At 37.4% G+C, this 72,089-nt stretch overlaps 1 protein-coding gene across 1 annotated transcript; it reads right to left on the bottom strand.

Annotated features, from left to right (window-relative positions):
* Positions 1-18,809: 18,809 nt before the first annotated feature.
* Positions 18,810-44,805, bottom strand: LOC145673898 (uncharacterized). Its single transcript, XM_081743703.1, has 2 exons — positions 44,661-44,805; positions 18,810-21,138 (listed from the first exon to the last, which is right to left on the bottom strand). The coding sequence occupies exon 2, from the start codon at positions 21,119-21,121 to the stop codon at positions 20,108-20,110; it is 1,014 nt and encodes a 337-aa protein (XP_081599829.1). The 5' UTR covers positions 21,122-21,138; positions 44,661-44,805; the 3' UTR covers positions 18,810-20,107.
* Between the last annotated feature and the right edge of the window lie 27,284 nt (positions 44,806-72,089).

The raw sequence follows: 72,089 nt of genomic DNA, 5'->3' as shown, positions 1-72,089 counted from the left end.
CTGAACACGCAGCCAAAAACTAATGTGCGTGTAGAAAAGGAGATACACACCGCAGAATCGTATATTTCAGAACCCAATAGAATAGAAATAGAAACCGCTATAAAGAAATTAAAGAAACACAAATCTCCGGGTGTAGATAAAATCCCGGCTGAGTTAATTTTAGCTGGAGGCGAAAAATTGTGGAACAAGATACACAACCTCATTCTCCTTATCTGGAACAAGGAAGAATTGCCGCAAGAATGGGAAAAAGAAATCAATCATTGTTCCAATTCACAAGAAAGGCGAAAAAATGTCTGTAATAATTATCGAGGCATTTCTCTTCTGTCAACATCCTATAAAATCCTTTCAAATATTCCATTACCAAGATTGACGCCATACGCAGACGAAATTATTAGAGATTATCAGTGCGGATTTAAACGAAATCGATCAACTATCGACCAAATATTTACCATTCGCCAAATACTCGAAAAAAGTGGGAATACAATATCCCGGTACATCAATTATTTATTGATTTTAGAAAGGCGTACGACTCGGTTAGGAGAGAAACATTATACAACGTTCTTAAAGAACTTGGAATACCAATAAAGTTAATTAGATTAATTAAGATATGTTTAAATGAATCCCAAAATGAAGTCCGGGAAGGAAAATTTTTGCCCACGAGCTTTCACGCCGAAAATGGCCTGAAACAAGGAGATGCGTTATCGCCAATCTTAATTAACTTTGTGCTGGAATACGCCATAAGGAAAATCAAAGATAGCAACCAGGGCCTAGAGTTGAACGGTACTCACCACGTTATGGCATATGCTGATGATGTAAATTTAATAGGGGATGATAGGAGATCAATAGAAAGGAATGCAGAGATCTTATTAAACGTTTGTAGGGACATGGGTTTAGAAGTAAATGCAGAGAAAGCTAAATACATGGAAGTGCGTCGGGACCGTAGTATGGTAAATTGTGGAGGCGTTAAAATATTAAATAATACTTTTGATAAAGTGGATACTTTCAAATATTTAGGATCAATATTAACAGGCGAAAATCATATTCACGAAGAAATGAAATGTCGAATAAAAAAAGGGAATTCGTGTTACTGGTCAGTTCAAAATCTCTTGTCGTCGCGAATTCTGTCGAAGAATTTGAAGCTTAAAATATATAAAACGATAATCATGCCTGTTGTTCTGTATGGTTGCGGAACATGGTCGCTTTCTCTGTGGGAAGAACATAGACTGAAAGTATTTGAGAACATAATTCTGAGAAGAGTATTCGGATCCAAGAGGAACGAGAATGGGGAATGGCGGAAACTTCATAACGGTGAGCTACATAATTTATACGGTTTATCCAACATTGTTAGGGTCGTCAAGTCTAGGAGGCTTAGATGGGCAGGTCATGCAGCTAGAATGGAAGAAAGTAGAAACGATTTCAAAGTCTTGACTGGAAGACCCATCGAGAAACGACCATTAGAAAGACCTAGGCGCAGATGGGAGGACAATATTAAGATGGATCTCGCAGAGATTGGAATACAAAGTAGAAACTTGATGAAATTAGCTAAGTATAGAAGTCAGTGGAGAGCTTTTGTGAACGCGGCATTGAACTTCCGGGTTCCATAGACGATAGAGTTAGTTAGTTAGTTAGTTTCTAATTACACCCAAATTTAGGGTGGGTAGATGCTGATCAAAAAAAAAGCTTAGATGGTGTAATAATGACAAAAATCAGAAACTGATATGGTTAAGAAATGACGTATTTGAAACCGAGTTTCAGGTTTGTGTGTGTTTTGGTATGAGTCACAATAAATGGCACATATGTTAGTTTTGAGCCAGATTTTTCCTTTTTTCTTTTCGATTTTCTTTTTTTCTTTTTTTTCTTACTGCTGCCTGAAAATATCATAAGGATGATGCGTGAAGAGCAGCAATCATGAATCCTCACTGTGAGGCAGTTAAATGTTTGCTAAAATTTGTATCCCGTGGGGGTAATTGGGCGCATGATGAGGGGTTAATAAGTGGAATGCATAAAGTGAATATTTTTTTGCTTAGAATTCATTTAAATACTCTGCTATCTTTGTCTTTTGTGGTGTACACTTTTGTTTGATAGTGCTTATTAAGCTATTTTGTTTAACTTAGGCCTCCAGTGGCTGTTGTGTATACCAATAGTGCTGATGCTGTAAATAGGATCTGTTTATCAACCCAGCGTTCCAATGCGTGTTCTATTGTAATAGTTTATAGTTATTTAGCTTTAGTCTTATTACCTTCTCCTATGTTTGTTTAAATATCAGGACCAGTTATTTTTTATTTTATTTTTTTTAAGGTTTCGACCAAAATTTTCACTCATTATAGTTTTATTTTAGTATGACATACATTTTGCATTAAGTTCACAGTACAATATATTATGTTATAAACAATAACTGGAAAGCTTGAAAAGGCATTCAAATCTCTCTCAGGTTTATAAATAAGTTACTATTTATTTTGCGTAAACAAAAATATACTGTATATACTTTTTTCTAGGTCACACAAAACTATTAGTTTTTAAGTGGAATATAAGTTATATCCACCAAATGAAAGCTTGAGTTTTCTTCATTTGCACCCAATTATCCAAACGGGTTTATGTGCACCGGCACTGGCTTTAATCATTTTGCTCAAGGGAAATCAGACCAACAACAATATGAATCTTGCAGCATCAAAAGTATAGATGTCGAAAGCTTACCACTACCACAGTGGGTGCAGAAGAACCTGCAACATACAATCAGTTCACACTTGTGAACCTGGCCCCCCTACCTCTCGGTACAAACGATTTCCGCATATCAATAAAAAATACTTCGTTTGTACCGGTTTGTACCGCAAACATTTTTGTTTATACTATACTGCAGTATAAGAAATTAAGAAAACAAAGTGGGGGGCCAAGTTCACGCAGCCCCCCCACGTTTTCCTAGGATCGATTTAATTCGCTCATTTGAAAGATTTTCGTTTGTACCGGATTGTACTAGTTTGTTTCGTTTGTACCGTTCCCGATTATGAAAAATTAACGAAACAAAATGGGGGCCCAGATCAAGCAGGCTCCCAAGTCACGGCTTAATACACCTGGTACACATGATTTTTGTATGTCACATAAAAGTACGTGGTTAGTACAGGATTTTACCAGAAAGAGTTTTAGTTTAACCATAATAGATTATGAAAAATTAAGAAAATAAAATTGGAGGGCTGTGTGAACCTGGCCCCCGCACTTCGTTGCACAAACGATTTAGTTAGCTCATTTGAAAGATTTTCGTTTGTACCGGATTGTACCGTAGTTTGTTTCGTTTGTACCGTTCTGGATTATGAAAAATTAACGATACAAAATGAGGGCCCAGATCAAACAGGCCCCCAAATCACGACTTAATACACCGGGTACACACGATTTTTGTATGTCATATAAAAGTACTTGGTTAGTACAGGATTGTACCAGAAAGAGTTTTAGTTTAACCATAATAGATTATGAAAAATTAAGAAAATAAAATTGGAGGGCTGTGTGAACCTGGCCCCCGCACTACGTTGCACAAACGATTTAGTTAGCTCATTTGAAAGATTTTCGTTTGTACCGGATTGTACCGTAGTTTGTTTCGTTTGTACCGTTCACGCTTATGAAAAATTAACAAAAAAATGGGGTCCCAGATCAAACAGGCCCCCAAAACACGGCTTAATACACCGGGTACACATGGTTTTTGTATGTCACATAAAGGTACTTGGTTAGTGCAGGATTGTACCACAATGAGTTTTATTTTAGCCTTAATAGATTATGAAAAATTAAGAAAACAATATTTGGGGGCTGTGCGAACCTGCCCCCCGCCACGTTGCACAAAGGATTTAGTTGGCTCATTTGAAAGATTTTCGTTTGTACCGGATTGTACCGTAGTTTGTTTCGTTTGTACCGTTCTGGATTATGAAACATTAACGATAGAAATGGGGGCAAGATAAAACAGGCCCCCAAATCACGACTTAATACACCGGGTACACACGAATTTTGTATGTCACATAAAAGTACTTGGTTAGTACAGGATTGTACCAGAAAGAGTTTTAGATTAACAATAATAGATTATGAAAAATTAAGAAAACAAACTTGGGGGGCTGTGTGAACCTGGCCCCCCACCACGTTGTACAAACGATTTAGTTGGCTCATTTGAAAGATTTTTCGTTTCTACCGGATTGTACCGTATTTTGTTTCGTTTGTACCGTCCTAGATTATGAAAAATTAACGATACAAAATGGGGGCTCAGATCAAGCAGGCTCTCAAATCACGGCTTAATACACCTGGTACACTTGTGTTTTGTATGTCATATGAAAGTTCTTGGTTAGTAGCGGATTGTAAGAGAATGAGTTTTAGTTTGATTTAGATTTAGGTTTGTGGGTTAAATTGGCCCGCACAACTTATTTTTCATTAAAATTCACATCAAAACGTTATCAAATATTTTTACCCGATATGTACAAATTTGTAACGCCAAAATTAAAGTTTGTACCCTCATCAGAATCGAAAAGATTTGATTTTTGATAACGGGTGGAGCAGAGCCGCACAACTCTTTTTCTTTCCAATTCGAATCAAAATGGCACCATAAATTGATATCCCGTACTTAACAATTTGTACCACCAAATTAGAACTTGTACTTCCACCAATTTCGAGAAATTTTAGGTATGATGGCGGGTCAAACTGGATTGCACAACTTATTTTTCTTTCAAATTTAAATCACAACGGTACCAGAAAATTGTACCCACTATGCGCCCACTTGTACCAGGAAAATTAGAATTTGTACATACTACTTATTTCGATAAAATTGGGATGTAATGGAGGATCAGTATTATGTCAAGTGGCCTACAAAGCACATTTTTTTTTCGATTCGAATGAAAACGGTACTAAAACTTTGTAAACAATACGTACCAATTTGTATCTCAAAAACTATGATTTGCACCCTCACCAATTTCGCGAGAATTGGATTTTTAATGGCGAGTCAAGTAGAGTTGCATACACTCTTAAAAATTTCCTTGCTCAGAAATGAGAAAAATGCATGTTCAAAACAAAATAAGTAATTTTTACTCATATTTGAGGGAAAATGTCTCATTATTTCCAAATGTGTTTTCATTTATGAGCTCAAGGCAAATTTTCAGGTTCCCATTTATGAGATTTTCTCACTTCTTAAAAATGAGAATGAAATAGTGAGTGATTTTCAATATCATAGATGATTTATAAAACAACGATAACAATCTTACCGAAATAATATTACTATGTTTTACTAGGGAGTAATATTATTAGGGCTTAATTACTATTCAGGAAAGGAGATAAAGGATTTCAGCTGTAGCAGAGTGCGAATGGATATGAGTACGCAGTAGGTGATGCAGCTGAGGTGGCGTATGAATACACGTCATGAGACAGCGGCGAGCAGTGTTGCCAACGGCAGTGGTTTCCCGCTAAATCTGGTGGTTTTACGATAGTGTCTAGCGGTGAAAATTGGCTGGCAGCGGGGCAACGGGAAATCAAGCTTTCTTAAAAAAATATTTGCAACCTTTTTCAAAACATGTTACTTTTTGATAAAATGTGTTACTGTTGTATTTTTCTTATCTAGGTATTGAACGAGTGTATTACAGATGCTTGAGAATTACCTGTGTACTATAGAAGTGGTATATGGCAATGTTGCTCTCGGGACGTGGTATGTTAGCAACGTTCTCTTTTTTTCGAAATCAACGGGACAATCTCGTTCAATCGAGACGTATGCTCGTCCCTTTCGTTCCTTCACTGGATATGATCGTTCCGAATTAAGCATCCGAGACGGCCTAACTTTGTTCGAATGAGGACTCTGTTCCCGCTACCATTTCCCGTCAATTAATAGTTGTTAGTTCACAGTTCTGTGGTCGGTCGTTTCTTTTTCCGGTTTATGTGGACTTGTGCTACTTTTAGTGTTTCTTGACTACAATGAATCAGTGAATAGAAAAAGGAAAATATTCCCCAACACGTTACTTTTGAAAAACGAAAATTAAAACTGCTTACCGGAAATACCATTGCTTACGTAAAAATATTGTATGGGAGATTTGTAACGTATGTTAAGACATTTCATTTCCCAAAATTCCAAAAATGTAATGGAATTGGATATTTAGTTATAGAGAAATTGTTATCGTGGAATGTTATACTTTATTTTTGGAATGTTCTTCTTTTTCTACTCACTGATTCGTCATTGTGTGGTGTAACAATGGGACGAACAAGAGCAAGTTATTCTCAAAAATTTAGAAAAGACTTTCTAAATGATCCAAATTTGAAAGACTGGGTACTGGAGATTGAGTAAGATCGGAGATTGGAAATACTGCAAGTGCAATTTGAAAGCAAAATTTTGTGATCTTATAGCAGATAGCAAAACTAAAAAAAAATGTAAGTGCAGCAGAACCTTTTAGTTCAAATAAACAAAAGAAAATAGAATTCCCGGTGACAAACGTTTCTTTTGACACTACTCGAGTCCAGGAAGGGTTAGCTTTATTTACCGCGTGTCATTGTCCTATTAGAAGCATTGAACATCTTAGTGAATTGTGCAAACGCTATTTCCTATTGAGAGCTCCTTCGTGGCTAAGCGGTTAGCGTACGCGCCTTTGGCGTGGGAGGTCCGGGTTCGATTCCCGGCGGGAGCTCATGTGGTTCGGATTCCACGTTAATCAGTAGGTCCACATCTCATATAGCCTCGCTGCTACGTTAAACTCAAAATCAACTCAACTCAACTCAGCTATTTCCTAGTGAAAGAGAAACACTTACATCATATTAAGTGTAGTGCTATGATCAAGAATATTTTATCTCCATACTTTAAGGAGAGCCTTCGGAAAGACATTGGTAACAGTGACTATAGCATTCTTCTTTATGAATCAACAGATATTGGTGTAGTCAAACAGCTAGGTTTATGTATCATTTACTATTCTGTTGCACGTTCTACTATCGTAACTACTTAATTAGGAATGTAGGCCTACGAGTTACAATCGGCTGATGCTAATTCAATTGTGAATGTACTAAAAGTAGCTTTGAAAGATTTTTGGCTTGATTTGAAGAAACTACGAGGTTTAGGGACTAATAACGCTAATGTCATGGTGGGAGTTAACAATGGTGCGTACCAAATTTTAAAAAAGAAATCAATCATCTCGTGTTAGTTCGTTGTGTTTGTCATTCCGTGCAAATTGAAAGAGAGATGGTTGACTCTATTCTTACTTCTAGTGTAGGGTTGAGACGACTCGGGAAGTGCTGACATGATTTCTATTTACCATTTCCATATTACAAAACATTCATACTATGACAAAAGCAACGTACTCCAGTGTACAAGTTGAAGACGACGAATCGGAGGATGAATTAGCTCCATTGATGAAATAGTGGTAAGTACTTATGTGCTTTAATTCTTTTATTGCATAGATTGTAATTAATTAAAATGTGCAGCTTTTTCAGCTGTAGCGGGATTTTAGCTATATTTGTAGATCGCGATATTTTTTGGTGGAATTCTGGCGGGTTTGGTTTTCAATTTAGCGGGATTTTGTGCAAACTCGTTGGCAACACTGGCGGCGAGGAGCAGCGTACATATCAACTTTCGAACGTAAGTTTGGGTGAATTGTAAACACTACCATAGACTAAAAGTTACTGTAGTATACTGTAGTATAGTAAAAGTACTGTAGTGTAGAACGCTGACCCCCCCCCCTCATACAGGTTATATAGGCTATAGCAGTCAGGTTGGCTCTTTATGTATCAAAGCTCAGTACTCAATTTACATAATAACGAGTGCAGCAATAACAAGTGAAGGCGGGTTAGAGCCCCGTAGGACACGTTGTTTTCTATATTACAATAGAACGGGGAGGCATGTCAATGTTTTACACCCTTCGTCATTCGTTATAATGTGCAAAATAGCTTATGTACGGAAACAAAGAATACATAAGTCATCTGTGTAGTTAGAAACAGCGTTACAAAAGTGCGATTTATTATTATGGAATTGTAATACAAAGGTACTTTGTACTGATCACCTAGCATAGCTTGGCGCCTCCGTTCTTTCACTAAAAGTAATCGTTTTAATGACACGCGTTTGCTGGTTATTTATGACATAGTACTGTATGCATTTGCTCTTGATTTAACGTAGAGGTGCGGTAGCTCAGTGATGGAGCGCTAACCTCTGGTGCGATGAGGCCCTTGGTTTGATCCCAGGATTTCCAGCTCGCGGCAAGTGGGCTTGCTGGTGGATAAACACAGTGTGCATGGGTTTTCGCGGGGTTCTCCCATTTCTTCCCACTTTCTTCATTCCACTATTTTTTTCATTCTCATCATAACCGTCTCCTTTAGCCTATCCAACACAACTGTGGGAAGTGAAACTCAAAGATTTCATTTATTTTTTTAACCCAACGTCCCAGAATTGTGCTCCAAGGCTAAGGGAGACAGTGATAGAGATGGATAATAATGGTGTAATGAAAATGTGGACGTACGTTTCTTGGCAGTTTTTGCATGGGTTTGTGACCTTATTTCCAATCTGAATTGAATCCTAGCAGTGGAGTTTCAGCACATTTATGAGGGGCACAAACTGTCGCATTCCCCTGCAGTAATGAAGAAGGTGGAAGGTAGGGGGTGATTCCTGGAGCTCCGGACCTTCCCCGAAATCGCTACTTTTATGTAAATTTTATCTAATTTTAGGTACAATTTTACATGTTTTAATACAATTTGTCCTCGTATTGAACTTGGAGCATCTCCGAAATAAATTCCTCCGTGCGTTTCTTGTAGGAGGAAACTGAAAAATCCTGGAAAAACCCACGAATACGATGTTTCTCATGTAGGTAACTTTTTTATGGTAGAGAAGTAGGCATATTGGACTGCGATAACTCAGTGGTAGAACTAAACTCCGATGCATGGGGTCCCTAGTTTGATTCCACCTCCGTCAAGTGGGCAGTGTGAGTAAACATATTATGTATGTTTGCTCGGGTTTCCCTCACTTTCTTCATTACAGCATTTTCGCTCATGATCATCATAACGTCTCCCTGAGCCTTGTAGCATAAGCGTGGGACGTTACACTCCAGCAGAAATTGTTCTGTTATTCTGAAGTAGACGGATAATTCTTGAATCTGAATTATCTAGAAGTTGGTATAATGTTGGATCAAACGGGACAATCTTGAGTAAACCACGTCGATGAAAAAGAAGTCTCGAGAAAGTGGACAGTGATGAAAAGAAAAATGTTCAACTGTCTGATGCAGTAGGAATAAGTAACGCACCTAAAATACAAGTCATCGTGGTATTCGTGGAATTTTCATGAATTGAAGTGAAGATTAAAATGTTATGTTTTAAAAAATATCTATAACTGTAGGTGTTTATTTAATATAAATTCTGGGTGTACTAATAGTTTGAATTTTTTTGCAGGTTTATATTTTGTTTATATTCTTTTCCGTCTTCTCGTATTTGAGAACCCTGTTTCTGTGCACCGTTTCTCGCTTTTGAGGAAGATATTTCTCAAATCTTTTTGAGAAATGTGTTTCTCAAAATTGGGGATATACGTCTCATTTCCACAAATGTTACTTTCTCAATTTTAAGAAAAAATACATTTTTTCTCAAATTTGAGAAAGCATTTGCACCCTCAGAAATGAGACATAATTCCTCGCATTTGAGTCATTATTTCTCAAAATGATTTGAGAAAATCGAAATCTCACTTTTAAGAATGTATTACTCGGTGCACAGATAAGAAACGGATGTTCTCAAATACGAGGAATATTTTCTCGAATTTAAGAAATCATTTTTAACAGTGTACTTATTCTCCCAATTCAAATCAAAACGGTACCAGAATTCTGTACCCATTATGTACCAATTTGAATTACCAAAATAAGAATTTGTACCTTCACCAATTTCGAGAAATTTGAATTTTTGTTAGGAGGTCAAGTTGGTCAGCACAAAACTTTTTTTCTTCCCAATTCGAATCAAAAATGTACCAAAAACTTGTAGCCAATATGTAACAACTTATATCACCAAAACTAGAATTTGTACAGCAACCAATTTCAAGAAATATGAATTTAATTGCAGGTCCAAACTGGCGGGCCAACTTATTTTTGTTTCAAATTCGAATCAAAACGTCACAAAAAATTTGAACAAAATATGTACCAATTTGTACCGCCGCAATTAGAATGTGTACCCCCACTAATTTCGAGAAATTATAATTTTTGGTGTCGGGTGAAACTGGCCCGCATAACTTATTTTTCTTTGCAATTCGAATAAAAACGTTACCAATAATGTGTACTCGATATGTATCAATTTTTACCAATAAAATTAGAATTTGTACCCTCACCGATTTGGAGAAATTTGAATTTTCAATGCTGGAGCCAACTTAACGTCGTGACTTGGCTCGCGCAACACATTTGATTTACGAATGCGGGTTAAAATGTTACCAAAAGTTTGTGCCAAGTAAGTACCAGTTTGTACTCTCAAAAATTGAATTTTCAACCTTAGCAATTTCTAGAAAATTAAATTTTCATTCCAGTCTTCCTGGGCAGGGCAATCCTTTTTTTTTTTTTTTATTCAATCAAAATAGTATTCGATTAGAACGAGAACGTGCAACCAAATTTCCCCGCAATTCATAAAAGCGGAACGCAAAATTTGCTTATGATTTGCATGAGCAAAATCATGTACGAATAAAGATTAGAAATTGTTATTCAACGAACGGCCAATTTATCACCAAGTCAACACTTCCAGGCCAAAGGCTTATTCAGAATTCATATGAAAATTGTCCAATTTTTTTTAGACAATTTATAACAAAAAAGTATTACATTGTACTTGAACCAATTCAATAAATCTGAAATGCTTACTCAAATATGTGTATCTATTTGATCTCAAGGTAAACCAGAGAAACGTATTTTTTGTAATTCGTCATCACTACTTCGCAAATGAATTTGTTACTATTTCCATTAAACATTTTAACTCTGGAGTGCATTATTGATGGTAACTGAATTTGTAAAAAGTTATATAAGCAAAATTAGAACTTAGACTCTGTTTTCGATACGGAGATATGAGTGGATACAGACGACTTCACAGAACTGATCCTCTGAATGAGTTCTATAATAAAAATTAATATTGTCCATGTTAACAAATGATTGGGGAAAAAAATCACCCATTCATAAATATTCTGGAGTCCTCAACACATGTAGATGTTTGACTCTCTCTCCCCCAGCCAAGTTGTACAAATGCCAATGCTATCCATTTAATCTGCCGCGTACCCAACAAGTTGTTTTGTGATAATTCTTTTCTTTATTCTTTATAACATTTGGTACACCGTAGAAAAATATTAAAATAATTTTGTCTTCGGTGTTTATAGATGGCGCAAGGATATCTATTTGCCACAAATTTTTGGTAACATTTTGATTCGAATTAATAAAAGAAATGTGTTGGGCGAGCCAGGTTTCGACGTCAAGTTGGATCGAGCATTGAGAATTCAAATTTCTCAAAATTGGTAGTTGCACAAATTCTAATTTTTATTGTACAAATTGGTACATATTAGGTACATATTTTCGATACCATTTCGATCAGAATTGGAATGAAAATAAGTTTGTGGGGGCCAGCTTGACGTTGGAACTATAAATTCAAATTTCTCGAAATAACTGGATATACAAATTTAATTTTGGTATTAAAAATTGATATATATATTGTGTACAAATTTTTGGTTCGAATTAGAAACAAAATGAAGTGCGTTCCAGCTTGACCCACCAACAAAAATTCAAAATCTGGTGGGGGGGGGGGCAGATTCACACAGCCCCCCAATTTTGTTTTCTTAATTTTTCATAATCTATTATGGCTGAAATAAAACTTCTTGTGGTACAATCCGGTACTAACGAAGTACTTTCATATGACATACAAAAATCATGTGTACCCGGTGTATTAAATCCTGATTTGAGGGCCTGCTCTATCTGTGACCCATTTGTTTCGTTAATTTTTCATAATCCAGAACGGTATAAACGAAACAAAGTACGGTACAATCCGGTACAAACGAAAATCTTTCAAATGAGCCAACTAAATCGTTTGTACAACGTGGTGGGGGGCCAGGTTCACACAGCCCCCCAATTTTGTTTTCTTAATTTTTCATAATCTGTAGTGACTAAAATAAAACTGTTTGTGGTACCATCTGGTACTAACCAAGTACTTTCATATGACATACAAAAATCATGTGTACCCGGTCTATTAAGTCGTGATTTGGGGGCCTGTTTGGTCTGGGCCTCCATTTTGTTTCGTTAATTTTTCATAATCCAGAACGGTACAAACGAAACTAACTACGGTACAATCCGGTACAAACGAAAATCTTTCAAATGAGCCAGCTAAATCGTTTGTACAACGTGGTGGGGGGCCATTTTCACACAGCCCCCCAATTTTGTTTTCTTAATTTTTCATAATCTGTAGTGACTAAAATAAAACTGTTTGTGGTACCATCCGGTACTAACCAAGTACTTTCATATGACATACAAAAATCATGTGTACCCGGTGGATTAAGTCGTGATTTGGGGGCCTGTTTGATCTGGGCCCCCATTTTGTTTCGTTAATTTTTCATAATTCAGAACGGTACAAACGAAAATAACTACGGTACAATCCGGTACAAACGAAAATCTTTCAAATGAGCCAGCTAAATCGATCCTAGGACAATGTGGGGGGCTGCGTGAACTTGCCCTCCCCCCACTTTGTTTTCTTAATTTCTTATACTGCAGTACAGTACAAACAAAAATATTTGCGGTACAAACCGGTACAAACGAAGTACTTTTTATTGATATGCGGAAATCGTTTTACCGAGAGGTGGGGGGCCAGGTTCACGAGGGTAACCAGTTCTTAGAAACTAGAAAAAATACCTATAACCTGTGAGGAAAAAAGGTTGATAAAAGCATACCTCCCAATTTTCCCCTTCAACCCTAATTGTTTTACTGCCAACTCCCTCTCCCTTCCCCTCGGGGATAGGCATGTGTTGTAGATCCTTGAAAAGCTCGCATTGAGTACACTCTATCTCTGTAACATCTCGCTTGAATGGCGACTGTAGGGTACATTGCGATTATTTGCAGGTACCATCTGAAGAACCAAAAATGATAGGGAAAAGTATACGTTGGAGTTTAAAACATCGTTATGTTTCTTTCCGGTTTCACATTATGCAGTGTACCTTGTGAAGCATATTATGACAAATGTCCACTCTCTTGAGTTGGGATGGTACCGACACCAAGACCAATATCGATCTCGTCTCTGTTTCATCTCTAATTGGAGACCGAGATGTGCTCTCCAAATCGAGACGAGACTGAGACGGAGCCCAGGCTCGTCTCGATACACATGTGTCCATCCTGTATTTTAGTACTTTTTGTCCGCCATATTGGATCTGTCATATTGCATTTTGCAGCTTTAACATAGGATTCGTACTCCACGACAACGAAAATCTCTACCTACCCGCTTTAAGTTTCATGGCGATATTTTTAATTTTGTCCGCCATCTTCGATCAGCCATTTTGCATTTTACATTTTTGGTATCCGATTCATACAAAGCAACGTCGAATATCTCTTTATGCCAAATTCCAGATTCATAGTTTGTTTTTGTAATTTGTGTCCACCATGTTGCATCCGCATTTTGATTTGTAAACATTTGATGTCAGATTTGTATTCAGCTGCCTTTTAAACCTATATATACCACGTCTCAAAACAATTACATCATAGCTTCCTATTTGGTCCATGCTTTCTGGTGTTTCGGAGCGTACCTTCTTCTGATTTTCAAATGGTCGCCATGCCCCTTACAGTCCCCACTCAAGGAAATATTTTTTCACATGTTAGGTGTACTTGCTGTGACCTTTCCAACGATATATAACACATGCAGATCCTCGAGTACCACTTCAAGTACTTCCCTTGTAAGAGCAAACACTTCAAATGAAGAATGAGAAAAGTAAATGAAGTGTTGTCATCTGTCGAAGTTGTCGTTTAAAATAACAAAAGTTCACAAGGCAATCTAAAAACATATTGAACCTTATCCTGAGTTGTTTTGTCGTATGATTAACGTCATACTAAAGACCTGTCTACTGCAGGAAAGATATGCAAGTTGCACTCTTTAGTATGGCACTAATCACGCGTCAGAACGACTCTGCATGAGACACATTAAGTGTAACTCAAGGATTTCTATCATGGCATTATTAGTTCCCACGCTTGGTGTGGGGAAACCGGTGTAACCAGGAAGAAGAACCACCAGTTAGAAAAAAAAGTGTCTAGGGAGGAAGTTCATTCGAATTAAACTACTTTGACAAAGAAGTCATTCATGTCTGGCAATTTTACACCTCCATCAAAAAAAAAAAAAAAAAAAAAAACCAGCGAAGTGACAAGTGCATCAAAGACATGGTAATAGTAACACAATATGAAAACTTATACAGGGGACACTTCTGCCGTGGACAACTTCAGTCGCCCTTCCAAATAAAAAAAATACAAGTGAGCGGCACATAAAAGACTGTTTAATGTTAATACAAAATAAAATTGTATGCGTTGATGTACTCCTTTCCTAGGTATTATATGTACCTTCAAAACTTCAACAAACAGAAAACAGCGATGCAAAAGAAAAGAATATGTTGTGTAAGAATTTGTAGAGGGGCAGTAATAGAGAGCTTGCCTCTGGCTTTTGGGGTCCCCAATTCGATCTCCGGCTAAGTAAGTTTGTGGTGAACAACATCTTGTCCGTGGGTATTCTCGTTCTACTCCCGTTTCCCCCAGATTCTCATTCTACCATCATCATTCACTTACATCTTCCTTAGCCTAAAGGGTATAATCAAACTCCTATATTTCATTTCATTTTCAACGAACTTAAAAAGTTCGTTACTGAATTTTCTATGTCTGTGTGTCTGTTTGTCCGTCTGTCTGTTATATACGATTTTTTTCAATTTTAAACCCTGCATTCGATAGAGCATCAAAAAATGTCAGGGGAAGTGATTAAATATTTCGCGTCACTCTTACCGTTACCGAGATATTGGACAAAAATGGACGACTTCCTGAGATGTCGTGGTGTTCATACAATGAATACTTCCAGACCAAATAAATACTAGAACGGCATGTTGAGTAGCATGTTCAATAATTTTACATTTATTAAATAGAGTTAAGATGGCGATAGCTTGACATCGTGAATAAATATTCAGTTTTAGGAAAAGTCTTTAACATTGAAATTGATTCTGTATGCAACGCAAATTAAAAAAAAATAAAAAGTTGAAAATTACCACAGGATAGCGTAGAGGTACATGTTTCGTATTGGACTTCATGATATTTTGTTAAAAAAAAATCAAAATATTTAAATATTTCATGGGAAGTGTAGTACACTTTCCACAGCAAAAATACAGGATGTTTTAAAATGAATATCGGAGTTTTAAAGTTTTGTAGTATTCATTACAATTAACTTAAAATTATAAATAGTATATCAAGTGAAAGAGCAACTTAAACTGTTTTGTACGCATGCATGAGCATACACTGTTTCCTCTGTCTACCGTTAGAAACTGCTAGTAGCAAAGATGCCTACTAGTTAGCATAAAACCTTTTTTGTGTATTACGCTTTGCAAACACTGAATTTGTGGTTACAGTGCAACGTGCTTTCCATATTAAGTTCAATTTCAATCCACCAAATAACATCCGTAATTGGTGTCATCAGTTTGAAAACACTTGTTTCTGTCCGAAGGAAAGAGTGCGGGAGGACCAAGAGTGGCTGAAAAACGTGTTGAACAAGTGGGAGAGTCTTTTAAGCGCAGCCCCAAGAAATGAATTCGGAAGGCTAGTCATGAATTAGCGATTCCAGTGACGTCTGTGTGGAGAATTTTAAGGAAATTGAGGAATTTAAGAAAGAGGTTTAAGCAGTTGTTACAGCAATTACTCCAGCCACACTGATCAAGATTTGGGGAGAACACGCCTATTGACTCGATGTGTGCAATGTGATGAATGGTCCTCATATTGAACACTCGTTGCTAAAATACTGTTTCAGTTGTTCTTTCATTTGATCTATTAATTATAATTCTACGTTAAATGTAATAACTACAAATCCTTGAAATATCGATCTTCATTTTGAAACACCCTCTATAACAAAGCATCACTTTTAACCAATTTACAAAACTGTAGATACAAAAGCAGTTAGACTGTTATCTTGTGGCTTAACGTAACTTTACAATAGGAATGCTACATCAAACAATAACATTTTTTTATCATGAGATTGGAACCACGCATTGCATGTTAGCTTCAGGTAGACATTATTATATTGGTAATTTTTTCTGTTGTTTCTCTCTATACGCATTAGATTAATTCCACCAATTTCTTCATCTCCATTTACTGTCATTAACCATGCATAATCTTCGAATAAACGTTATGATCATACGACATGAAGATTATATTTATTCAGAAGTTATTGTATTTGGTAATAACGGATGGAAGTTGCCTAACATATATACAGGGTGGGCCATTTTAATTAATCCACGGAAATATCTGAAAAATGATAAAACGTAGAAGAAATGTTTCAAGTACACGTTATATATTGCTAAGGGGGAAAACCAATTCCGCCAAAAGTACCCCTCCCCGCCCCCCGTAAATGGGGGTAACGGGGGGTAACTTTGAAATGTCAAATGGGAACATGGGTCGAGTAATACCTCGTTCGAAAGGTCTTGGAAAACTAAGTAACGCTGTACCAAAAGATGTTCCATATTGTGCACCGGTTTCAAAATGGCCGCCATAATATGGTTCGGAAACTCCAGTACCCGTAGTGTGAAAACCATGGAAGGTAAATGAACGGAACAAAATTGAAATACGTAAATATCATAGGGCATATCTAACGGTGTGGTCCCTGTGATCCCAGTGGCCTCCCTAAAGGGGTCTTGGGGGCTAACTTCAAAATTTCAAATAGTAACATGAGTCGAGTGGTACCTCGTTCGATAAATCTTGCAAAATCTAACATATTGCAGGAGAAAACGATTGAGATGAAATGGCAGTGTTCTCAAAAGGCCGCCGAAACATAGTATCCGTGTCAGAGAAAGGTTTAGTACCCGTAGTATGAAAGCGATTGGAGATAAATCAACAAAAGAAAAACTGGAGTAGCTAACTGACGTAAGGCACATCGAGAGGTGTTGTCGTTGTGACTCCAAGGGCCAACTGAAAGGTATCCGGGGCCAACTTGAAAATTTCAAATAGCAGCTTGAAGCGAGTAACATCACGTTACATAGACAAATTAATATCAAACAGCTTCTGTAAGAAAATTTTCGACATGAGACACCGTTTTCAAAATGATCGCAAAGACATGGTGACTGTGTCTAAGAAAACGTCTAGTGCCCATAGTATGAATACGGTTAGACACAAATGAAAATAACGAAAATTAAATAGGAAAAAACGGAGGCGTTCCAAGGCTCGAGAATAATACAACAGAGATAAAAATATTAGAGTAAAATTGCCATAATGTATAAAGAGAAATCCAAGTCCTGCAAAATAATCTCTTTCTGCGCTCTGTACGTGAGTGGGGTGGAAAGTAAAGTGAAAGTTCAAACGAGAACTCTACTTTAATTCGTAAATTAAGGCTAACCTTACAAATAGGTATGGTGTGGTTGAAACATTTGTTTGTAAGGATGATGCTGTAGAGACTAAAAAAAGAGAAACTTTTATGCAATGCGTGCTGGTTATTCAGAAAGCATTTCGGGGATATACGTACACACCGTTTCGTCCGTCAAGCTCACAATATGACATGAATGCTAATAGTTAATCAAAATGTAACTGTGGCCATCCGCGTTAACTTAATGCATGAAGTCTGCCCTCCAAACAGCATTGGGTAGGTCAAGCGTACGCCCGAACCGTTGTCCGGTCGGACATTAAAATTTTGAAGTTAACCCACAAGACCCCTTTAGGGAGGCCACTGGGATCACAGGGATTACATCATTCGATATGCCCTATGATAATTTACGTATTTCAATTTTGTTCCATTCATTTACCTTCCATGGTTTTCATACTACGGGTACTGGAGTTTCCGAACCATATCATGGCGGCCATTTTGAAACTGGTGCACAATATGAAACATCTTTTGGTACAGCGTTACTTAGTTTTCCAAGATCTTTCGAATAAGGTATTACTCGACCCATGTTCCCATTTGACATTTCAAAGTTACCCCCCGTTACCCCCATTTACGGGGGGCGAGGAGGGGTACTTTTGGCGGAATTGGTTTTCCCCCTTAGCAATATATAATGTGTCCTTAAAAAATTTCTTTTATGTTTTATTATTTTTCAGATATTTCCGTGGATTAATTATAATGGCCCACCCTGTATATAGCTACCATTTAAGATATATATATAAATGTAAAATTTAAATGCTAAAAAGAAAATGTACCTTTCTTAACTTCTATTTCAGAGTACAGACAGTGTTTCTTTCAGGTATACTTTTTGAGGAGGGACAGCGCCCCCCCCCCCCCCAGAGCTCTGAGAGTGCCCGCCGGAGTTTATAAGGTTAACACGGACTAAAATAAAATCAGTAATTGGAGGATAGTTTCATAATACAATAAATAAACAAACATCTTACTATTGCTTCTTTACAAATGTTTTAAAGCTCGCGCTGAAGCTATTGTTTATATATATATATATATATATATATATATATATATATATATATAACTAAATGGTGCTTTTTTCTATATGTTAAAGTAGCCCCCGACACATGTTTTCTAAAAGAAACACTGGTACGGACTAATTAGGACATATCTCTATTGACAATCAGTTAATTTAAGCTACTAAGCTATATATATATATAAATACTTTTTTGCTATGTACAGGGTAATAAAATGAAACAATGATGCTTGAATAATTTATTTTGTAATTTGTATTTTATAAATACATACGTATTTAAGTGAAATAAGTGCGTAATAGTACAATTAATATTTGGAAACAAGTATTACATATAGGACTAGGTGCAATGTATATTTTCGTACGTAAAATGAAACAAGTGTACAAACCACACAAGTGTATAAGCCAGAACCACGTACATTAGTTGATACAACACCTATATTGAAAACGCATCCAGTACAAATATTTATAAACTGAACTAAAGGCCTAGAGAAATTGACCAAGCATCTTCTTTACTTTAATCCATAACTAACCAATACCACATATTTCAAAAACAGGCAAATTTAAGGCTTATTTTTTGTGCTTTTTTCGTACGTTACATCAAACCAACTGAACTTTAATTAGATTTCCATTTTTGAGAATTACATTTTATAAAGAACATGTGAAAATAGTCATGCAAGAGCTAATACTCGAATATTTAATTCAGCAAAGAATGGACTTTTTTTAAAATATATATATATATATATATATTAGAAATCGAAACGCTTAAAATAGTTGTACTTCTCCCGCTTAAAATAGTTGTCTTATCAAATCACTCGAACTTCAATTAAATCTTCAAACAAATTGACATTTTATGAGGAACAAGTAAAAAAAATAGTCTTGCAAGATCCAATGCTAAGCTGTTTAATTGAGTAGGATATTTTTAAAAATGTTCACCAATTGAAGCGTCTTAAGTTGATGTGCTTTATATGTTGTATCAAATCAACTGAACTATATCAAACATTTAACAAATTGCCATTTCATAAGGCACAAGTAAAAACAGTCGTGCAAGAGTGAATTAAGTAAAGAACAAGACACATTTTTAATCATCAATTGAATCATAATTATTCTTTCCAGAAACAAAGTTACAATTAGAAGTGCTGTGTCAGAAACAAACACTGCTGGAATAGCATTTTTTTTTTTGAAAAGAAGTTGTTTCAATTACACAAACAAAAAGTGATAATTAATAATTTACAAAATTGAATTTTAAGTGGATTTTTAAAGGCAATGATTAACATTTAGGAATTACCAAACAATTATTTAGCCTTGACTTTGGTTATTTCTATCAGATAATCGTTAGCCGTGGGATAGCCAAAGTTTGCATTTCTGTAAACACCAACTATATATATAATCAGTGAACCAAGCTACATTAATTACTCTCGATGTTCATTGATGTCAAGGGATTTCAAGTTGTTACCATTTAAAATCAATTCCGTACATCTTTAAGTCCATTAAATTTCATTGTCATCTTTAATTCTTTTATGTGAAAAAGTAGCTGGTTAGTTTACGAAATATGTTTTAGTATCGTTCGAGAGTACACTGTACGCAAAACCCAATGGGCTTAGAAATTATTGGTTTGCGTATCACCATACTTTTTTCGTAAGCCGAACGATCTTTCTGGGGGTCATTTAGCATAGATGACAGTTTGAAAATTAATTCCTCACAACACTTGGGATTTATGTTTCTACGCAGCAGGAGCAAGAAAGCCATATCTTCATACGACAGTGTTTTAGCAAGGGTGTCCGTAGCTTTGCGATCCTCGCTATAGAAGAGCCAACCAATATATAGAGACCGGGCCGAAGTGAAATGGTACAGTAACACATTAAGTGTTACGTAAATGTAACTAATTGTGATTAGGAGAACAGAACAACACCAAAGGAAAGAACAGATGGCCTTATACTCGATACTATCAGTATTAAATATTTTTACAATACCGAATGTGCGGTCTTCATGTATTAGAATAGCATACGATGCGAAACAGTACATCACAGCAGCAACTAGATTGTAGATATGACAAACGAAAAGCATTAACGCGTAGAATCTGAATTTGTGTAAATTTCCAGCAATCATATTTGCAACATCGGTAACCGGACTTTTCAGAGAAACAGCCTCATCGATCTGGTGAATAAATTTATCCAACCTGCCATTGTTAAACATGACCCATATGAAATTTGGCAGACGTAGATTAAATGTTTGAATCAAAATCCAAGCCCACATCAAAGAATACCAACATATATCAGCAAGCAGCATCTCTCCAATGTCATCACGAATACTGATTTCTCCTGTTTTGTTATTGAATGACATAACATTGGACCTGAACAAAATGAAACGAGTATCGGAGTCGTTCGCCTGAAAGTAATTTCCATCAAGATCAAAGACTTCCATCATTCCCTTATAAGCGATGAAGATAATAGGAACCAGAGCAAAGTGCATTACTGTGGTGACCATCCAGTAAAACTCCATAACAGCATCACGAATAGTTGTCTTTGGGTTGAATATGCCAAGGTTGCAGATTTTCTTCTGAGCCCTCATATTCAGTCGTGACTAATCTAAAATAAAAAAGGTAGTGTATGAGTTTAAGATTATGAACTTGATTAATTCATAAATACATTTTGAACTTCTACTCAAAAACAGCACACATATAACACATCTTTTCAGAGTACAATGAATTCATACATTTATGCAATATCAAATGCAGAGAGATTCTTAAATCAGAGCACACATTCTATTGGATAACTTGTTGTGAAAAGATAAGGGGAAATGCTGCAAAACATGTATTCGAAAGCTCGGGTAATATTTCAGGTAAAATGAAGTACAATTCACTAGAAGGCACTAACCGCAAGTGTTTATTCATAAGGCAACGATTAATATATCAAATGACTTTTAGGGTCAAGGGACTCATAGAGGATACTATAAACATGTTAAAATTCGTGTAGATACTTGTACGACCTTATATTAGGCCGGAAATGTAAAAGAAAATAGAATAAACTAGAGAAAATCGATATATTTCGTAAGATTTGGCTAATTCTGTAGTTGCAGGATTTTCCATGATGTTTTTGGAGCACATTAATAAATTTTCGTTAAATGCGTTTCGACTTAAATTTCTGTTTATTTATTCCTTTATATTATTATGAGCGTCTGAATCAAGTTTCCTAAGATCATCATATCTTTAGAATGTTGTAAATCTTTATGGGTCTTATGCAGAGTCGTTCTGAAGCGTGATTAGTGTTATACTAAAGAGTTCGACTAACATATGTTTTCTGCAGTAGTCAGGCCTTTCGTATGACGCTAATCATACGTCAAAACGACTCTACATAAGACGGTATACGTTTAAAAATGCGCGTGTGTGTGTGTGTGTGTGTGTGTGTGAGAGAGAGAGAGAGAGAGAGAGAGAGAGTATTTATGACAATAACTGAACACCTGTACCAATTTAACTAACATTGATACACGCATCATTTGTAGTCTTGAAAAGAGGATTGTTGGGCAAGATTCCCTAGAACACATAGGGGGACACCTATAAAAATAATATAAAATGACCGATATTAGTCTCAAATCAATAGCTTTGGGGTTCCATGAGCTGATGGTGACAGTCTCGATGCGCTTTAAGTTGAAGTTCAGCCCTCGGAGAGAGTAAGATCTCTTTGCACACCAACTGAGAAGGAAGGGGGTACATATAAGAATGATCGAAAACAGTCGATATTAGTGTTGAATCTATAGTTTTGGGGGTAGCTGAAGTGAACAGTGATGCTCCCAATGCCGTTCAAGTCCAAGTTCATTCCCATTTGCAAAGAGTGAAGTTGGGACTGAAAAATAAAATGTCAAAAATGACTGATATTTGTATCGAATTCCTAGTTTTCAGGGTCAGGAAAACGTCTAACTCGTTTGGAATTACTTCTTAAAAATAGTTAGTATCCACTTCAACCAGTTTCTTTCTGTGGGGATACGGTGTTTCAATATTTATGTCAAAAGTAGAGTATCTGCTGTATTTTTTTTTTCATTAACATTTCATTGAAATAAATATTCTAAGAGGAAGAAGATTCAAGAATTTCTTATAAATCTTTTATCCCAGTACGAAGAAAGGGTCATTCACCTAATATTAAAAAACACTTCCCATTAGATGCACTTTTTTGTTGTTATTTTCTTGAATTTGTTGAACCGTGCCTTGCATATGTTCACAAGACGTTAAGTAATACTTATATAAACAATTTATAGTGTTTTTTCTCCCAACGTATAGGGTTGTTTTCTAGTTTGGCAAATTACTCGTATTACTTTAATTACTCGTATTTTATGTTTATAGTTTACGAACATTGACTATGCAAGGTGATTGTTAAATGAGTTTACACATTTTGAAGAGTGACTCCCTATTCCGAAAAGAAGAAAAGTTTTATGAGAATAAATCTGTTGTACAACCAAGAATATAGTATTTCCCAGAACATGATACACAATCCAGTCGACCAAGGAATGAAAAAAAAAAATAAAGTTATTGATATCTATAGCAGAAATTTGGTGGTAATTCACAAGGCCAAGAAAGGAAAAAAACAGAGATGATTACTTTGGCACATGACAATTAAGCATTTGGTCGAAGGAGAGAATAACTGTAAAGAGATGTAGTTAGTGTAGGGGGACGACAAGGAATAAAGACACTACAAGAATAACACAGGAAAACGAGATAAACTGTACACACAGCGAAGACGAATAATCAGAAGATTACAAAGAAGAATGATAACCTGATTAAAATAAAGAAGTTGAGTCAAAAAAAAGTTACTGTTAATGTAGGACAATAAAGAATTGTGTTGGTGTTTCTGGTAAGCTGTGGAGGTTCCTTGGCTTAGAGAACATAGTTAAAAATCAGGAGTAATATCGAGTTACTAAACAAGAAGAAGAAATATCTTAGTTACGTAATTAGCTGCGTAGTTTACAAATATATAGCTGTGTAGATAAAGTTTGAATAATAGCACAATGGAAAATTTGCAGCAATGTTGTGCATTGCTATAAAGCAAGCGGTCTTCCCCCTCACTAATTTGAACTTCAAACCGTAGAGGTAATTTTCGATGAAACACATACACAATGGTGCATAAAGGTATTATATTTTAAAATGCATATTCAGCAAAATATGTCGTATAAAATTAAGAAGAATTGTTCTATCATTTTTGGCCTTTTTCAACTGCAAGCAATTGAAACTATTGGAAATTCCCAGAAAAAAATTGACCATATTCGACGAAATTGTATTTTCTTTCTTTCTTTTTTTAAAAGAAAGTTAGCGTAGATTCCTTTTATTTAAATCTTCGAAAACGAGGAAATGTTATGATGTCACTCAGAGATAATTGCACCAAACTTGGTTTAGGAGTAGGTAATGGGCATAGAAAAGAACGTGTGGTAGCATTCATTTCGTAGGCGTTCGGGGTTAGAAATAATGAGCCCTAAAGTTCAGGAGAAGTATGGCATGTCAATCAGATATTGATGGGGCGGACCCTTTGTGGATGGGACGGAAATTAAATGAAGTAGAATGAAAACAGAAAAGATGAGCTGAACAGAAAATATGCCAATGTCCCCCCTCAGTCCCACCAGACGAATGCCCGGATACTAGACCTATCAACTGCCCTACCCTTGCCGTTACCAATTGAGTATGCATCACTAGTTAGCTTAATGAAATTATATTTAGAAAAAAAAAACGTAAAATATACACAGAAATTAATCATCGGCGTCGCTAGAAGTTTTCCAGGGAAGGGGTCGAAATGAAGTTACTGTATTTCTCCACACTATAAGATGCTGTCAGTACGCAAGTATTAAATGTTTGAACCCACCAATATTAACTTACTTCATTTGTACGGGAGTTTGATATCTACGACGTGGCGCCCACCAAAATTAAAGGAATGTGTGTTTGTGAGCCGAATATATATATGTGTTTGTGAGTTAAAAGATGGCGTCAAGCTCGAAGTCGATGCAAAGTGGTGCTCTTATTGTTTATCTTTTTCTCGTGGTTGTGTGTAGTGTTTATGTGCGTGCTCTACTGTCTTCATGTAGTAACGGTGCTGTGACTTTCCCAAATGAAGCATTGCCAATGAAACATGGACTGAAGTGTAGTGGAAGATCATTTCATTTTATTGCTGCTGCCTTCATACCAAGAGGACCGCCATGTGCTCTCTCTGGTACTGCTAACAGTGACGGAGGAACTACCAGTGATTTTGTGACAAGGTATGAGTCAAAAGCAAAAAAACAGTGCCTCATTCTCGTTTGTATTCTCCTCCTTTGTGGTGATATTCACGTAAACCCTGGCCCACCCTGTCCATATTACACTAATGCTTTCAATATATATTATCAAAATGTTCGTAGCATTAAAAACAAATTACTTGAGTGCTCATTGAACCTAGGTGAGATAAGGGAACTGGATTGTTTCGCAGTGACCGAATCGTGGCTGAATGAATCAGTGAACGACTGTGAAATTAGCTTTTCTAATAATTTCACCATTTATCGTAAAGACCGCATAACTCGTGGAGGTGGAGAGATGATTTGTGTAAATAATAAGTGGAAGAGCAAGAGAAGACTGGATCTCGAACGGGATTGTGAACTTATATGGGTGGAAGTATTTATTCCAAAGCGTCGTTCTGTGTTTATTGGATGCTTCTATAGGCCGCACAAGAACACCCCCCAGCACATCTTAGAAGCTTGCCATGACTCACTGTTGCATGCGTTGTCACACGGTGACGTCATCCTATTGGGTGATTTCAACCTTTCAATCACGTGGCAGGACAGCAAGCATGGAGTCGCTAAAGATGGAAACGACAGTTATTTCATGGACAATTTTATTCATGGACTTGGTCTAGGTCAACATAATATGCATAATACCCGCAATAATAGCAATCTTGACTACATTCTTTCTAACTTAGAACCTCGTTGTGTTGTCCCATGCAGAAATCTTTTTCCCTCGGATCACGATTCCTTGGATGTTTCTTTCGATTTCCTCCCCTCCACTACTACAAACCAGCCCCTCAAAAGTAGGTCACAACTTCTATGGAAGAAAGCCCCCTGGGGTGACATCTGCCGGGCTATTGAACTGTTTCCTTGGTGTTTGTTAGAGGTAGGAACGGTTGACGACGCTGTGGACTTATTTACATCCGTTGTCCACTCAGCCATAAAGGACTTTGTGCCGGTGAAAGCATCAAAATCGAACAGGTTTCCGGTCTGGTACGACAATGAACTTCGTGACCTTCTTAAAAACAAAAAGCTTGCCTGGTCTCTATGGAAATCACATCCGAGTGACTACACATATAAAAACTTTGCTAGAATTAGAAGTCTTGCCAAGAAGGTACAGCGACGTAAATATTTTGAATACATGGACTCAATTGGTGATTTTACTGTTAGTAACCCTAAAGTCTTTTGGTCTGTAATTAAATCTAGAACAAAATCTCCGGGCATACCGGCAACAATTCAAGATGAAAATACTGAAGCGAGTGATGATCAAAGACCAGACCTCTTCAATAACTACTTCTGCAAAACATTTACTTCCCTTTCCTCTACAACCCATCTCCCCCCTCTCCATCCCATCTGTTCGGACACCTTATCCATTCTCTCTACCACCCCGGGCGAAGTTCTGGCTCTCTTGCTATCGTTATCTCCACATAGATCACTTGGACCTGATAAAATTAGTCCTCTTTTTCTCAACAAAACTGCTTCAGTTATTGCGGTTCCTCTATCTATCTTATTCAATAGATGCTTCAAGGAAGGGTATTATCCCACCAGTTGGAAACTGGCTCACGTGACCCCAATATATAAATCAGGACTTAAAGATCATGTATCCTCCTATAGGCCAATATCTCTTCTTTCTGTAATATCAATTATCTGCGAAAAAATAATTAAAGACAGGCTACTTAAATTCACCTCACCTTACATCCATAGTTCTCAGCACGGCTTTCTACCGAAAAGCTCAAGTCTCTCAAACTTAAGTACTCTTCTTTCCTGTGCAGTCAAATGTATGAATAACAATACTCAATTAGATGTTATCTACTTTGATCTCTCGAAGGCCTTTGATTCTGTCAGTCACATTCATCTTCTTCACAAACTCTCCAATAGATTTAATGTACATGGCAAATTTCTCTCTCTAATCACAAGCTACTTGAAGGACCGTAAACAGAGCGTTGTTCTTTCAGGGGCGACTTCTAACCCCCAACCCGTGATCTCAGGGGTGCCTCAGGGGAGTGTACTTGGGCCTCTACTGTTTGTCCTGTATATGGATGATCTCTACACGCACTTATCAGCTCAACCTAGTGGCCTTCTGCTTTTTGCTGACGATTGTAAGTTATACAGAGAAATATCGTGTCTCCATGACACAATTGCTCTACAGGAAGACATAAATTACCTTACAGGCTGGTGTGAAATGTGGCACTTGAAACTCAACAGTAAGAAATGTGACAGTATTACTATTACTTTGAAAAAGTCTCCTGTTCCCTCCACATACCATATCAACGATTCCCCTATCACACATTCTGCTAGTCATAACGATCTTGGTGTCATCTTTGATTCAAAACTCACCTTCTCTGACCACATCTCCTCAATACTAAAGAATTCAATGCGCATGTTGGGACTTCTTTATCGATTCACCGAACTACGCACTGTTTCTTCATTAGCAACTTTTTATAAGACTTTAATAGCGCCCAAGATCGAATACTGCTCTCCCATATGGGCCATGGCAGCACCTACACATCTCTCCAGACTTGATTCTGTTCTCAATTTCTTCATTGCTATAGTCCGATTTCGTGTTCCTGCACTTCGAATATTATCTAAGAAGGAGCTCTTGCGTCATCTTAATATTCAGACTCCTGAAGTACGCAGAATTATCTCTGATCTGAAATATCTACATAAAATAGTTAATGGAACCTTAAGATCGGAAATATTACTTCAGGAATTATCCTTACGTGTCCCTTCCCGCATCACTCGGAATACCCACCTATTCCATCTTGCCCGTCCTAGGTTGGCTGTTATACAGAGGTCTCTTTTTTATAGAATACCAAACAGTTATAATCAAGTAACAACTGATGTGGACATTTTTTCGAGCTACCCAGTGTTTGAAAGAGCAATTAAACGAGCTTTGACGGAATAGTTTTACTTTTACACTCTTTTTTTCTATGTTGTTGTTATTGTTGTCTTGTTTTTTTTTCTTTCTTTTGTTAGCATGTCCCTGTGTAAAATGGCAAAGTTATGCTGTATCTGGGAAATTGTTCAATAAATAAATAAATAAATAAATATATATATATATATATACGGGGGGTGGATCCAGGGGCGGGCGATCGGGGCGATCGCCCCCAGAAAAGGAAACTTTTTTATTTTATATATAAATAAAATATATAGTTTATTTTTTGACGCTCTTAAAAGTAGCTCTAAGTAGCAGTATTACAACCCATCGCCCCCCCAGAAGTCCGTCCTGGATACGCCCCTGTATATATATATATATATATATATATATATATATATATATATATATATATATATATATATATATATTAGTAATGTTTAAAATAGGGACGACTGTTGGTGGCCATAACAAAAATAACAGTTTGAAGCGTGCGTAGTCCTGGCCCCCCCACCATCATCCAGTTTTTCGAAAACAATTTCAATTGTTTGTACTTCGTTTGCTCCCATTTGCTCCGCAGTAGCTCCGTTTGCTCCCTTACCGTTCCCGAGAAAATGGAATCTTAAAGTGGGGGGGGGCAGAACAACGTCGTTCCAGCCCCCCACCTAACTAAAAATAATAGTTGAGGGGAACGGATGGTGGCATTCGTTTGTACTTCGTTTGCTCCCATTTGCTCCACAGTTTCTGCGTTTCATCCCCTACCGTTCCCGAAAAAATAGAAATATAAAGTGGGGGGGCCAGAACAACATGGTCCCAGCCCCCTCACCCAATAGCAGAGAGAAACGGATGGTGGCATTCGTTTGTACTTCGTTTGCTCCCATTTGCTCCGCAGTAGCTCCGTTTGCTCCCTTACCGTTCCCGAGAAAATAGAAATTTAAACTGAGGGGCCAGAAAAAGGTGGTCCCAGACTCTCGAATTAAACACAGTCACAGAAAGGAACAGATGGTCGCATTCGTTTGTACTTCGTTTGCTCCAATTTTCTCCGCAGTTTCTCAATTTGCTGCCCTGCCGTTCCCGAGAAAATGAAACATTAAACTGGTGGTCGAGGAAAGCCTATCCCAGCACCTCGAATTGAAATAATTCTACTTTCTCGAGAACGGTAGGGGAGCAAACGGACAAACTGCGTAGCAAATGAGAGCAAAGGAAATACAAACGAATGCGACCATCTGTTCCTCTCTATGATTTTTTTTTAATTCGAGGGGCTGGGATCACTTTTTTCTGGCCCCTCGAAGTTCCCGGGCTCACTTTTTCTGGCCTCTCACAGTTTAAAGTTCCATTTTCTTGGGAACGGTAAGGATGCAAACTTAGGAACTGCGGAGCAAATGAAGTACAAGCGAATGCCACAATCCGTTCCTATCTGCTATTGATTGGGGGGCTGGGGCCATGTTATTTTGGCCCCGTACTTTAAATTTCTGTTTTATCGGGAATGATAGGGGAGCAAACGTAGAAAATGCGGAGCAAATGGGAGCAAACGAAGTACAAACAAATGCTACCATCCGTTCCCCTCAGCGATTACTTTTAGTTGGGTGGGGGGCTGGGACCATGTTGTTCTGCCCCCCCCCCACTTTAAATTTATATTTTCTCGGGAACGGTAGGGGAGCAAACGTAGAAACTGCGGAGCAAATAGGAGCAAACGAAGTACAATCGAATGACACCATCCGTTCCTCCCTACTATTGGGTGGGGGGCTGGGACCATGTTGTTGTGGCCCCCACTTTAAATTTCTATTTTCTCGGGAACGTTAAAGGTGCAAACGGAGCTACTGCGGAGCAAATTGGAGCAAACGAAGTACAAATGAATGCAACCATCTGTTCCTCTCTGTGACTGTTTTTAATTCGAGGGTCTGGGACCACCTTTTTCTGGCCTCTCAGTTTAAATTTCTATTTTTTCGGGAACGGTAAAGGAGCAAACGCAGAAACTACGGAGCAAATGGGAGCAAACGAAGTATAAACGAATGCCACCATTCGTTCCCCTCAGCGATTATTTTTAATTGGGTGGGGGGCTGGAACAACGTTGTTCTGGCCCCCCACTTTAAGGTTCCATTTTCTCAGGAACGGTAAGAGAGCAAACGGAGCTACTGCGGAGCAAATTGGAGCAAACGAAGTACAAACGAATGCGACCATCTATTCCTCTCTGTGACTTTTTAATTCGAATGTCTGGGACCAACTTTTTCTGGCCCCTCAGTTTAAATTTCTATTTTCTCGGGAACGGTAAGGGAGCAAACGGAGCTACTTCGGAGCGAATGGGAGCAAACGAAGTACAAACAAATGCCACCATCCGTTCCGCTCAGCGATTATTTTTAGTTGGGAGGAGGGGCTGGAGCGACGTTGTTCTGGCCCCACCACTTCAAGGTTCTATTTTCTCGTTAACGGTAAGGGAGCAAGCGGAGCTACTGCGGAGCAAATGGGACCAAACGAATTACAAACGAATGCGACCATCTGTTCCTCTCTGTGACTGTTTTTAATTCGAGGGTCTGAGACCACCTTTTTCTGGCCCCTCAGTTTAAATTTTTATTTTCTCGGGAACGGCAAGGGAGCAAACGGAGCTACTGCGGAGCAAATGGGAGCAAACGAAGTACAAACGAATGCCACCATCCGTTTCTCTCTGCTATTGGGTGGGGGGCTGGGACCATGTTGTTCTGCCCCCCCCCCCACTTTATATTTCTATTTTTTCGGGAACGGTAGGGGATGAAAGGCAGAAACTGTGGAGCAAATGGGAGCAAACGAAGTACAAACGAATGCCACCATCCGTTCACCTCAACTATTATTTTTAGTTGGGTGGGTTGGCTGGAACGACGTTGTCCTGCCCCCCCCCCCCCCACACACACTTTAAGATTCCATTTTCTAGGGAACGGTAAGGGAGCAAACGGAGCCACTGCGGAGCAAATGGGAGCAAACGAAGTACAAACGATTGAAATTGTTTTCGAAGGACTGCGTGATGGTGGGGGGGCCAGGACTACGCACGCCAGTTTGAATACATACAAGACTGTTCACTAACACAACTATGTTTACGCAAAGGATAAAGGAAGTATTTGGATTTGGTCTACTCACCACTAGAAAGCTGCAAAATGTAATGAACAGAAACAGCCTCTTAACAATTGCGGTCAAGACTCCAAATATAACTCAGGCATGTTTCAAAAACACTGCACGTTAATAGTGTGTACACAAAATGAATATGAACGTTTCATTTCTGTTCCCTAGCACACACATGAGACACAATGTGTTCACTGTCTACACAGATGCCATGTTCGTAAAATTAGCTTCCAAATTGGTCTCAACAAGCTTAGATAATACCGTAGTTAATCTTAATATACCGTACAGTGGGACTGTACTTTTGACATAATGAAACAGTTGTTAAAAGAATCATTAAAAAGTATAACAGACACACACAGTACCAGGAATTGTATTAAAGAAATAAATATGTTAAAAAAAAACAGACACGTTCAGTCTGAAACAGATGAGACTGCCTTTTAAAAAATGTATTTCAATTTGTCTTTATAGAGAAAAGTTGGCAAGGGCAGTTGATGATTTAGTATCCCGGCATTCGTCTGTTGGGATTGAGGGCGAACATTGGCACATCTTCTGTTCAACTCATCTTTTCTGTTTTCATTCTACTTCATTTAATTTCCGCCCCATCCGCAAAGGCTCCATCCCATCAATATCAGATTGACAGGCCATACTTCTCCTGAACTGTAGGGCCCATTATTTCTGATTTCGAACGCCTGCGAATTCAATGCTACCACACCTTCTTTTCTATTTCCATTTCCGACTCCTACACGAAGTTTGATGCAATTATTTCTGAGTGACTTCGCTCCCTTCCCTCGTAAGTCTACAATTGGTTGCTTGGTTGACTCCTGCTGCAAGAGTAGGGATTACGTGAAAACCTTAATAAACACATACATCACATTGTGATAAAATCGAATGATATTTAAGAAAGTTACTAAAGAACATTTTTTAACCAAGAAGGGAGGAAAATTCACCTCTCTCGTTTTCTGTTCATTTTTAATCCAAGTAGTGGTAATGCAATACAATCGTCACAACCTGCTTAAACGTCTCGCAGGAACGACATGGGATCTCAAATCACACACAGTCTTGAGCACTTACCTCCAGCAGATTAGGTATGAGAGGAAACCGTGTATTGATATACAAACTTTTCCCTCATATCTATTCGTCTATCAATACAAAACGTGGTACACTGATTTCTTATTCCCTATAGTATTTTTCGAGATACATTTGGATTGTATGCTTTTACCCGAGGGGTCCAAAGTTGATGGGCGGGATTTTTGGAGGAAATTTTTACATTATCCCAATTTTCCCTGTTCAGGTGTGTTATGTTCCCCAATACGTAGCACCTTTGGAAAGCTTGTTTTATGCTGAAGAGAAAGAACGATAAATCATGACTTTCCAATTAACAGTGTTGATGCAATAGCAATTTCACTGCGAGTCTACGATTTTCTTTATACTTACAGGGTTAATGGGACCCAGAGACTTACTCTGTTGTCCATAGCGCCTAATTTTTTGTGCATGAACATATCTTTTTTATGTTTATCGAATGGACTAGGCTTGATTCGGATGTCCGGATGACACGTGCATGTCCGTTTCTTGTAAGAACCTTCTTTTCTTTCAAGACGGTTTAAAATGAAACACTGCATCTCTCTAACTCCATCAGTATTTACTCTGGCGATCAAAGATGAAATATAAAATCGTTAATTTACTCCATTCTTGGTTTGAATGGAAGGATAAAATTAGAGTTGAAACTTGTTCCTTATAAGCTGTATTCATGTCAAAAAGTTTCTTGCGGTACTGTATCTAGATCACAAAATTATTTCTCGCTATATATTTTAGTATCATAAGTACCTTTTCTCAGTATGAACGGAATATTATGCAACCCGCAACACAAGAGTGTAGTGTGGTGGTTCTTACATTACGGGCCTCTTAAATACTTATACTGTATTCGAGTGGTTCCCAATCACCCCAGAGTTGTGGAACCTTTTTTATTTTAACACATCTCACATACATCCCTCAGATTCCACATGATTAAAGGTTGGTATCTGGGTAGAAGTAGTAGTTTAGGGCTAGGTAGTAACATTAACAACTATGAAATCGACAACTTTCTAGGAGGGCTGGGGGCTCAGTGGTAGAGCGTTTACCTCTGATACATGGGGTCCCTGGTTAGATCCCTGCCAAGTAAGTTTGTGGTGGACAACATCATGTCTTTGGGTTTTCTCGGGGTACTCCCTTTCTCTCCCACTTTCTCATTCCACCAATTCTTCCATCATCATTCGTTTGCCTTAATCATTAGTCTCCCTTAGCCTAACGGGTATAATCATGTGACGTTAAATTGAAAGAAAAAAAACAACCATTTTATTTATGTTATAAACAAATGGTATATAGTAGATACCAGAATCTGTATGTCATGGCATGTCAGTACGTAAACCTTTTTGTTTCAGACAATTCATTCCACATCTGGCTCAATTTTGCTGAATTTAGCTATAAATCAGGTTCAACATCGAGGTGATTTCTATGTTTATTTTTCACGAAACAAAGCATTGCAAAATAAATCTGCTACAAAATGGAAGTAGGTGTTTCAATACTCTTTTCATCTGCTTTCTTATATTCAGTAAATACCCTCTCTAAAAAACTACAAGTAAGATCAGGAAATTCATCTTGCTCCTCCTTAGATATGTTCAAAAATGTACCATCTCTAGTGGAAAGAGTTTTTTTTTCTTTTATCTGAGTTTTCAGAGTCTGATCTTGGGGAGAGGAGTGTTATTCAGGTCCCCAACTAGTCAACGATGACATGCATATTGAACTTTTCCTGACAGCTCTTCATCAGTGGACCCCAGAAATGATTCCCACTTTGTGAAAGTTGAGATAATACTACCTTAAACTCAGTTTTCCATAGCTGTATTTTTATAATTGCTATATCAACTCTGTCTCCAATGCCAAAAAATGTTTATTTCATTGTCTTATAGACTGGTGTTCAGTGTGTTCAGGTTATGCACAACCAAGAAAGTTCTTGAACTTGTCACATGGACATTTAGTATATACCTCTTAGAAATGGTTACTTCATTGCTTAACTTTAAAAAAAAACTGCGCAACACTAATTGAGTAAACCTGTCTCCAACTTCTGCACATAATTTTTATCAGGGTTCTGGAATTCAGGAATCAAAAACTTTGTCCAAAGACATGAATTCAAATTTTGTCCCAATAAATACATGCAGGTTTATTTATATTGTTTGTTTTTGTTTCTTCTATTGCTAATAGTTTCGTTGTTAGGAAAATGCCTCTGAAGAGTAATTTTAAGTACTTTGAACAATTGATAAAACAAAATGATCAAGAATTACACGAATTACAAGCACATTCTAATTATCCATTTAACTTGTGTCGGAACAAATTTTCAAAATTGAACTCTTCAATTTTATATAACCATTACGGATATTGTTACAGCCTACAAAGTTCATTGGAAAGAGAGAAAATAGGAGATGAAATGTTTTGGTGAGACCCAATCATTTACACTCAAGACAGTTCATTACCAAGAACAATCAACAAATAAAAATAGTTGATCGATAGGTCTAATGCAGACTAGCAGTTTAATTTTGCTTCTATTTCTATCGACGCATAGTTAACGTCACTACAATTTTTCGCCTGAATTATCAAAGTGTTTATAAAATAGTAACCAACTAACTAACTCAGGGGGCCTATGGAACCCTGAAGTTCAATGTCGCATTCAGAAAAGCTCTCCATTGACTTTTGTCCTTAGCCAACGGATTCAGTTTGTACTTTGTATTCCAATTTCTTCGAAATCCATCTTAATATTGTCCTCCCATCTGCGTCTAGGTCTTCCTGATGGTCGTTTTCCGATTGGATTTCCAGCTACGACTTTGAAAGCGTTTCTACGCTCTTTCATTCTGGCTACATGACCTGCACACCTGAGCCTCCTAGATATGATGACCCTAACAATGTTTGGTAAACGGTATATACATATTTGTTTAGCAAATTTGAGTACGTTGCAAATTGTGATATGTAAATAATGCCATGGATACTCTACAATTTGTTGGTAGACTCCAGAGGTCCACGGACCACCAATTGGAAACACTGTTACAGTTTTTTAAACTACAGATTGTAGGAAACAGCAATTATTATTACAGTGAAAAAAAAAAAACGCTGCTCCATATACGATTAGATCTGGTGGAAAATCTATCTTTGTATACAAGTCGGTGGCTCTAAACGAAGTCTTCCTATGTATAAATGTGAGAAGAGACACACGCAGAAACACACACATACCTGTTATTTTATACATTAGTATCGATAATCGGAAAATAAGGAAAATCAAAGACAACAACCAGAGTCTAGAATTAAATTGTATTCACCAGATTATGACGTATACTGATTATGTAAATTTAATAGGTGATGATAGGAGAACAAAAGAAGAAAATGCAGAGGCCTTACGAAACGTTTGCAGGAACTTGGGTTGGGAAGTAAAGGCAGAGAAAAGTAAGAACATGAAAGTTTGGCGGGACCAAAGTACGGAAAATTATGGATGCGTCAAATTTTCAAATACTACTTTCGACAAAGTGGATATTTTCAAATACCCAGGATCAATATTAACATACTAAATCATATTCACGAAGAAATTAAATGCAGACTAAAAGCATGTGATTCGTGTTATTATTCAGTTAAGAAATCTTTTGTCGTTGCTAATTATCTCAAGAAATTTGAAGCTTAAAATATATAAAACGATAATTATGTCTGTTATCTTGTATGGTGGAGAAATATGGTCGCTTACTCTAAGGGAAGAAAGTAGTCTGCAAGTATTTGAAACAAGATCCTGACACGAAAATTGGGATCCAAGAGGAACGGGACTTGAGAATGGCGAAAACTTCGTAACGAATAACTGCATAATTTGTACCGATTACTCAACATTGTTACGATCATTAAGTCTCGGAAGCTCAGGTGGATAGGTCATGTAGCCAAAATGGAAAAAAGTATTAACGTTTTCAAAGTTTTAACAGGAAATCCAATCGGAAAACGACATTCAGGAAGACCTAGGCGCACATGAGGTGACAATATTAAGAGCAATCTTGCAGAAATAACAAAACAAATTATATAGAAACTGGAACTAGTTGGCTTAGGATAGAGTTCAGTGGAGATATTTTGTTAACGTAGCATTGAACCTCGGGTTCAATAGATCATGGATTATTTATTAGTTAGTAAAGATAACCATACTTTTTGTCACTATAACGATGCATTCCGAAACCAAAAAACGTCAATTTGCTCTGCATCCGATTTGAATAGGGCAGTGATCGATATGACGTTTATTCTTGGAACGATAAACCATGCCAAAAGCCAGTTTTACTATCTCTAACCGATTATACTCTATAGCAATCAATATTAAAACCGAAAAGGGAAAGTGATTCATACAGCTTCCTATTGTAAAGCAATAATAATGTTGTAGAAGGAAAATATCTTTGCGAAACTGAATCTACCTCAAAAATCTGTTTTCGCTATTTATTACCGTTCATCAGCCTCGAAACCTTATATCGCAGATTTCGACCACTTTCGTTTTAAGGACTTAGAATTTCGATTTCTGGGCTGCCGGCATATAGAACCATTTAGCCCGTCCGTATGAAGCATGGCGTCCTTCGGTGATCACACTATCCAGGAGAAGGAAAGGAAAAAGGATTGGGGAAGGAAGGAAGCGGCCTGGGACCTATAAGTTAGGCACCACCCTGGCATTTGTCTGATGTGAATAAGGAAAAGCCAGGAAAACCTCATTCAGGATGGCTGGCCTCAAAAAGCTTTTTACACTTTTTCGACCAAGTGCTTCCACCACTTTCATTTTAAATAGAGAAATAAATTTGAAAAAAATATATCTTTAGGTCGATGAATTGATTCGAAAAAGTCAGTTATCCCTATCTATTACTGCGTTTATTATATTGTGATTAACGCTGAAACAGGAAACGGTTAATTTTAGCACTTCCGGTTTGAATAAAAAGTTAATAGTGGAGATGGATCATATTGAGGTGATTCTTAACCGATTCCGAGAAACCATTTCTCGCTATATTTTATCCTTCTTTTTGTCCGATATATGTAAACCCCTCCTGAATTGGGTTGGACTCTGCCGGGCTGTAGTCATACCGTGGGATTCAGTCAGTAGCTTATGTCAGCTTATCCCAGGAATCTGGGTAAGAGCCCAAATTATGGGAGAGGAACCATATGTACTCCTGTCAAAATGTAAGTAGCTTAACTGAAATTAGGATGTAGAACTGATTTTTAAATGCATCAAAAACAAAATATAGACCTAATAAAATTTTTAAAAAATGGATGAGATCTTATTATATGCCTGTCAAAGTGTTGGCAGGTCAAATGAAATTTGATTGGAAAACTAAAATATGAATATATAAACTATATCATAAAGCAAATAGTCAGGATTCGGGAGGAGGCATGTGTACACTCGTGTCCTCAAAATTGAGGAGAGCTAACCAAAAATTGATTGGGGCAACTAAAATTTCAACTAACAGCGTAATAAGTGAATGCTAGCTAAAGTATTTAAAAGCGGAGGTGTTATAAGCTCTACAATAATCTCTGTTTGTCAAGTGGCACTTGGATCGCGAATTACAATTTAATAATACAAATTATAAGGGAAAAAGCATACCTTATTCTGTATTCCACGTTAAACTGTAGGTCCCTGTCTCATATAACCTCGCTGCTGAAAGGTACGCTAAACTGAATAATCAAGTCAAATTAAAACGACGAGAGAGACAATTGTTCCATTTTGAGAGAAGTTTAAACTAGGCATTTGGTGAAAAGTATTCAATGTGTTGCCAAACTGGCCAAGTGAACGTTCGAATTTTGAGAGGGATTCAAGTGGTCCACTTTTAGGCGTGACGCATGATTAATTAATTGTCAAATTCGAAGTTATTTTAGGTATAGTGTCAAGCTTATGAGTCCTTTCTACATTACGTTTCCTGTGACTTAGGTGTTGAACTATTATCTCTAGAGTAAGGAGTTTTTGATTCGATTAACGACCACCCAAGATGGAGATAGACAAGATTATCGTTGCGTTTTTTTTGGAAGTTCTTACGTTTCCTCTACATTGTAATTACACCATTTTTTTCTTAATATGTCACTTCCATCAATCATCTGTCTCTTCTAGAATAAAGTGGATAATTGTGGAACGTTAAACTAAATATATATTGAATTTACGTTTTTTTTTTTAATATCACTTTATCTCATGATGTGTGCTGAATAAAGATCATTCTAAACCATAATGAATTAAAAATTTATTTAATTGTCTATTAATCGAAATAAACATTATTTTCATTTTTGTATCATTTTAAACTATAATATTTTTAATTTGTATTTTAAAACAATCTAATTAAATGTTGATATTATTGCTTACTAACTAAGACTTAAGAAAAGAAGACAAAAAAAGGAAATGAAAATTTTCAGTTTAGCGTCCCATGATTATGTCCTTTAGACTAAGGGAGAAGCAAGTGAATGATGATAGAAAAATTGGTGGGATGACGAAGTGGGAGGAAATTGGAGTACACAGAGAAAACTCAAGGACACGACATTGTCCATTACAAACTTACTTGGTCGGGGTCGAACCAGAGACCTCATGCACCAGAGGTAAGCACTCTACCAGTGAGCCACCGTCCCTCTGAAAGAAGAGAAACATATCACTATTTGATATCAAGTACCAGCGTTGATTACCGCTTTGCTCGGTTGAAATAAAAACTTTAAATACACAACTCCTATATATATATATATATATATATATATATATATATATATATATATATATATATATATATATACAGTGGCGGATCCAAGGGGAGGGCTATAGGGGCTATAGCCCCCCCTTGACGTTCAGGTATACACTGGATAAAATGAGGTTCAATCCTGCTTTACACTGGATAAAAGGGCAAAATACGGTTTAGCCCCTCCCTTGATCATATTCTGGATCCGCGCCTATATATAGATATAGATATAGATATAGATATCTAAGACTCACCAAGTGAAGTCTTGACCCGACTACAGTTAGTCCCAAAGTTTTGGAGCTATAGAGTTCTAAATTTCATTTTTCTCATATTTTCGGCACCCTATAACTCCGAAAGGAAGCAATGTGCACCCAGGTTGGTCTATACTTTTTGTCTTATCTTGGTGACAAGAATCACCTCCCAAAATTTGTCGGTGTTGTTTTGAAACACCCTGTATATACAGGGTGGCATATTTTAATATTTCCACGGAAACATCTCGAAAACGTTTGAACAGAAATGAATTGAACAAAACTCGAATAGAAAATACCATACGGCAAATCGAATGGTGATGTCGCGGGGCCGCTCTGTAAGGGGGCTCGGGGCCCAACTTTAAAATTTAAAATGGAAACATGGGATGAATGACACCTCGTTCGATAGATATTTAAAAACTAGAACGAAATGCGGCAAAATATTTTTATATCGGTCACCGTATTCAAAATTACCGCCAAGACATGGTGTCTGTATCAGATAAAACGTCCAGTACCACTAATATGAAAACGGTAGAACATAAATGAACCAAAAACAAAACAAAAAAAGAAAGAAACTCAAGTAGGAAAGCCATGGGCAAAATCGAATGGTGAAGTCGCGGTGTCCTTCACGGGGGCTCTTCAAGGGGACCCGGGGCCCAAACTTGAAATTTTAAATAGAAACATGAGGCGAGTGACACCTCGTTCGATAGATCCTTAAAACCTAAAAAGCGATGTGGCAAAAGATTTTTCATATCGACCACTCTATTCAAAATGGACGCCAAGACATGGTGCCTGTATCAGATAAAACGTCCAGTATCACTAATATAAAAACGTTTGAAGATAAATTAACAGGATAAAACTCGTACAGGAAATCTCAGAGGGTATTTATCATTCCACGCCTCGAGAATAATCCAACGGAAAAAAATATTAAAGTACAAGTGACATAATGCTAAAGAGGAAATCTAATTCTTAGAAAATTATCTTTCCGATCTCCCTCCGTAAGTGGGCGAAGCGGGAATGAACGGTAAAATCTCAAATGAGAACCTCACTTTTACTTGCAACAGGTATGGTTTATCTGAAACACTTGGGTGTACAAGTGATTGGTACTGTAATGAACCAATATTGTGCAGACAACTTTTGAGCAAAACAAACGTTTGTACACATTGTTCTAAAATTGCATTGTTCGATTAATTGTTTTTCAGTTGATTTATTTTTGCACAAATCGTTGCCTGCAATCAAAATGGAAGGTACCATTTAATAAGAATTTGACCTACTTTTTTCCATTACAGACATCTACTTGACATTTCATCTGATACAGGCTCCATGTATTGGCGGCCATTTTGAAAACGGTGACCCCTATGAACAACCTTTTGCCACAAAGCTGTTTAGTGCATGAAGATCTATGGAATGAGATATTACTTGACTCATAACTTCGTTTAAAATTTGTTAGTTGGGCCTGGGCCCCCATAAAAGGCTGCCCTGGGGGGCACTTCGGCAACATCATTCGATATGTCCCATGGCTTTCCTATTTGAGGTTTTGTTTGGTTCATTTATGTTCAACCGTTTTCATATTAGTGCTACTGGACGTTTATCTGATACAGGTAACATATCTTGGCGGCCATGTTGAATACGGTAACCGATATGAAAAATATATTTTACCACGTCGCTTTTTAGTTCTTAAAGATCTATCAAACAAGGTGTCATTCGCCTCATGTTTCTATTTAAAATTTTAAGGTTGGGTCCCGGGCCCCCTTGAAGAGCGGCCCTGAGAGGCCGCAAAATCATCGTTCGATTTTCCCCCTAGGATTTGCTTTTTGAATTTTTGTTCAGTTCATTATGTACAACCGTTTTCGAGATATTTCCGTGAAAAGATTAAAATGGGCCACCCTATATATACATTGTGTCCCAGGAAGAAGGGGCAATATTTTGGGAAATGGTAGTATGGATGATTCTAAGCAAAAAAAAGAAAAGTTCATATGAACATAGGTCCTAATCTCAACTATTCGAGAACTACAGGTCGAGAACCATTTTTTAATTTACATTGCATATTGCTCACCCTGTAGTTATTCTACAGAGGTGATACATAGCGGATTTGAAAGGTGACGAAAAATGACCCTTCCAATGATATGCAATATGTGGCAGTGGTGTCTTTGGAAGAGAAGTTATTGAGGGATATTTTGGAAACAGTGTTGCCATCCACTTTCTTTAAATAACCTTAACGTTCTCAAATTTTCCTCAATAGCTTCCCTTCCGAAGACAACACTGCCACATGCTGCATACTGTTGGAAAGGTGATTTTATCAGCTTTCAAATCTGCTATCTCTTACCTCTATAAAATAGTTAGAGGGTGAACAATACGCAATAAAGTAAGAAATGCTTCACAATCTGTAGCTCTCAAACCGTTGAGATTAGGGCCTATGTTCATATGAACTTTTTTTGCTTACAATCATCGATACCACCATATCCCAAAATATTGTCCCTTCCTCCTGGGACACCCTATATATATATATACAGGGTGTAACAAAAAGGTACGGCAAAATTTCAGTGGTGGATTGTTTATTGGTAGACAAACAAAAAAGTTCATATGACCATATGTCAGCAAATGCATCATTATAGAGTTATGGCCATTGAGACGTTTGATGCGGTTAAATACTCACATTCTGGTTGCCTCTTGATGTAACTCAATTTAAACCTCAACATCTCAGCCCCTACTTAAGCTACAAAGACACTTTTGGCATCAATGTGTTTCTGAAGGATCAAGCTCTCAGACTATGCGTATTTTATGTATGTGGGGTGTACCACGGGGGATGGGGCAGGGAATCTATGTGTTTTCTTGTTGTTTTGCATCACGTAGTTACCCTTCGCCGTCCATCATGATTCCCTCCACATACATGAGATACACATCAGTCGAAAGCGTGATCCTTCAGAAACATATTGATACCAAAGCTATCTTTCTACCTTAATTAGGGGCTGAGTTATTGAGGTTTAAATTGAGTAACATTAAGGGGCAACCAGAATGTGACTATTTCACAGCACCAGAGGGCTTAATGGCCATAAACTCTGTAACGATGCATTTCCTGACATTTGGTCATTTAAACTACTTTTTCTTGTCTACCCATAAGGAATACACCCCTGAAATGTTGCCGTAACTTTGTTACACCCTGTATATATATCCCCTTCCTCTCCTTTAAGAGACATCGGAAGTGCCAGTGTTTATCGCAGCGACCTCGATAACTATGGATTCGTCACTAATATCGCTAATCTTGATCTCCCAAGTTGCGAGGGTGAATTTGGATTTAAATGGCATCAGAAGTGTAACTGTTCATCTCAGTGACTCCGAAAACTATGAATTCGACACTAATATCAGTCATTTCTAAATGTCCCTCCTCTACTCCCGAAGTTGCACCGTCAAAGTGAAATGACAAAAACATCCCATGCCTGAACCCCATCTATGTGTCAAATTTGGTCGAGATCGGTCTGGCTGTTCAAGAGTTATTAAGTTTTATTTATTTTTATATATCTTCTCCTTCCTCCTCCCCAACGTTGTACCATCAAAGTGAAATGATAAAATCCATTCCAGGCCCAAACAAAATGAACATATTTAATGAAATTAAATGTCTTAGGAACAACCACCTGCTTGAATTTCGAAGCCTGCAGTCAAAGAAGCAGGTGCGCACAATGTTTGAAAAAAAATCAAATGCTCGCTCTAGCTAGAAATATTGTTGAAATCTTTCATAGATTTAAATCATAATAACTGTGGAAACCTAATTACTGTTTACAACTACTCAACGTCTATCAAAGAAGCAGTATGCGCGAGTTGTAGAAACTGTCAGGGATTTTTTTTTTTTTGAGAGGGAAGACATAGACAGACAGACAGACAGACAGACAGACAGTATTTCCTGTTTTCAATTTATAATTTTCAGTAAGATGGTTTTGTACGAAGAAATATCATTAAAGGAAATTTCTAGGTCACCTGCTTGAAAGTATATTAAATGCTTAATTTCAGAAAGTAACAACACTAAAATTACTATTACTAGTACTAGTACTACTTCTACTACTAATATTACTACTACTACTACTACCACTACTACTAATAATAATAATGACAATAAATGACATGTTTTAGTTTTACGTCCCACGATTATGCCGGTTATGCTACAGGAGACAGTGATGATGAGAGATGAGTGAAATGGTGGAATGAAAAAGTGGGAGGAAACGGGAGAACCCCGAAAAAATCACGAGCACGGTGTTTCTCCACCACAAAGTCCACACGGCGCGAGCTGGGATCGACCCAGGGAACCCAAGCACCGAAGGTAAAAGCTCTGCCACTGAGCCACCTCGCCCCCACTTATAATGAGAAATGAATGCAATGGTGAAAAAAATAAAGAAATGAAATCTTTGAGTTTTACGTCCCACGGTTATGCCGGTTAGGCTAAAGGAGACGGTGATGATGAGTAATGAATGAAATGGTGGAATGAAGAAAGTGGGAGGAAACGGGAGAACCCCTAGAAAACCCACGCACACGGTAATGCAATGGTGGAGTGAATAAAGTGGGAGAAAACGTGATTACTCCAAGAAAACACACAAACACGGTGTTGGTCCACCACAAACACCACTTGGCAACATCTGGGAACCCACGCACCCAATGGTAGAATGGGAGACTGGGAGGAAAGGGTAGTACCCGGAGAAAACCCAAGACACTTGTCCACCACAAACTTACTTGGCCGAGAATTGAACCAGGGAACCTACACACCAGAAATAAACGCTCTACCACTGACCCACCGTGCCCCCTAATAATAATAATAATAATAATAATAATAATAATAATAATAATAACAATAATAATAATAATAATAATAATAATAATAATTTAGCTCGGTTTGATCAAAATATTATGTTATGGAGGATAATTAATTCTGATTCCGTTCTTCACATTTAACCATATGTTAAGTACGTAAGCTACACTTCTAACAATGTGCCCGCAGTTAGGTCTACTCGTAACACAAAGAGAAAACTTTATAAAGAAATACGGATATAAATTCACGCATCAAATAATAGATTCTTTTTCTCATTTAAATGACGCATAACACGGTGGCTCAGTGATAGAGCGCTTACCTCTGGTGCGCGGGTCCCTGGTTCGACTCTTGACCAAGTAAGTTTGTGGTGGACAAGTGTCCGTGATTTTCTCGGGGTACTGCCGTTTCCTCCCACTTTCCCATTTCACCAATTATTTCATCATCATTCACTTGACTTAATCATCACCTCCCCTAGCCTAAAGGTCATAGAAGTGGGATATTAAACTCAAATATTTCATTTTTTTTCCATTTAAGTGACAACACAAATCATAAATATGTCCTTACTGTGCGCTACAGTTCTTTTAATCCAATGCTTTGTCTTCTCCGAGAGATGTTGTCAAATATAGAAGTACCTTAACTTGATAATAGAGTTCTCGGAAGCTTCATGCAGGCATTTAATACAGTGAAAAAGTCTAGGATAATAAAGAAGTCATCTTGTTAAAAAAAAAAAAGTCAATACTGAAGAGATTTCTTAGAAAATACTTCTACTGATTAAAAAGAAAACTAAAACATTTTGTAAGAAACTACACATGCAGAAGATTAACTAAGTAACTATACACACTTCAAGACAGATTAATTATTATTATTATTATTATTATTATTATTATTATTATTATTATTATTATTAATAATAATAATAATAATAATAATAATAATAATAAGTGAAAAGCATATCTCATTCTACACACACATACATAGACACACACACACGCGCGCGCGCGAAAGGAGACAGAAGGAGAAAAAGGAGAAAATAAAACGATGTAGAATTTAAGGTTAACTAAAACCTAGAATTAGAAATAAAAATAAAAGAAAGTTAGTGAAAAATACTCTAAACTTTAATTTATTGAAACTAACTTACCTTCTATGTCGTTTCGGAAGGAGAAAAAATCTTCAAATTCCACCACCACCGTTGCGCTGCTGATGTGACACCGCCTTATACATGCGCATGCGCAGAATCAAAGTCAGAACTGACACTAATAACTACTAAGTGTACACTATTAGGAAGCCGCTGTAAAAGTGGTACTTTCACGTGGATGCTTCTTATATATATATATATATATATATATATATATATATATATATATATATATATATATACCCCATAGACGCCTTCGCGCATGCGCAAATGTAGGTAGCTCTAGTTACATAGAAAGTTTCTTAAAACTATTGTTTTAATGCAAAATTTAATAGTAAAACAATAAAGCATTCTAATATTAAAACAAATCTTAAAATTGTTGTTTTTTATAGATCATCCGTAGTGTTTTTAAATAATAGAAATTAGCAAACGAATGTTACAGAGAGAAAGACACGTAATATTTTCAAACACAGAGTCGATATATCGAATAACAAAGTCGAATAGCACATATATTCGATCTCTCAATAGGGCAGGTGTGATTCAGTGGTATAGCGTTCACCTCCGGTTCTTGGGTTTCCTGGTTCAATTCCAGCTAGCGCCAAGTGAACTTTGTGGTGGACAAATACCGTGTACATGAATTTCCTCGAGTTTCTCCCGTTTCCTCCCACTTTCATCATTCCACCATTTAATTCATTACTCGTCATCACCGTCTCCTTTAGCCTAACCGGCATAACCTTGGGACGTAAACTCAAATATGTTTTTTTCGATCTTTCAAACTCAGACTATATTCAACCTTTGGTGAATCACATGCAACAAAGATATTTTCTTTTCGTAAAACTGGATATTATTTCTGGTACTAAATATTTGACAAATCAATCTTTCGACACATTGGTAAATGATGTCTTGAAAATGAAATGAAATGAAATCTTTGAGTTTTACGTCCCACGGTTATGCCGGTTAGACTAAAGGAGACGGTGATGATGAGTAATGAATTAAATGGTGGAATGAAGAAAGAGGGAGGAAACGGGAGAACCCCGAGAAAACCCACGCACACGGTGTTTGTCCACCACAAAGTTCACTTGGCGGGGACTGGGATCGATCCCGGGACCCCAAGCACCAGAGGTGAAAACTCCACCACTGAGCCACCGCGGCCCCAAATGATATCTTGAGAAAGGGGACATAGTGGCTCAGTGGTAAAGCGTTTATCTCTGGTGAATGGGTCCCAGGTTCGATCCCGGGCCAAGTAAGTTTGTGGTGGAGAATATCGTGTCCTTGGGTTTTCTCGCGGTACTCCCCTTCATTCCACATTCCCATTCCATAAATTATTCCACCACCATTTACTTGATGTAATCAAAGTCTCCCTTAGCCTAACAGGCAATGGTGGGACGTTTAACTTAAAGATATAAAGATGATGTCTTGAAAAGTTAATATATTTCTATCATCATTTTAAGTTTTTATGGTCATGTTGTTTATAGTGTCAGTACACATTTTTTTCGTTCTCTCCCATTTGCAGTCGGAATTGAATTAACATAACACTGATGACGGAATGCAACAAAACTGTATTATTAATACATCAATCAATCAATCAATCAATCAATCAATCAATCAATCAATCAATCAACCTATCTATCAATCTATCTATCTATCTATCTATCTATCTATCTATTTATCTATCTAACTATCTATATTTCATCATATATATACGAGGGGCAGTCAGGAATTTCCCCAAATTTCGTTGTAACTATTTATTGCTGCAATATAGTTACACATTCAATTAATAGCCCTCAAAATAGTCTCCTTGAAAACAGACACACTTGTTCTTTCGCTTCTGGCATTGCTACAAACAACGCTGAGAGTTCTGTTTTGGTATGTTCCGAAGTTCAGCCATTGCTTTGGTGAGGATGTCTTCCACGGTGGCAATAAAAATATGGGAACACAATTTTCAGCGTTTTTTTTTTTAATTTATCTCTTAAGAGGGGAGACTGGGGTCGCTTCTTCAACATCCAAATATTTCATTCTTTATTGACAAAATGACCAATGTGAGGGTTCATTTAGTTTGAAGATGTGAGACTCGAAATACCAACTCTTAATAAAAATAAGTGAATATGAGTTTCAGCATTAAAAAAAAAAAAAAAAAAAAAAAAAAAAGTCCCTTCCTAAGGGAGAAAGAGAGGATGTTTCTACATTATTGCAATTGACTATTATTTATTTATTGGCGGTGTCATATGTAGAATTTTACTTAAGTTAGAGATGTGAAATTCGGTATATGAACTATTAAGTGCAAATAATACCAGACGTGTTTCAGTATTTTGGAAAATTACGCTCCTTAAAGAAAAAATGGTTATTACTATAATATTCAAATTTCCCATTTTTACTGACTGAGAATGTGAGAAATAAATAAATAGTATTTCATCGTCTATAACAATTCAGCTCCTGAAAGGGGTAAGAGAAACAATTCCGATAATATTAAGATTTACTATTATTTATTCGGAAAATGCTTAATGTGAGAATTCGTTTAAGCTGGAAGTGTGAAATTCATTACATAAAATATTAATTAAAAATAACGGGAACACGTATCTCAGCGGGCCATGGTGGCTCAGTTGTAGAGCGTTCATCTCTGGCGCATGGGGTCTTTGGTTCAATCCCAGCTAGCGCCAAGTGAGCTTTGTGATAGACAAACACCGTGTGCGTGGGTTTCTCGGGGCTCTGTCGTTTCCTGCCACTTCATTCCACCATTTCAGTCATTTTTCATCATCGCCGTCTTCTTTAGTATAGCCGACATAAGGGTGGGATGTAAAACTGAAAGATTTAATTTCATTTTACACGTACGTCAGCGTTCTCGAAAGTGTTGCTTGTGGAAGGGGAACAAGTATACGATTATACAGAATAGTGGAAGGGATTTCCTAAAATTGAGTCCATGTTATATGTATAAACCTGAAACTTTGACAGAAAAATAATTTTGCAACGATATTAATTATGAAACCAGTTGAGAATGCTCCAAGAGCATTGCCAGAACGAACTTAAAAAGAATGGAGAGATGGAGTGGGAAGGAGAAACTGGGATTCTTCCTACATGTAAAAGTATTTTTTTTTATCCATACTTCCTTCTGTTTCTCGTAAAATTTCGCAAAATATCATCTCTCTATGACTTACGGTTCCCGAGAAAAGACTCCAAATCTCCCGAAATTCGAAATTTTTTGGCCAATATCTGGGGAACAGTGGCCAGTTGTACAGTGGCCACCGGTTACTATTCGGTACCAAAATGTTCGCCATTCTCTTAGGTATTGATGAACACCAATAGGATGCTTCTATGACTTACGGTTCCCGAGATATGGATCCTTAAATCTCCCGAAATCGGAACTATTTTTTGGACAATATGTCGGGAACAGTAAGTCATGGAGAAATGATGTTGGTGTTGATCAATATGTAAGATCATGGTAAACATCTTGGTACCAATATTCACTAGTGGCTACTGGCCAAACTAGCGAACATTTGGACAGTGTCCACCGATTACTATTTGAGGGTATTGATCAATATTAACGTCACCTCTCTCTGTTTTACCGTTCCAGAGATATGGATCCTTAAATCTCCGGAAATCGGCCATTTTTGGCCAATATCTCGAGAACGGTAAGAGTGACGTGAAAAATCCCATCACTTTCTCAGATAGTTTTTGATGCTCTATCGAATGGACGGCTCAAAATTGAAAAAGTCGCAAATATCAGACAAACGGACAGACGGACACAAACATAGAAAATTCAGTAACGAACTTTTAAGATCGTTGAAAATAGTATGATAAAGGAAATATAGGTGAAAAAGTGATTCACATGTTCTGCCCAAAACAATACCACATAAATCCTTTAAGTTTGGAAAATACAAATATGTACTCCTCTTTACGAATAAGAAAATACGTGACCCAGCATTTTAAAATTATGGTTTTAAGAGGAAGAAAATCCTGTCTAGTGTGTTTTTTTTTTTCTGTCATCCCAGATTGATTAAAGAGTGTATCTCAATTTAGTACAGGAGTTATAAATAAATGACAAAATATAGTATATTGTGCGTGTTGTTATTACACTCTCATTGAAATGCGTTTAATAATGGTAAAGGAATTAAAAGATTATTCATAAACCTATTCTTCCCATATGAAGAAAGGACATTTTAGTTAGTGCCCTTATAAATCTTTAAGAACACATGTACACCTGTTATACAATAGATTTCGATGGACTCTTCAAAAATTGCTCTTTAACCATTAGTATTGGCGCCAAGGAAAGTAACCGGACAAATACATTTTTGGGACACTCGAATTAACAGTGAAACAATTAACATATCACGTAAAGGATATAGTTAATCATTGTAGTATATTTATAGTTATATTTCCCCTACTTCAATCATTTCTTTATTACATCTAGATTAAAAATGTGAATAGTGTACACAGAGAAAAATCCATTCTCCGGACAGCGGCATATTGTACAAATACACGGTATACTCTTGCTTACTATAGAAATCAGTACGAAGCATACGTTATCCGTATGCTACATAGGCACTGCCCTTAGATGTTACATCATGGCGTTGCAGGATGTGTGACATATAACAGTTTTCCGTATATCACATGCATATACTTATGTTACCTTCGTCAGCAATATGTTATATACGTTTATTTGCATGTGAGATCCTGACCGCCTACATTGTTTCATATGGAAAGTACGTATAGATGGAACACTTATACAGAAAGTATTATAAAACATGCGTTTTCAGTTATACGTCTGCTGTACGTTAAGTCAAAAACTACAGCAATTACGCATCTAACCTATCTTTTTAAGTACGCCACCTACAATTTTTTCTCACTGTATCAAAGAATGTAGTCGGACAGGCAGTAAACAGTGAACTTACACGGATTGCTGTGATATTTATACAAAATGTATATCATATCCAAAAATAACTTTCGCCAGAAAATCAACTTCGAATTCCTTCGAATTTCGACGTTATTGTTGAAAATTCGAAAATCAAAAATTGCTCATACCTCGGAAATGAATTAAGTTACAAGGATGAAACAAAATATATACCTACGTATATTTTGCTTAAAGGGCCTTGCCGAAAATTAGAAACAATGTATTTCGCCCTTAACATTTCTAGTGAAAAGCGCGCTGAAAATATTCGAATTCAAATATTTTTGCTTTGAGTGACCACCTCCTATTTTCCACCATAGAAGCTGCATCTACCCACCTATAATATATCTTGACCATGGTTTGATACTCGCAGTGTAACTCAGTGTAAAATGATGAAAACCAATACACCTGGATGATATGCAACCGGTGTTACGCCATACATGTTTTGGCCGGCACGAATACTGTCAGAAGTGAAAGATGGTCGAGTTTTAATTTCTGTCTCATCATGAATGGCTTTACATGACAGTGCAATTCTCATAATCTTGCCTTTTCGAGATACCGCGAGAGAGCGCTGGTGCTGCTGATAATCGAATTGTCATTTAACCACTATTGCGTTTTTGTTGAAATTGCGCACTGGCAATTCGAGTAGTTTTAGTGCTGCAATTCTACGCCTGGAAAGGGTTAGCAAGTTTCTGATATTGTGCATCTGTTATGACGTTCTTCGAGAAAAATCATTTTACCCTATAATTTTGGAGTCGCTGCCTGTTCACGAGAAAATTTCATATCAATTGAAAAAGCAATTGTGCCAATAAAACTTCATAATACTGTTGACATTTTAGTACTAATCGTTGATGGAAGATATATTCGATACGGCAAGAAGGCATAAGGTAATATTTATTGCTTGAATCACAGCATTCGGGATACAACTGAATATTTGGGAGAAAGAGGATTTACAGTTCTAATGTCTACAAAAAGGTTCTTGAGGCCTTTTCTTTGTATTCTTGGACAAGCATTGTCTTCTACGTCACCAACTGGACGTCTCAGGCAGTTTTCTATTTAGCTGAAATGATGAACGAGAGCTTCTTTCGTAGCTAAGTGGCTAGTGTACATGCCTTTGGCATGAGAGGCTCGGGTTCGATTCCCGACGGAAGCTCATGTGGTTCGCATTCCACTTTAATCAGTAGATTCATGTCTCATATAGTCTCGCTGCTGAAAGAGACGTTAAACTCAAAATCAAACCAACTCATGCAATGATGAATGAAGATTACAACATAAATCTCCATTCCCTGAAAGAAAATACCCACACCGTTAAATGCAAGGTACGGTCTCGACATATTAGTAGTAAGACATACAGGTGTTATATTAATTTTGTTTCAACTACAATAGGGTATTCGGGTGTAAAGCTGTATAATTGTGAGTGTGCACATGGGAATCGAACAGTTTGGTGTTGCTAATATGTTGTTACAAACATTCCTTTCACATGCTCGATACTTTGCTAAGATTGTTCGACCTACAGAGATTTTAAGCAAATTGTGTGTCACCGTTCTTGTCACTCCAGTAATAAACGCACATTGTGATTAAGATTGAAAGTTCCACATACTGCGCCTTTCATTTTCCTTGTAAAGCTTTCTAATACAGGAAAGATATTGCAAAAACATTTTGAATATTTTTGTATTATCATCTTGTCAATTATAATATTTTGTACATTATATATAGGTATACATTATGTGTAGGCAGTGGCGTATTTACGATTTTGTTTCGGGGAGGGCTTTGCTAACTTTCGGGAGGGGCTTTGCCTGAAAATGTGAAAATTCTGCAAGATATTTCATATACTTTACTATAGTAGGTAAGATTTCGGGGGGGGGGCTTAAGCCCGGAAGCCCCCCCTAAATACGCCACTGTATGTAGGGATAATCTGTTTTCTGTAAATCACGATTTAAAATATTGATATCCTACTAACTAGTAAGACAGATTGAAAATCAATGCACAAGTGCTCTCACGCTTTTTCTGGAAGAGATACGATCATCATAGTTATATTTCCACGTAGAACCATTCATGACGAGTCAGAAAATCAAACTCGACCATCTATGACTTCTCACAGTGATCGTTCCGGCGTAAACATGTATGGCGTAACACCGGTTGCATATCTACCAGACGTATCAGAATTAGGTTTTGCTCTTTTTACACCAAGTCGCACCGCGAGTATCAAATCATGATCAAGATATATTATAGGTGGGTTGATGCAGCTTCTATGGTGGAAAATAGATGGTAACTCAAACATAAAGCAAAAATAATTAAATTCGAATATTTTCGACACGCTTTTCGTTAGAAATTTGAAGGGAGAAAAACTTCGATTCTAGTTTTCGGTAAGGCCCTTCAAGCAAAGTAAATTCATATTTTGTTTTATCCTCGTAACTTAAGTCGATTCACTCAGTGGTAGAGCGTTCACCTCTGGTGCTTGGGGTCCCGGGTTCAATCCCAGCCTCCGCCAAGTGAACTTTGTGGTAGACAAACACCGTGTGCGTGGGTTTTCTCGGGGTTCTCTCGTTTCCTCCCACTTTCTTCATTCCACCATTTCTTTCATCACTCATCATCACCGTCTCCTTTAGCCTAACCGGCATAAACGTGGGACGTAAAACTCAAAGATTTCATTTTATTTCATTTTAAGTCGTTTCAGAGGTATGATCCATTTTTGATTTCCGAATTTTCAACAATAACGTCGAAATTTGTAGGAATTTGATTTTGTGGTCAAAGTTATCTTTGGATATAAGGTACCCTTGGTATAAATATCACACCGATCCGTGTTAGGGTACTTTCACCGTCTAATCCAGCTACATGCTCTATGACTTAATTTACCGTAATTTCCTGTATTCTAGATGTTTTGTTTATCTACAACAAAATATTCATATACATACTGCAATATTGTAAGTCAATTTCTATCCCTGACTGGTAAAAATGCACAGAAAAAGAGCCAAACCTAAATAGAATTCGTAAGAACCAAGGGATATTTTTTGAATTCTTTCTCTGGAAGCTAGACTGAGTATATGTCACTAGAAGTTATCATCCCAGCATTTCCCTGGTGTGATGTTGAAAACCCAGGAAAACCTAACTCAGGATTGGTGGCCTGAAAACGCTTTACACTTTTCGACCTAGTGTCCTCACGAGGAGTCGAGCTCGGAACCACTCACACCAAAGGCCGAGAGCGTTAGTGATTACGCGTGGCCGTTTGTATGGTTGGAGGAAGGTCTACACTAAGTTTCATGAAATCAAACAAATTTTACAAGAGTTATCATAGTAGAGGAAGACGGACGGTTACACACATGCCGGTTGAATCAAACGCTGGACGATAGTTACGTTCGTTTCAATTACCTGATAATTCATAATGATTTTATGTTGCAATGGAATACTGGCGTTCCTCTCATTCTCTCCCCACCCCCTCTTTCTTTCTCCCTCTCTTAGATCTACATAATTCTAGTTTGTTGATAGTTTATATTTACGTCTGTTAGTAACAGCAAAATTATGTAGAGAAAATATCTACTGTTTGAAATGTGTCCTGAATAAATGTAAAGAGATCAAAGCCTTTCTACGAGGAGTCGAACACGAGAACTCGTCCACGGAACAGGCTCTCGTGCTACCCACTAGATAGGCGAGGGAAGGTTCGTACATTTGTTAGTTTAGATGGAAACGTAGTGAAGAGATGAGTTCAGTTGATTTTGAGTTTAACATAAGTTTCAGCAGCGAGGCTATATGAGGCGTGGACCTACAGCTCAACTTGGAATCTGAACCAGATGGGTTCCCACCTGGAATCAATCTCAAGCTCACCACAGCAAAGGTGAGTACGCTAACAGCTTATTCATGAAGGAGCTCAACGTAGTAAAGATAAGACGCATATACTCAAATGTTGATTTCAGATTGCACCTAAAATTAATGTATGTAGTTTTTTAGATAAAAGGTACAGGATACTACACTAAACTTTCTCGCTCCAATCTCGTAAACAAAATTACGATATACTGAAGTTATAACTGAAACACTTATTTCTGAAATATGATAAACATTATAGGCGTTTATGAAGGAAATCTCAACCTATATATATATATATATATATATGAAATATGAAGATGATGAAAATTGACTGAGTCATTTTTTAAAAAAATCACCCGAAAAGTCTCTACCTTAAAAAGTTTGTTACTGAATTCTCTAGGTCTGTGTGTATTTCTGTCTGTCTGTCTGTTATTTGTGATTTTTTTTTTCAATTTTAAGCCCTCCATTTGATAGAGCATCAAAAACAACAAAAAAGCATCAAAAAGTGATCAAATTTTTCATTCACTCTTACCATTCCCGAAATATTGGCCAAGAAATGGCCGATTTCGGGAGATTTAAGGAACCATAAATTACAAGAGATAAGAATTGGTGTTGATCGATACCTAAAAGGATGGTGAATATTTTAGTACCAAATAGTAATTGGTAGCCACTGTTCAACTAGCCACTGGTTTGGCCACTGGCCAACTGACCAGTGAGTGGCCACCAGTTAATATCCTTGGTATATAGAGGCCATGAAGCATGTAAATTCGTTGAAATTTAGAATTTGATTTTGTTCACGATCACCATATTTTCTTCTTTTCTACCATTGCTGGAAAGTAAATAAAAAACAATCTGAAAGAAAAAAAAAGAAAAACGAAATATGAATACAAAGTGCACTATACCGAGGATGTTATAAAATAGAAAATCTGCCCATATCTATCTTCATCCTATTATCTCAATGAAGCAAAAAATAAACAATAAAAAATAAAAACAGAACATCGCCACGTCCAGTGTTGAATTCAGACTTTTGTTCAAGGGGGCAATAAAAATTTAAGAGGGCCTCTGTTATAGATTGCAATAGAGCAGTAAGAATCTGTCGCAACAAAACTCGCAACTTATTATTGTCTGGTTCGTTGCAATACCCAACATATTGCTATTTCTTGTAAATAACGTTGTAAAGCGTATGTGTGCATCTGTATGTAATTTCCAAGTTTTTATTTAACTTTGACTTAATAAGGGAACGCGGTTTCTTAATGAGAACAATTAGGTTGGGCAAAAGAAGAAACTATAGTAGAAAACTATAGTAGTTTAAAAAAGAAAGTCTTTGCTTTTAAGATTTCTATTCAGAAAAAAAACGAAAAACAAATATTTCAAGTTATTCTAGGGGGTCGCATATATACTCTAGGGAGGCTTAGCTCAAGCCCCCCTTTAACATGTCTGAATTCAACACTGCGCACGTCTGATTGGCTACTCATTTTTCCGCCATGAAAGTTGGGTGAAAACATTGCGATCCTATTGGATATAGCGGGCAGAGTGGGGGTAGCGAAACTGTGACGTATGATTTTTTTTTTTTTTTGTATAGGTAGATCATCTTTTTGCATTACACACATTACATTGCTACACATTACACTTCACGCCGATCGTGGCATTTGGCGCGAAATCATGCCTTGATGTTCCTGCCATCTAGCGTCTAATCCTGCATCAGTGGTCGTGACATCTCGTGGCCAATTCTAATTCTGCGACATACGTTACGAGATATTCATTCTGTGGTAATGCGGGAGCTTGAATTCTTGTATCGGAGGTACAGCTACAATAGAAATGTAGGAAAAAGTATTCATACTTATGAAGTATATTTTAGCGGTAATTTTTAGTGCTTCACAAAAAGATAGTGCTTCTACATTCATTGTTATTTCTTCATAAAGGTTTTTCTCCAGTTCAGAAGGGAGGCTGCGCCACGGGTTTGTGTATATGTGTAATTGATCATAATTTGGAGATGTTCTAGTTACTTTTATATTTAACATAGTGGTGGCTTAGCATTACTCAGTGCTGGACACAAAATTTTTCAGAGGTGATTTTCTTAATTTCTCTCTTTATTTTTCTTTTTTTGGTATAGTGCATCATACATATGAAAAGTGAACACGGATATCCGAATTACAAACTCTCCCACCAAGAAACAAACCCAGATCTCCACGCCATAGTCGAACGAAAAGCCACTTATCAAAGAAACTCAGTTTCGTGGTTTATTTGCCACCGAAACTGTATTAACACAGTATTTTTCTAGCCACATAACACCATGCAACTTCAAAAAAAATCTTTACAGTAGTAGCTCTAGTGAGATGTCCCATTGGCAAATAAAAAAATATATATTTATTTTATTTTTTTTCGCTATGAGTATGAAGCAGGAAGCTTATCTGATTTACTAATTAATCTGTACAGATTTATAAAGCTCTATGTAGCGTTCTACTCTTGAAATTGTAGTAGGAAGCACGGTGGCTCCGTGGTAAAACTCTTACTTTGGGTGCGTGGATTTCGTGGTTCAATCCGGGGTCAAATAAGTTTGTGGTGGACAACACCGTGTTCATGGGTTTTCTAGAGGTAGTCCCGTTTCCTCCTATATTGTAATTCCACCAATTCTTGCATCACAATTCACTTGCCTTAATTGTTGTCTTCGTTAGCCTAAAAAGCATTCATAACAATGGGACGTTAAACTGAAAGAATTCGAATATTTTATTTTCTTTAATTGTAGTAATAACATTTAAAGTTATATCAGTGTGACTTCCCTGAAGTGACGCCACTATGAGATTTATTTCATTATTTGCAGAATTTCGGATTCAGGACTGGAGACTGGTACGTAGGTTTGCTAGGTAAGTACAAGCACTTGGATACCTATTAAATTGAAAATTAAGATGTAACCAGGGATGTAGCCAAGGGGTAGGTCCTGAGAGTCCAGACCTGTTCCGAAATCCCAACTTTTCTGAAAAATTTAGTCTAATTTTAGTAATGAATTTTATAATAGTTAATATAATTTATCCTGATATTCGATTTGGATCCCTCCGGAAATAAATTTCTGGCTACATGCATTTGCAATGAAAGCGAGAACCGCTTGACCGTAGAGTACTATCATGGGTGAAAATTCTTCCGTGTTAGTATGTATAGAGTATTAAAACTTTTAAAATTCATATAGTGCTTTTAATTTTTTTTCTATTGCGGTATGGTATGCAATTTTGTATTAAAGTATTTATTTAGAAGTATTTTTAAAATAAAAAATGACATTGGACCGCAAAAAATCTTATTTTTCCAAGCAAACTTTACTTTTTTACGATAAAAATATGTCATAAGAACCATATTATATTACAGATTCGTCACATGTTCAAAATCGTAGCTTTTTCAGAATTATGCACCCAAAAATTATGTGGATGAAAATTAACCCGTGTTAGTATCTATAGAGTATTAAAACATGTTGCTACACTACGGTTAATAAAACTAAAAGCGTTACAAAATACTCCTCCATTTAGAGACTAATAACATTTTTTTTTTATGGTGTACACGTATAAACTACTGCAGCTAATCTGTTGTCTACTGTTCATATTCTACTTTTGTCTTGGCCTCACGGTGGTATAGTAGTAGAGTGCTTAGCTCTGATGCATAGGGTTCCTGGTTCATTTTCTGGCCAAGTAAGTTCATGGTGTACAACATCGTATCCGCGGAATTTTCTCGCCGTACTCCCGTTTACTCCCACTTTTTCATACAACTAATTATTTCATCATCATTCACTTACCGTAATCATCGTCTTCCTTAGCTATGTCCTGGCTTAATCGTCGAACCTTAAACTAAAATATTGCATTTCTTTTTTTTTTTTTATTTTCGAAAGCTTATCAAAGCATATCAGCGTGAAGAACTACACAGCACATTCTAACTAACAGAAACTTCAACTCAAGAAGTAGTTAAGGAATCGCATACACAATTTCATAGATCCCCGTGTAGGTACCAACTGAAAGTTACCTACTAAGTACAGGAATTTGTTTGCCGAACTATTTTCCAGACACACGCGTGCGTGCGCCAGCATACTCACACTAATGTAAGCTCGATTTTTTTTGTAAGTTTCCCACACAGCAGAACCCGAATCCGGTCGTAAATCCAAATATAGTGTAGTTTAATTAGTAGCAGTAGTTTAATTTCGTGGTAGTCTAAGCTTTTCTGTCGATTTCAAATATTTGCCGGTATAGGCTTGTAACACACAAGTGAAAATCATTGGAAATATCTGGCACATATCGAAACACCAAATCGATCAATTAATATAGTTCAATATGTAGTTGTCTGTATGAAAGTAATCGGAAATTTCAGATAACTTTACGTAAGTAAATAAGGAAGATTGAACATGTAGTTTGATGTGTCACCTTCATGATCCCTTTAGGGTATCGATACGTGATTGTTACCAGTCGTTGTTTCTTACAATCTTTCGAATGCCATCCAATTTTATATACATTCTCTTTTGAAGAATGAGTTCACCTATCATTCCCGGCCCCTGGGGATCACTCACTAATCATGAGCATTTTAAAGAAAAATGAAATGAAATCTTTAGTTTTACGTCCCACGCTTATGCCGGTTAGGCTAAAGGAGACGCTAATGATGAGAAATGAATGAAACGGTGGAATGAAAAAAGTGGGAGGAAACGGGCGAACCACGAGAAAAACCACGAGCACGGTGTTTGTCCACCACAAAGTCCACACGGCGGGAGCTGGGATTGAAACAGGGACCCCAAGCACCGGAGATGAACGCTCTACCACTGAGCCACCGCGCACCCGTGAGCACTTTAAAGAGTAAGTGTCACAGTAAGGAAATGAATGGGGGGCGCGGTGGCTCTTTGGCAGATCGTTCACCTCCGGTGCTAGGGGTTCCTGGTTCGATCCCAGCTCGAACGTGGTGGACAAACGCCGTGCTCGTTTCTTTTCTCGGGGTTCTCCCGTTTCCTCCCACTTTCTTCATTCTACCATTTCATTCATTTCTCATCATCACCGTCTTCTTTAGCCTAAGCGGTATAAACGTGGGACGTAAAACTCCAAGTAACGAAATGAAATCTTTGAGTTTAATGTCCAACGATTATGCCGTTAAGGGTAACAGAGAAAGATGATTAAGGCAAGAGAATGTTGATGATAGAATTAGTAGAATGAAATGTGGAAGGAAACTGGAGAACTCCGGGAAAACCCATGGACCCGACGTTGTCCACCACAAACTTATTTGGCCGGGGATCGAATCAGGAAACCCACGCACTAGAGGTAAACACCCCATCGCTGAGCCACTGTGACCCGCATGATTCTAAACGTCCACATATTTGTCCTTTTGCAAAATAAATCATTAGTGATTAACACCGAAGAATGAAAGTGAATAATTCTTTCAGATGATTTTAAAATGAAATTTTGGATGTGTATGTTTTCTGAATCTTTCGTACCACTTTCTATGTGAGTGTATTTTAGTATACGAGATCTAGAACTGGAAACAAAAGAAAATTAAACTGTATGTGAGTTGATAATTAACATGTGAAAAAATACAAACTAAAATTTCAGTTGGTAGCTTTCACTTTTTCTTCTTCTTTGTTTACTCTATATAGTTTTCTGTTTCCCATTACTACATTTGCTATCGATCAGATTTTTCTAACATTGATTTAAGCTCTTTTATTTTACCAAAGATAATTTGATTTTTTAGCTTTTGTTGAGAGTAGCTAGTTTTTATATTGACCGGTTAGTGCAAGTATTTACATTCACTGTAATCTACTTAAGGTAGGAGGGGAACTTTTGCACTTCTACACCTTTTTAATCAGTTATCCGTTTCGATATTTTTTCTACTATGTTGTACTTTATTCCGCCATATTTGTAGGCCCATTTTGACCCACTTCCGGTGATGCACAAAATGTGGGAATAGGCGCACAAAGCGACACAAAACACGCACAAAAGATGCAAAACAAAGTACCTCGAAATTCGTTGGTGGTGGAACAAGTTAATGACGCCGTGAGCACCAATATAAGTATATACTGTAGTTCTTACCAGGGGGCGCGGTGGGTCAGCGGTAGAACGTTCACCTCTGGTGCTTGAGGCCCCTCATTCGATCCCAGCTCACGTAGTTTGGACTTTGTGGTTGACAAACACCGTGCTCGTGGATTTTCTCGGGATTCTCCCGTTTCCTTCCACTTTCTTCATTTCATTAATTTCCCATCATCACCGTCTCCTTTAGCCTAACCGGCATAAGCGTGGGACGTAAAACTAAAGATTTCATATCATTTTTTTGTAGTTCTTACCATCAAGGCTGAGAACTGCACGGTCCAATTTTTTAGCCAAAGTAGAAGCCCAACCGAAATAGTGATGTCAACCGGCCCGGCTCGGTTCAACTGAGCGTACAGCTTGAGCTGGCTTGGTTGGGATTACCCATCGACTGGGCTCAATTGAGCCAATGGCTTGAACCGGCTCGGTAAAGACGAGTTATTAACTCTGCTCGATTCGAGCCAATGGCTCGAACCAGCTCCGTTGAAACGAGTCCATAGGCTGGGTTCGAGTTAGCTTAACTGAGACAATGGCTCGAACCGGCTCGGTTGGGGTAAGCAATCAGCTCGGTTCGGTTCGGCTCCAGCTGGCTCGGTCATGTGAGCTGTTGGCTCGGCTCACATCTCGGTTCGGCTCGGTAAGTGAATGAGCTGTGAGCGAGCCGCTTGAGTCGTTGACAACCCTAAACCCGGGTCGAGCAGTTTTAAACATGTTTGGCGGAAGTCCCATAACTTTAACAATTTTTGGCTCTAGCCCGAATATTTCGTCCCTTTCCGGCATTAATGCAGTAAGCGACATTTTGAAAATTTTACAGGAGAGCCGAAAAACCGAAATTTTAATGGTTTTTCTTGTATAACTTTTTTGTTTTCTGGGCTATTTTCGTAAGAAAAATAAAGCTAATATAATTAAACAAGCTCCGTCAAATAGGACAGTGACGTATATAATAGCTTCCATATATTCAGTTATTTTGGCGCTTAATTCATTTTTGCTTACAAAATTTTTAACAAATCAATGCTTCAAACGACATTTATTCAAATGTATTAATGCATTAAGGCACACGGTGTCATAGTGAGTGTTGCGTTAAGCGACATTTAGGGGGGAAATAAATGGTATTAAATTGCTGATTCGTTAATTGAAGAATGTTAGTTGTATACTGATCGGTAAAATACTGAACGCTTCTTGAAATAATGCTGCTTAAAATCAATTAGCCAAGAAAAATGCCTTGGCTTACCTCTCCTTTATTTTTTCTATACGTAAAAATTAATCTAATCTTCTGAATTGTTAAGTTAATAATAATTGACACCATTATTTAGTTTCTCATTTATTTTTAGCGTTATTTTTTAAAATTTTCTTAAAGCTTAGAATATTGCAAATTATTACTGATTTGTTAAGTTTACTGATAAAATGAAAATTTGCATGATACACTTACTAATGAAATGCAAATTGTCGAAATTCATAAAACTGTAACTTTAACAATTTTTAACTATTGCAAGAGAAAAAAAGATGACAACATGTTTCAATCTTGAATTTCTTCTTCAGTGTCCTCTTCATCTGTCTCAGGGAGGGTATCTTGTGCTTCTCCTGTGTGTGGCAACTGCTGGTAGAACCCGTGTAGATGCTTTGGGAGAATATTCTGATTACACAATTTGACAAGATCCTGGTATTTGGCCTTACTGATAGGGATAGCTGCCGCATAAAGTCTGCTTGGCTGCTTTTGTCTTGGTGGGCGAAGTTTCAGAGTAAGATACACTGCGTCCTTAGTCATTGAATACTTAACTTTGGCAAATCCATTATTTTTTGAAAAAGTGACAACTCTCATTTTTGACAGCAAGAAAGGTTCCCCTGACTCATGTTTCTTAGCACTGAAGATTTGGGCTGCCAAAGTTGACCAATCTCTAAAAGAATCATGCTTCAATAATTCAACATTATATGGATGTGGCTTTGTTCTCGCCATTCTCATGACGGTAATCCACTCGGAAGGACTTTCAATTTTTTGATTATGAGATGCTTTCTCAATTTGACTATGCACACTGTCCACAGGCATATATGTGTGACCCGGTACCAAATAATTGATCTGGATTCGTTGCAAGTTTTTCGATTTTTCAAGTTCATATTTCAACATGGCCAAAATATTTCTATTTTTGTTTTGACCGGCACAGTTATCGCAATACAGGATTAGAGTTGAAACATTACCTCGTTCGTCCACTACATCTATATATCTCGAAAGGATGGAAGCGATTTCATTCGAACCTCGTTTACCTTCGCTCTCACCCCATACATAATTGTATGCATTTCTGCTTTTTGATTCATATATCGAGAGATTGTATACAGAATACTTTCGTGTGTAGTATAAAAGCATAGAATCGCCATGAGGTACGTTCAAAACTTTCTGCAGGTCGAAACTCGCGACAAGTGTTCCTTCCTGACTACCACTCAAACTCTGCTGTTTTTTGAAACGAGCCTTAGTTGCTTCTTTATCTTCAATATGTCGGGTGTAATCAGCCTTCTCTTCTTGGGTTACGTCTGTCTTGTTAGTAAATGCGATACATTTCTGGCACTTGTCCTTTTTGGGTCTATGAAACCCAAGGTTGAATTTTGAGTTAAATATATCCCGAAAAACTCTTTCACTCACAGGAATATTTCCTTCTTCGTTCATTGCACGTGAATAAATAGTATAGAGATAAGTGACATTTTTGAGATCCTCGGGAAGATATAGTCGTGTTGATTTATTTCTACAGTAGTGGGAAGGCACTGCAGGAAGTTTTTGAATGAATTCAACAACGAGCTTCACATCTCGCTCGGATGTTGCATTGGGACGAACTGAGTGGCGTCCTCGACCATCAGGTTTTGCTGAGCCTTCAGTGGATTGTGCAACAGTGTAATTCACAAACCTTTGTGAAATATCTAATGTTGAGAGCAGGAATTGAAGACAAACTCTTCTATAGCCTTCACCTTCGTTAATAAAATACTGAAAAGATGATGCCCGTGAGCTCTCTCCCTGAATCCTCCTTCTTTTTACTGGAACTTGTCTGGTGGCTCCTAAGATCCAATTCCTTTGATCATTCGGTTTTAAAGACCAAAAGTGTCTAAATAAAGATTGGCGCCTCTCTTCCGGAATATCAGAACATTTATTTGGGCAAGACTTGCATTTGTTTGGTTGTATTTCTTTCTTCTCGACTCTTTCTTGCCTGTTTTTGTTGTAGGCTTGGCCACTTTGCTTTAATTGTTTTTTTCTCTCTTTTTCAGGAGTTTCCTTTATAATTCTCAAACCCTTTTCCCCTACGATGTTCTTTTCTGGTGTAAAAGTAATCTTTCTACTTACAATCTTCCTCTGTTTCCTAGCACCGCTTTTCTCATTGTAACCATCACCTGAATTCGACTTTGCAGCTGAATTTCCTGAAACCCTTTTTCTCTTAACATATAAAATATCTTCATCTGATGAGGTTGGAGTTGTGTCCGACCAATCTGTTGAGTTTTCGGAAGGACAAGCCTGGTTAAGTATGATATCATCGTCAGAGAAATAGTCTAAATAGCTCAGTCCTAAATTTGTTCTTTTTCTCAAATTCTGTTTCTCAGCGAAATAATGTTCGTCTCTTTCTCGATTCTTTTTTAAAGTCACCTTTTCATTCGGATTTAAGGTCTCTTTCTCTACTACTGTCTTCTGATGCTTGTTTGAGTATTCCCTCCTTTCTTCGGTCTTATCTTCGTCGAGGGTCTCTTCCACTGCTACTGAATCCTGGCGCTTCTTTGGTTTCTCCTTCTCTTCTTCAGTTTTCTCCTCATCCTGGTTTACGGTCTCTTCCACTTCTACGGTCTTCTGATATTTCTTTAGGTTTTTCTTCCCTTCTTCAGTCTTCTTATCATCCTGGTTTTGGGTCTCTTCCACTGTTTCTGTCTCCTTATGCTTGCTTGGGTTTTTCTTCCTCTCTTCAGCCTTCTTCTCATCCGGGTTTAGGGTATCTTCCGCTGCTACTCTCTTCTGAAGATGCTTTGGGTTTTCCTTCCCTTCTTCAGCCTTGTTCTCATCCGGGTTTAGGGTATCTTCCACTGGTACTCTTTTCTGAAGCTGCTTTGGGTTTTTCTTCCCTTCTTCACCTCTCTTCTCATCCGACTTTAGTGTATCTTCCACTGGTACTGTCTCCTGAAGCTTGTTCTGGTTTTCCTTCCCTTCTTCAGTCTTTTCCTCATTATGGTTTAAAGTGTTTCCCACTGCTACTGTCTTCTGATGTTTGTTTGGGTTTTTCTTCCCATCTTCAGTCTTCTCCTCATCCTGGTTTTGGGTCTCTTCCACGGCTACTGTCTTCTGAAGCTTGTTTGGGTTTTCCTGATCTTCTTCAGTCTTTTCCTCATTGTGGTTTAAAGTCTCTTCCACTGCTTCTGTCTCCTTATGCTTGTTTGGGTTTTTCTTCCTCTCTTCAGCCGTCTTCTCATCCGGGTTTAGGGTATCTTCTACTGCTACTCTCTTCTGATGCTTGTTTTTATTTTTCTTCTCTCCTTCAGCCTTCTTCTCATCGGGGTTTAGGGTATCTTCCGCTGCTACTCTCTTCTGAAGATGCTTTGGGTTTTCCTTCCCTTCTTCAGCCTTGTTCTCATCCGGGTTTAGGGTATCTTCCACTGCTACTTTCTTCTTATGCTTGTTTGGGTTTTCCTTTTCTTCTTCAGCCTTGTTCTCATCCGGTTTTAGGGTATCTTGAACTGGTACTCTCTTCTGAAGCTTCTTTGGGTTTTTCTTCCCTTCTTCACCTCTCTTCTCATCCGATTTTAGTGTATCTTCCACTGCTACTGTCTCCTGAAGCTTGTTCGGGTTTTCCTTCCCTTCTTCAGCCGTCTTCTCATTCGGGTTTAGATTCTCTTCCACGGCTACTGTCTTCTGAAGCTTGTTTGGGTTTTTCTGATCTTCTTCAGTCTTTTCCTCATTCTGATTTAAAGTCTTTTCCACTGCTATTGTCTCCTTAAGCTTGTTCGGGTTTTTCTTTCTCTCTTCAGCCTTCTTCTCATCCTGGTTTAGGGTATCTTCTACTGCTACTCTCTTCTGATGCTTGTTTTTATTTTTCTTCTCTCCTTCAGCCTTCTTCTCATCCGGGTTTAGGGTATCTTCCACTGCTACTTTCTTCTTATGCTTGTTTGGGTTTTCCTTCTCTTCTTCAGCCGTCTCCTCATCCGGGTTTACGGTATCTTCCACTGCTACTTTCTTCTGATGCTTGTTTGGGTTTTTCTTCCCTTCTTCAGCTTTGTTCTCATCTGGGTTTAGGTTATCTTCCCTGCTAATCTCTTCTTATGCTTGTTTGAGTTTTCCTTCCTTTCTTCAGCCTTCTTCTCGTCTTGGTCTCGGGTCTCTTCCACTGCTGTGAGTATGGCACCAATTTTCATGATCTCACTCTTCGAACAGTTAACTATATTGGAATATGTCTCGTTTGGTACACTCGGCTTTATGACTTGTTCTTCAACTTGCTGTTTGGTTAGATTTAAAATCTTCCTCCCACGGGAAAACTAAAAGCAGAAAATAGCAACAAAAAAATACGAACTAAAAATGTGATAAAAGCTATATTTTTTGTAAGTGGAGTGCAAAGTAATAGTTCTAAAAGCTTTGACTAATAGTACCTCCTGCCTACTAAATAAAACTGACTTTTGAAGTTGGCAGAAATCTTACATCCATTAAATAAATTAGGTAGCTTTGATTTCCATTAATTTGAAAGTTCAGCTACAAGTAGTAGGGACGTGATAGTGTAAGTCGAAACTTTAGGAAAATATTACTCTGTTATTTTTATCACGCTCTTTGAAATCGGTTTAATTTTTATACAATTAACATTGACAATTTGTTACCTGGCCTGTGGGGTAAGGGCAACTGGCCTACCTGCCAAACAGCATTGGATAGGTCGAACGTGAGCACGAAACTTGTTCTAGCCGGCCATTCAAACTGAGGATATCCGTGATATTCCTCAGTCTTAACAGACGAATGCCGGGACGGCACCTTCTGTAAGGCCAGAGCCGCTGACTTTCTACATCCTTGCCCTCCATTCTTCTCTGGCCTGATCCTTAGTTTCCTAAAGACCACAACTATTTCACATTGCTAATTAGTTACTAAAAGAAACACTTCTTAACAGGTAGATTTTATATGCACAGAACGATCATTACAATAGGAATAACCGCCATCAAATATTGGTAACACATAACTTCCACGTCATGAGCAGGTAACATAAAGGACGCGCACGGCTACCGAACATAATAGAACACAGCTGATGCCCTTTATGGGCAAACAAAATTATGTAAGTAAATTTTGACTAGCGCAAACAGTTGGGGCACAAATAACTGCTGCCAGTACACCTGAGACAGTCGTACTTGTGGGATGATCAAGCACTACAGTGTCGAGGTTTTACCAACAGTGCTCATGACGGTCAGTCATCCGCCAAGCGATCACACTTGGATCAGGTACGTGCGGTGGGCAGAAAATGAACAACGAATAGCACTATGGTATCTCACCACAGACCTATGTAAAAGGAGGAATTGACGCACCAGTAATCCTTACATCGGTTAGGGTATCATAGCTGTAGACCAACACCATTACAACTACACAGAAATAACATACGGCTGACATGGACAAAAGCAAAGGGATCATTGGGCTATGGATCAATGAAAGAAGGTTATCTGCAGTGGGAAGTCGCGCTTTTCACTGAACCATGTCGATGAGATTGTTGGAAACAGCATGAGTATACGTCTCCGGGTTGCAGCATGGTAATTCAATAGGACGGAGGCGGTGCTGTTTATTGTCTGGCTCTGGGAAGCGACGCACAGGTATTTCTTACTCGATTAAACTTTTCATGGCGCAATATATTGCAACCCATACCTCAATGTAAAAGAGAACAGCACCATATTCTAGCAGGGGAACGGAAGGTGTCATCGGGCTGCGTTTATTACATAATGGTTGGAGGAACATGAAAATGAGTTTTCAATACTACCCTGACATTCAAAATTGCGAGACTTAACCCTATTAGGCATGTATAGAACATGCTGGGATGTTCTGTGCAGTGCTGCACATCGTTCAAATGTACACCACTTGCTGGAACTGCTGCAGCATAGATGGCTTGGACTCAACCTGCAGAACACAAGGAATACACCCTAAGAAATCTGTTCATGAGCGTTTGAATGCTTCGATTACCCAGAAAGGTGAACGAACACGCTATTAGATAAGTGTCCCTAATGTGGTGATCATTTAGTCTTAGTGTATAAAATAATCATTCCTAATATTTTTTTCAGCAATAGGAATATTTTATATAACATTTTTACTGAATTTTTAACGATTCTTTCACCATTCCATAAGCTGAACAGTGTTGCCTAATGCAAAAAGCTGCGCTGAAATTAGAATTTTCGGAGATATTAGTGGACAAACATATACTACATGCACACATAGAGACATCTTAAAAAATGAATTATTTGAAGTCCTACGTGATTTTGAGTGCGTGAAACCGGGATATTGTTCTGCACCTTTCCAAGTAAGTGATAAGATGTTTAGAACACACTGTTAGTGGTTGTTCATATTTTACCTTGACTCTTATCCAGTTGTACACAGAAAGTTTATTAAACACTGACAAACATGTTCACGAAACTTTGATAATCCTTCATTAAGCAGAAAAATGTCCGGCTTTTCAACGAAATTCTCAACGTTTTAAAGGCAAAGTTTAAACTTCTAAGACCCATTGATATTCTTTAAAAAAATCTTCAGTCTACTACGGTGAATATCAAGAAATGTATATTGACAGTAGTTCCCCGCAGATCATAGGCGTATCCATCCTAGCAGGCAAGTCTGGGATGGACACAGTCATGCCGGGGCTATAGAATGCTCCATCAAAGGGATCCTTCTATAATTAACATACTAAAGTTAACTGTAAAACAATGAATAAATAATTTCTAATAGTTCTTAATATAAACTTACTCAATGGGAAAAACAAAATCTCAGTTTAAATGTTTATTTCTGGCTTTCATGAAAATTATTTGTGGAAGTGGATGCAACTTGTAGAAATCAATGTCAGAAAATCATAATTATTTTTATGAATTTTGATTTTTCTAGGGATTTTCTAGACTTTGGTTTAGGTGAGGATTATGCCACCTAGGCTCGCTATTTACACCTAAGCTACAGAAAACAGAACTGCACGTGCGAAATAAACAAATCGAAAATTAACGATGGAAAACATATAAATTTCTTTCAAATGTTACGTCTTGTTTCAATAATAGCACGAATTATAAATCAAGTTGTAAAAACACAAAGCTCTGCAACTGAATTTAACGTTTAAAACCTTTCCTCGATTTTAGTTTATCTTGCCAGCGTATTATTATTATTATTATTATTATTATTATTATTATTATTATTATTATTATTATTATTATTATTATTATTATTATTATTATTATTATATGTTTTGTTGATCAAGTAGATTAAAGATTGAGAACTGGAAATCAACATTTACGAAACATACTTGTGCTACTCGGGAGGCTTATTTAAGCCGGAAAACACGGCAAGTTCGCTCCGGGAAATATTTTGTGTAGGAAGTCAGTTCTACGACATTTGTCTCTTTTAGCAACATTTAGACACTTTAGTTAATAATATCAATTTTTATCTATCCAACTTTTATCAATTATCGATACTAAAACCAGTTTGGAGCTTGCACCATTAGTTGATTCCGGTCGTTGGCAGTTCTGGCAGAGAAAGAAAACGAAGAATCAGCAGAACTGAGCAATAAACTACAGCAATACTTCTTACAAACCTGATATAAGTTGTTTTTTTTCTGCCCGATAAGAATTATCATCACTAGGCTTATATTCGCACATGAATGTCGTTGCATGTACTGTCTGCGAATAGCTTGTTTAGGATTTTAATTGAAATCGCAGAAGCGTTGAGCTAAACTTCATAAATAAGTAAACAAAATTTTCCTTTCCCCCACCTATTGTTGAAAAGTATGGGGCCGCGGTGGCTCAGTGGTACAGCGTTCACTTCTGGTACTTGGGGTCCCGGGTTCGATCCCAGCCCCCGCCAAGTGAACTTTGTGGTGGACAAACACCGTGTGCGTGGATTTTCTCGGGGTTCCACCGTTTCCTCCCACTTTCTTCATTCCACCATTTCATTCATTACTCATTATCACCGTCTTCTTTATCCTAACCGGCATAAGCGTGGGACGTAAAACTAAAAAAAATAATTTTCATTTCATTTGAAAAGTACGCATATGTACAATAATTTTACCATTCTCTCTGAAACCATTAAAATAACACCGACTATTTAATACACACCAGGCCCACTAGAGAACTTCTGTTCCTATTTTGTTGACAAGTTTTGAAATTATTAAATTCATTATAAATGAAAACGAAACTATTGATTTTAGCCTACTATTTAGAGAAATGATGTTAGATAATTGATATCTGAAAGCATATAGTAAAGGGAACACAAACAATCATTGTGAAAACTTCGTAAAAGTTGCTTCAAACCTTACCATTGTTTTTCTCTTGCATGGATTAAAATACAATTGTCACTTTCAGTCTACTGGGAAAAATGAATTAAACGCCAACCGTAGAACCTCTTAGCTCCTACTCCCTTGCTTGCTCGCAACACACTATTTTTTTTTCTAATAGGTGCTCTGAAATCGTGTGAAGTGGACGCTCGTGCAGCTTCGGAAGTTCTCGCTGAAGAACTGTACCGAAATATGAAGCCTTAAAAAACGTATTATACGACATTATATACTGTTATTGCAAGTTAAATAGCAGTAAGTAGCTGTAACAATATTACCATTTACTTCAGAAGAGAGGCTGAGAGCTTCTTACGTAATTTTTAAGATAGCAAAATTGCTGTAAGGAAAAGTATTTGTTCTTAGCAGGTAAATAGAACTGCAACAAATACTGGAAATCATTGATATCATTACATCAAAATTGTTTCAAGCGACTCAGAACCAACTTCAAGCTGTCGCTTACTACACTTTTGCCATAAAATATTGTAATAATTATGTTCATACCACATTTATTTGCTCCAAGTACGAAAATAATTTGGTGTTTGAAACAATCTAGACTACAAGTCAGTTTCTTCGTTTCATCGGAAACATTTATAGAGTAAATACAAACGACTGAGTGTTACATACGACATTTTTGCCTCCAGTAAGTATAATTACACCCGTGTAAGCGACATAGCTATCTCAGCAACGGTTAAAGATAGAAACATGGCGATCAGACCATTAGATGCGTCTTAAAATTCTGAGCCAAAAACTGCAAAAAAGTCAATTTCGAAAAAAATGTCGCTTACTGCGTTAATGCCGGAAAGGGACGATTTGCTCCTCCTGAACTCAAACCAAGAACCTCGTGACCGATGTCCTTGCCTCCTGAAGATTTCTTGACTACCGAGATCGACAGTTAACTAATTTTTAGTATTCCGATACAAACCGCCTATATTCCATGTTTATACAGGTACATGGTGTTATAATAATAATTAGTTATAGTAGCAGTAGTAGTATCATTGATAATTATATTGTCTATGTAGGATACTTGAAGATAGTAGTACTTGGAACTACGCAATGGATTTAGCTCGAATTGGCTCAACTCGACTGGAAACTCGATCCGAATTCGAGTCGAGTTGGGGGAAATTTTTCGAGCCGAGATCTCGAGTCGAACTCAAAGATGTCTGCTTCGAGTCGAGTCGAGTTTTAAAGAAAACTCGCTCGAACTCGCTCGTGCTCATTCCTATTCTATGCATGACGGGCATATAGAGTTCTTTCGAGAGGGATAGAACAATAAACATAATATATTTAAAAAAATACTTAGTTTCACGGCTTTCTTCCCAGGGGGGAAAGGGATGGTAGGTATCCAGCATTTCTTATAAGTACCTTATTTGAAATATGTAAAACAGTAACAAGTGGACAATACGATATACACACATCTTCTTATCTTCAGTTTTAATTGCTGATTTCAATTGCAATTAACAATTACAATTAACAATTACAAGTTTCAATTGTCAATTGCAATTAACAATTGAATGTTTCAATTGCACCCTTTGCAATTGAAAATTAACAATTAAAAGTTTCAATTGCCTGGCGAAAAATTAACAATTAACAATTGACGAAAATTTAATTGCAAATTTTATGCTTGAATTCAATTGCAATTGAAATTATGCATCTAAACGTCTTGCTGAAAGCACAAAAGTTATGCATTTGTAGTATTTGTGTGTGTTTGTGTGTGTCAGATAACGTGTTTCTGGTTCTATGTGTGCGAAATGAATCTTACTTGTTCAACCTAAAAAAAATGCTGCTGCACGAGAACCACGTTATCTATTGATGAATAAGTAAGATGAAACGTGTCATTTATTTGGAAGAGATTCAAGTTTAGCGTCCCATTCAGCGGCGAGGGTATATGAGGCGTGGATCAACAGCTTAGCGTAAAGTTCGAACCACCTGAGCTTCCATCGAGAATCGAACCCGGGTCTCACACGTTAAAAGCTTTTGCACTATCCATGTTGCACGGAGGAGCATGTCATTTACTAGAATACCTGTAACAACAAAACTATATATATATATTGAAGCTTAAAATATACAAAATGATAATCATGCCTGTTGTTCTGTATGGTTGCTAAACATAGTCTTTTACTCTGAGGGAAGAACATAGACTGAAAGTATTTGAGAACAAGATCCTGAGACGAATATTCGGACCCAAGAGGAACGGTAATGGGGAATGGCGGAAACTTCATAACGAGGAACTACATAATTTATATGGTTTCCCAAACATTGTTAGGGTCGTCAAGTCTAGGAGGCTTAAGTGGGCGGGTCATGTAGCTAGAATGGAAGAAAGTAGAAACACTTTCAAAGTCTTGACTGGAAGACCAATCGAAAAACGACCATTAGGAAGACCTATGCGCAGATGGGAGGACAATATTAAGGTAGATCTCGCGGAGATCGGAATACAAAGTAGAAACTGGATGCAGTTAGCTAAGGATAGAAGTCAGTGGAGAGCTTTCGTGAACGCGGCATTGAACCTCCGGGTTCCATAGGCCATAGAGTTATATATATATATATATATATATATATATATATATATATATATATATATATATATATATATATATATACATATATATATATATATATATATATATATATATATATATATAGTATGTGCACAAAGTCAGTCCTTGGGCCATTTTCTCAGAATCGGTTCAGAGTTGGAGATTTTTGCTATCATGTAGTCTATGTGCGGTGGAGGCTACAGTTTGAAGTAATCGAGACAAGTGGGTGCTCCCCGGGGACCGGTGCAAGAGTCAACTCAATAATTTCAAAGGAAAAGATATTTCAGATTGGATGGCATTCGAATGATCTTAAGAAACAAAGACTTGATACCGTTTATTTCATATCGTTATACCAAAGTGGTCACAAATAGTGACGGGTCAAACTACGAGTTCAATATGTATCATTACAATGATGTACAGTCTGACCCGTAGTCATTTTCTGAGAAATAGTTCGGTGTTTAAGATTTCCGCTGGCACATTGTGCATGTACTGTGAGGCTCACTGCGTGATTCTGCGGTAGGTTTCCAAATTATCGGCATTCAATATTCAAACTTAAAGTAGTACATCTATACTTACTGGTTGTGATAGAAAAATAAGACTAAAGATAGAGCCTGACCCACGAACGCTGGATAAATATCAAAAACTCGTTACTCGCTAGCCCATCCCGTTTTCGTTCAATATCGATA

Source organism: Thermobia domestica, chromosome 17 (assembly GCF_964235325.1).
Source record: "Thermobia domestica chromosome 17, izTheDome1.hap1.1, whole genome shotgun sequence".
Taxonomy (NCBI): Eukaryota; Metazoa; Arthropoda; class Insecta; order Zygentoma; family Lepismatidae; genus Thermobia; species Thermobia domestica.
Note: the sequence above shows the minus strand (reverse complement) of the source record. Positions and strands in the feature narration are given on the sequence as shown.

What these genes read in the sequence shown, in the direction of transcription:
- LOC145673898 (XM_081743703.1), bottom strand. Translation starts at nt 21,121, where the DNA reads ATGAGGGCTCAGAAGAAAATCTGCAACCTTGGCATATTCAACCCAAAG.